General features: G+C 34.2%; 1 protein-coding gene across 2 annotated transcripts; it reads right to left on the bottom strand.

Annotated features, from left to right (window-relative positions):
* Positions 1-3,948: 3,948 nt before the first annotated feature.
* SNTB1_1 (Beta-1-syntrophin) lies at positions 3,949-44,721 on the bottom strand. 2 transcript variants are annotated; one of them, XM_012936981.3, is made up of 9 exons: positions 43,632-44,721; positions 41,463-41,602; positions 39,496-39,710; positions 34,060-34,181; positions 32,455-32,630; positions 20,715-21,093; positions 8,898-9,291; positions 8,389-8,744; positions 3,949-5,363 (listed from the first exon to the last, which is right to left on the bottom strand). In XM_012936981.3, exons 3-9 carry the CDS (start codon positions 39,638-39,640, stop codon positions 5,271-5,273), a joined length of 1,665 nt encoding a protein of 554 aa, XP_012792435.1. In that variant the 5' UTR covers positions 39,641-39,710; positions 41,463-41,602; positions 43,632-44,721; the 3' UTR covers positions 3,949-5,270. The 2 variants fall into 2 exon arrangements, with proteins under 2 accessions (XP_012792435.1, XP_051070621.1); XM_051210613.1 differs by lacking the exons at positions 20,715-21,093; positions 32,455-32,630; positions 34,060-34,181; ... (1 more) ...; positions 41,463-41,602; positions 43,632-44,721 and adding an exon at positions 11,946-12,118.
* Between the last annotated feature and the right edge of the window lie 17,007 nt (positions 44,722-61,728).

Raw genomic sequence — 61,728 nt, forward strand, 5'->3', positions numbered from 1 at the left:
CAAGATGTTCTAGTAGTCGGGACTCATGATAATAAATGGTGAAATATTTAGGGAGATATTTTTGATAATTCTGACAGTTAAGATCACGAGTCAATTGAAGCTAAACCACCATGCGAAATTCGGAAGTACTGGACGGCCGTTTCGTCCTGTTGTGGGACTCCTCAGTACTGCTCATCCACGATCCTTCAGTGCCTTCATTTCATGATAACATTCACCCATTGGAAAGGACTGCAATGATTGTGAGGTCAAATTGTTGACAACACAGGATATAAAACTAGCTTGTGAACCTCTTTGACGGGTCATTAATGGATCTTTCGAACAATGTTATTCAAATATATTTTGTGACATACCACTTAAACTTCCTTATCAATGTTCTTCTAGCCTCCGGAAAGTTTTGGCTTGGGTCCTTCACGTAACTGATCACAGAAATGAGTCTTCGGACGTTTATATCTCTGTACGTGATGTGTCTACAAATAATCAGTCATAAGATGTGAGAGAAAAGGTTTATGAGCAAACGTTCTTGGGATTTTTAATCGATATTTATGTAATGTCTAATAAGAGTCTGCAAAAACAAAACAGCACACAGAGCTGAAATGGAATCATTGTACAAAATGGCTTTTTAGATGAATTACATCGGTTATCCAGGATCACTGACCCCTAAAATCGATCTAAATTGATTATTCAAAATGATGAAATGTTTATTAGTTATTCTTGCATGCTAATAAAATATTTATGTCATGACAAGATTGATGTATTTTTCATTAGTTAACAATAATACATGTAAGCATAGTCCCAAACCTTGCAAATATTCTAGCATTTTTTTGAATCCATGAGATAGTCGTACGGTAAACGGTTTTTGTTCACACACATATTTACTTCACGTTCAACGGAAGAGGGAACAGTAGTCATAACTTTTGAACAACTATACTCAAACCTGTCCATGCAACCTAACCACATGATCTAAAGTTCATGAGCTGCACGTGAATGTGAATGCCGAAAATTGAGCATTTGTCTGACAATAATCGGAATCTGTTGATTACTCTGTGAGGCATATCTTTAGACGATTGACTGGAATGGTTAAACCTGATTTATAATTTGTTTACAGCTTAAGCCTGAAATCGACCAGTTTATAATCACTCAATGTCTAAAATTTTTGGATGCCTTTCTGTGATTGAAAGAAAACTGTGAACCAAACCAAAAAATCCCAAACAATTTGAAAATATAGCCACGTCTTACTCTTTGGCTATATCGTATGAAATATATCGTTGAAGTAGTATTACTCCATCAAGCATCTCTCTCACCATAAAATTTCGAAACACCAAAACACACTAATGGTACCTACATAGAATCTTCACAAATACTGCTTCGCCTATGGTAGATTGTGAAAGTTGCTGCCAAGACTGGAGTAATTTCAGGCCAAAAAAAAATCTACAATATTTTTTACTAGTTCCCACGTTTTACTCAGATATATTTCTTAAAAAACTGTAGACTATCCTTTGAAATGCGACAGTTACGGTATCCTATGAATTCCTAGATAGCCATACCTCAGAAAGTCGAGAAAGCTGTGAATGAAAATGGCGGATACTAAGGAGAACAGCATTGATTTTGATTTATTTCTACTGGTTGTTTGAATTTCCTGATTTATGTTCAGAACTGAAATTGATGAGTTTCTTTTGGTATATGTTCATTTTGTGTGGAATGCGTACCTTGTCATTAAGTTTTAAGTACCAGTCATGACTCACAGAAAAGACAAAAACGGCATGTATCCCACCGTCATCACGCGATGTAGATTAGTACGTTGGATAAATCCACCCTAATTATGTAAGAAACTGTAAAATTACCACACAGTCATCTTATACTTTTAGAAGACTCACAATGTTCACCTGAGACAATAAGCATACTTAGAAACAACATAGTGTGCTCACTGTTCGTCAGTTTAACTAGAAAGTAAAATCCATGTTTCTTCAAACAACTGTGATAATGAAGTCTGTAAACAAAGTACAGTACATTTCAAACAAGGCGACAAATACTGAGGAAGATGAAGGGTGATTATTTATATCAATAGAAGCACGAAAGTCTATGTAGCTACGTAAATATAATCACCCAATGTGTCTTGATGGAACTAGTTCAGGGTGTACCTATTAACACCAGGGAAAGGTATGTAACACTTCTTCAGGCAAAAGTCGATGTAAATAAAAAATTTCTGAATGCCTTTTCTGGGATAAAATGCTTCAAATTCTATCATGTATTACAATCAAAAACTATAATCTCCCACCTCTAAACCTCTTAATAAATATATGTCTACCACGATGATATCCTGATAAACGGTACCTAGTTGGTATCAAACAAAATGGGCAGTCTAAGAACACGAGTAAATAAAAACGTTAAACGGAACTACATTCTTATGGAAGGGATACTGTCTATCAAAATGTTTTGAATTCAAGCTCCTTAAACGGGAAAAATATGTTACAGTCACGTTTTGCACAAGCATTAACGTGGTACCATAATGTGTTGAGAACTATTTCTGCCTATGTTACGGGGAAACTTATTGCCAGGAAAAATTATCACCGGTCCTCACCTAGCGGAAGCATTGGAGTGCGTTTTCTACTGACACCAATAAAAAACTATCTAAGAGAATTATTATTGAAGGCAACTTGGCAGATCTTCCGCAGATTTCAAAAAGCATGACGAAATAAACTTTTTGTTCAAGTCCAGGACAGGTTGGATGGTGAGGTATATTCAAAACATTGGGTCAGAGAAAACATCTTTGGGGGCTGGCGTTACTAAAATATGTAAAAGGTGAAATTTTATACCAGATGCCTTTCGCTCCTAAAATTCAAGCGGATTTAAAATGTTTGTATTTGAATGTAGCTCATGGAAACCTACAAAGCAGGCTTGTCTTTGAAACGTTTGCAGTGGCGTTGGTTCCTAACCATACGCTCTTTGAAGCCGAGCGTATGATTACCAAATAGATTTATATTTACTTGGGGAAGTTCAGCAATGGCGAGCGCGAGAACATTCATTGAACCAATTAGCATGGTGTGGTCATTCTTGTGTAACCCATAACTTTCCATAATAAAAATATTTTTCTATCCCCAGCCAAAATATGTCCTTCGTAAGTGCTAAACACCATATTGCTGATTGTCATGTCACGGCGAGTCAGTGTAAACAATGACGTGACTTCCATGTAAGATCTCATAGATTAGGCCGTTCTTTCACGACAAATCTACAATCTTAGGGTTAGGTTTATTATTATAGCAGTATTTATAACGAACTAGACCCTAATTCTACAGGTTCTAGAAGCCACTCGACTTATGCTGGTGACGACTATATTATAGCCTAACAAATCACCAGAGTATGACAGGTTGACCCCACCTACCTTTATGCAGTGCACTGATACCCTTTATAAGCTAGTCCGTAATCTGTCTTGACACCCAGTAAACGCTCACTATTTTTTTGAAAGAATGAAAACAGCCTATCAATTTCTCCAAAGTCGAACAAAGATTAACAAGAGCTGTAAGTTGTGATGGATCAGCTTGATCATTGCTGAAATCCATAGAAATCCTAGTAAATCATTAGGTCATAAAATCGAAATCCAAAAAGCCTTTTACAAGACAAAGCGCATACGAGCTACCCTTTCAATAGATAGTATGGAGAGATAGTCGATATAAATGAATTACACCAAGATATTCGGAGAAAACACTGCCTTCTCATACATAAAAGCTTACCTATAATCTTTTAGGTCACTATTTTTATTTTTAATTGATGATATTCCACGAACTACTTTACACGTATCAGGATTTCATTGTGGATCAATGTCATTTAATTCAGTAAAAATAGTATGAAAGAATCCCCCACTTTTCAAAAATATTGAGCTGCGCATTACTAAAAATAGACATTTAAAATTTGTAGTCAAGTTATTTTTTACCAAATTTAAACATGTTACATGTTACACTAACATGTAATCACACTGTGAATGGCAAATAGTTACTCAATTTGTCCATTGAAGGGTTAAGCGACCAAAAGTAAGGAAGGGGCTTTTCTAGAGATTAAAGTTATATTCTGTTCACGACTAAAAACATGTGTGAAAAAAATGACTGTTATTTCTGTTGCTTATATATACTGAACTTAGTGCAAACACTAAAAACTTAATCCTTGTTATTCAATCGAAATGAGAAACAAGATAAAATCTTGTTGAAGTATCAGTAAATTTTTACTTTGTAAGATATAATTACGTTTAGGATTTCAGCAAAGGATACATTCTCTACATACGACTATCAGATGAATGTCTTCCACTACGATCATTATTTTCAAAATGATCACAGAAACCACGAACATTCAAAAAGCGAAAAAGATAAACCAATTCATTCTTAGTTTCATTTCAAAACTCAATCAATAACTGGATTAGTTATTGAACAAACAGAAGAACAGTGAGAATAAATTACTAATAAAAAGCAAGTAAGTAGGTAATCATTAACAATAATAATAGTAAAACAGCATAATTGTTAACAGTCACATTTTAGTTTACTGTAGATTCGATATGAGTCAAAGAAATACATCTTTATTAAGAGAAAGGAAAACGAGTGGTAGTGTATCACAGAAGAATAATAAAATCATAAGACGGCAACAACTACGATGATAAAAATGACTGGTCCAATGTCAACTAAATATTTTCCTTTCATTTCAGCTCTCTTTACGTTTGTCATTACAACCTTTTTGTTTGAATCTACTAGTCATCTAGTGAAAATAAAACACTTATTTCACATTGGAATAAAACCAACTAATCAACACAATGTTAGGAGAAAACAAGGGATGGGATAATGGAACTAAGTAGCAATAAAGAATATCAGACAACAAAAAGATATTCACATGGTTCAGAGTTTGTAAAGTGTTTATTGGAGAGTGAACTTCGTCTTCTCTATACAGATATCCATGTAGTGATTGTTCGACGCAAATTTGAACAATAATGATGATTTGTCAGTAGTAAATGTTTTTAAATTTGGAATGTATCGTACACAATGATAACGACTATAATAACTTTTTTTGATTCCTTAATTGAAAAATGAATAAAGATTAAATATTATTCGAAGTTAGTAATATTAATTTACCAATGTATTCATACGTAGAATTTTATTATACAATATACATATGTTTCCGTCCTTTTCCTTGTACTACCATTCGTTGTATTGCTGTTAAGAACTAGATGGGAGTGTGTGCGTATGTTTCTATATTGACAAATAAATAAAATGTTTCCCGAAATGTTTCTTCTGTTATCCAAATAATCCACGTCTCGTTACTTTGGCAGATAATATATTGTGTAGAATGAATACTACAGGCTTTGGACATCCAAGTAAATCTAATTCCTGTCAATTAACAAATTATAACTTTTGTTAATATGTATAAACAATTTATTGAAAACTGGATATTAGGTATGCCTCATAAGGCATTGGTTAAGAAGTATATGTAAGGAAAAACAATATCGTTCAGTGGATTACAAGTTAATACTCGGTTTCGCTCTTCTGGAAATATTTTTGTAAGATTCTATTTCCAAAGATAAAAAGGAACACGAAACTAGCAATAGACCTCATATTTAATTACAAAACAATTCGAAATAATGCAACAGATGTAATTTCTCAAGGAATACTGTTGATGTTGATGTACACCTATGCTCACCAAATTTAGTTTGAACTTCCAATCAATAGTAATTTACATTTTAATCAACAATCCGCTTGTTGAATGATCAGATGTCGTACAATAATCTTCCAAAAGAAATTATTTTTGAAATAAGTTGAAATAATTGTCTCGTTTTATCACTTGTTCAGTGAGTTATAACTGAATGCCCAGCTGCTTAAACAATTTCCTAAAACTTCATGTTGAATGCAAAATTAAAATAATTTTGTTACTTTCAAACTTTTGGTATTAAAAATTATGGTTGTTCACTAACAATTGTTTGCTTTCAAAGTATACAATAGCTAGCCTGCTTACTCTCATTTACATGAAGACTTAAAACAATTTTAAAAAATTCCATGACTGATTTCTTTCTAAATGTAAAACTATCCATCTGATTATAACGTTAGTTCTTTCCACTTTATCCTAGATAAATGGGGACTTTATCTAGTTTTCATAACTCTAATTGTAAAATTGAATATTGAATAGGATTGAAGTTATCCATTGTAATAATAAATATGAGATTGTATATTCACTGTAAAACAAAAACAAATTTACTGAGTGTCATTATTTAAAAGATTAACTATCCCTATATAAATATCATCCAATAATTAGAAGTATCGGTTAGCTAGTTCGTGGACAAATAAATGTCCATGAAGTTAATTTCTTAATTTTTGGATAAAAACTTGACTTGTTTACTACTACAGTTCTGTTTTTAGTCATTTCTTTTTTGTTATTTATTATATTGTAATCAGTTTATTTATGCTCTAGAGAATAGACACTGAATTAAAGAACATTGTTTTTTCAAAAAACGTTTTTTTCCTTATGTAGTGTCTTCATCCCATCTGTTTATTGTAAATATTGAAAAAAAGGAACTTACAACTAAATAGAGGAATTTTAATAGGAATTATGAGTTATATACTTTGTTTTGAGTGAGTCCTAAATGTAGCGAATAAACTTGAATCATTTAGTCCTGGTCTTATTTTAATATTAATGAATAAATCTTGTTTAAGGTAATATTTTGTTTGAAGTTATATCATCACGTATAAATGATACGGCATTTAAAAAAGATAAGATTTTGAGTAACATCGATTTATACAAGTGTTCTCTTCTAATAAACTAAATATTCTGTAATAACTCCAACCTAAAACATGGATAAATTTTCATTTTTGTTAAATCTCATTTATGTTAAAGATGATTTTCATCATGGATTTAACATCAGCTACGGAATCCTTGAAACACAGTGATAAATACTTGGAAGCTGTTCTTCGGTTCTGTGCACTAATGACCTTGGCAGTGATCTTATCCAGGATATAGGCATGCTTTTAAACTATCTAGTAACCGTAAAACCAGTGAGTTGGAATCTAATCATCTACATTTTCAAACTCAGTTAATTTAAAATATTGTATGACTATCGACCATTGTTTCCAGAAATGACGGTTTCGCTTTCTAATGACGTAAATTACACACATTTCAATTTCCTTACTAAAATATATACAACTTATAACGATTTGAATGTTGTGTTATGTAATGATCAGAGCAGAATATACCTTTAGATAAACTTTTTTGATTCCAGATAATTAGAAGTGCAAAGCTCTTTGCCATATTTCTTAGTTGTTAATCCTAGTGTTTCATACAATTTTAGTGAAAACAGTGTGCTTCTGTATATTTAAATACCCCTACAATCAATTTTGTAATATAGGTAGCATGATTTGTTGATGGTGTAGTGACAAAACGAGATTTATCAAGACTATGTGATATTTTGATTTTTCATAAATAAGCCAGACAAGATGAAATGGGAACATAAAAACTCACCGCTTTCAATATTAAGCAAAAATACACAATAACAAAGTAAATTTAACGTAAGCACAAACCTCTTTTGAGTGTATATGGAGGAATTGACCTTTCGTTTAACTAAGACTTTAATAAACCTAAGTATGGACCCTAGATCATTTTGCGTAGGCACTATAGATGCTGAGTTGAGATGGATTCTCTGGACGTTTCGACCATATGGTCAGTGTTAAAGTTGTGAAAGTTGTTGGATTTCATTAAAATCACGAACCGATCAGCTTTTAGATCATTGTCTAACCTCGATCGGTCCGTTATTTCACCGAAATTCCAATTATACGACAAAAAATAGGACAGAATTGGTACTTACCGCCTAGGTCAATGCAATTTAATCTTTTGTCAGTTATTTAGGCAGATGCAGAACTACCTTTGCTTATTATTCACGATTACTCTTTCTGTGTAAGTCTATCCATATATCCGTGTAAACTAGTAAATCAAATAGGATATCAGTTATACGCTAACAAGTTGTTTAACATTTTGGTGAATAACAGAATCTTTTATCACATCAGTGATGACCTTGATCATTTGTCTAAATTCATCTTTTATAACTTATATAAATAAACAATTTAATGTGTGATCACACTTCTCGAAATGTATTGTGTCAATATGCATCACATAGTTCTGATAAATCTCATCTTCACACTGCACTAATAAAGTTTATCAAAGTGACTAGCTGTTTTAAACATGGTACAATTAATGCTATTCAAGATGAACATACTTGTATGGGATTGATAAAATAAATAGACACACTGAAAAAAGTGTTTGTTATTAATATCACCTAATTATAAGCCACAAATCAACAAACAGCTGAAAGTAAACAAACACTGAATAAGTATTATCTTATTCATTAACCGTCTTTATCCATTTGCTTACATATTCTCCATCTGGTCCAAAATCGATCCACAGGATTGTCTTTCCATCATCTGCAGTTGACCTCAACCTTTCATATGGATACTCCCATATCACATGTCCACTAGTCATATTCCCTTGTGGATAAGATTGTGCTATTGAATGTGATTCTATAGGAAATTGACAAGAGATTAATTTTAATCCAGTATCATAGTGTAATGTTAAACGACAATCATAATTTTGCCATCTGCAAGTGATAACTACTTCTTGAGCTCCGGCTACAGCCATATGTGCGCCTTCAATAATTGCATTAGACCACGTCATTAAATCCTCTTGAGTAGATACGGCAAATGTATGAGATTCAACACCGTGTTTGCTACCTAAATATTCAACAGAAGAACATGGACAAACTAAACTAAATTGAATAAATGTAAGGTTTCCATAAATTCCTCAGAAGTTATTGCAGTTCTTGGAATTAATAAATTCATATACTTGACATCAAATAACGAAACGACCGTCTGCAATATACTCACCTGTTCTAGTTACAAATGTGACCATGTCTCCAGGTGGATACCTTCGACCAATTTCATTTTGTGCATGAGAATCATTCAGAATTGATTTTCTTAAATCTACATGAACAACACGTGTAGCAATTAATGGATGTGCTTGTACAGGATTAGCCCATTCTTCTTTAGATGTAGGAGCAGTATCATACAATAGTAAATCTCTATCAGATAAAGCTGCGAATACTGGTTTCCATGTTGTATGAATAAGTTGGGAATGTGCTGTTGCTGTCGTGTGATCTCCAGCTGATAGAATATCACTTACAATATTACCATTTATATCATCTATATGATCACCTACTCTATTTGGTACATCAGAACTAGTACACCGTAATTCCACCAACCAGTCCAGTTGTTTAAGTTCCTTTTTTAGGAAAGAAAAAAAATCGTAGCAATGATAAATGAAAGTTCAAGTTGATTTTAATGTTTATTGGTTGTTTTATGATTTTTAATTCATAAGTAAAATACGTGAAAATTTCCGTTTTGTTAATAGATTTGTTCACTGCTTGAACAAAGTCAAGGTTTAAATATGTCCTGATTTATATGAAACCAGTAGAATTTGTATTCAATCCCATATGGGTTCATAGTTGTACACTGGTGAGAAGTTTTGAAATAAGATAACACGTTTGTCCTTTATTCTACGTATTACTCAGAACTATGTTATCTCGTAAAAAAAATCTGGCTGATTTCCGTAAACACTTCTAAGACAAAGAAGTTCATAATTCAAAAACGATATAGCTTACAAATTCACCTTTTTTTATTATAAGTATTTGAAGATACTGAAATGGAAGCTAGTCTAGTTCAGGGATTCAAAATTTCAAATATACATTCATTATCTGAGACTTAAGATAACTACTTTTGAAGCTTAAATCACGTATGACAAATTACATGCTATATGTTAAACTTTCTATGTCCATACAAGCGTATGAAATCAAATTAATAAAACTTACTTAGTCACGACTTTTGTGATCAATTTCGTATTCTTACAAATTAATATGGACTGATAGAAGTTCAAAATATAAACTATCTGACAGCAACTCAGCAGCCTAAAGGCTAACCATTCTACCCAATCCCTGAAGGTTCTGTGTTGATCACAGGTTCAGTCGTGGACGGGCACTCTGAAGGAGTCCCATAATAAGACGAAAGAACCGTTTGATACTTAACCTTTAGTGGTTGTCTAATTAAAATCATTCCGTGATGTAAATCTACGAAAAGTATTGCTTTATATTAAGTAACTAAGATAAGTACTATATGTTCATATTAAGAACAGAGTTGTTTTAAATTCCTGAAACTCAGTGCCACATTATGTGCAGTTTAATATTTGACATATTGTACGAGTTATAATCATTTTTGAATAGTCCTTTGAAAATTTGTGATGGTATATTAATTAATTTATTTAAGTCGTCAATGTAAGATAATATTACTCAGTCAATTGCTTAGCAGACCCATTAAAGGAAAAAATAAATTTGAATAATTCTATCGAATGAAATTTACATAATAATGATATGAACCTCTTCATGAGAAAATAACAGGAATGAACATCATGACTGTCATTGATTTTGCTAACTGCATCTGTATCTTTTGTCATTGTTGTTCTCACTAACCAATATGCACATAAAGCTTCAGATGTTTTCCTTTATGAGTACCACAAACCTTTGATAAAAAGTAGTTTCCCCTAAATTTATAAATTTTTTGGAATTGTTTGCTGTTTAAAAGTAGAAATTTTCGCTACCAAGTCCAAATACTCTTTGAATGAACAATTACACAAGTAAATAATTTCCGCATATAGATTTCTGAATAATTGTCAGAAAATTAAGTTAAAAGCTAATCACAATCACAACCTAATAATGAGTATAGCCCGGTTATTCATTACTCAATTGGCAAAGACATCAAAGGAATAAGGTATGTCACACTTTTAGGTCACCGATCTGCTTCCCAGATGTTTACTCATGAACTAAATTTAAGGAAATCTTCATAGCAAAATATATCAACGTTTGAAATGAGAAGCAGATAGTATACATCATAGATAGCATCCGTTTGACCACATTTTAGTTAAGGTAATCCTTTACCTGTATGACAAGTATATTTCAAATTCTCTTCCTCATAACCCAATTCTCAGTAATCAGGGAAATATGAAAACTTCAATAAACTGATTAAACAAATTTATTTGTACACCGTTAAAAGTTTATCTAATTCAGGCTTAAAACGGAGGATGACACACATTGTTAAGTTGTTGTCAGTTTATGCATAGAATCTTAATTGTAGCGGTTCTACTCAATTTTACTTGTACGATATAAAAGTTTATCTGTTTGGGAAACCCTCTTCTCTCGTTACTTAGTGATAATTACAAATGTTATGTGAAAGTAAAACATATCTCAAACTGGTTTAGCAACTACACTGATCACAGTTTGTCCCGTATCACTTGTATTACGACTATATAAATCGTTCTTTGAGGTACGTTGTATGAATGAGAAGTGGTACCGGCCGACTTCCTAAACCAAAGTTGGTAGACGTGTAACATAGTGCTTGAAACTTGACTAATTCAATCTCTATTCCACCGCTTCTAAACATTAGGTTAGTCCACACTGTATTGCCTTTCTCGTTCGACAGCTCGATAGAAGTTAGTTCTACTTGATACTAGTTAGTTTTCATGACGTTAGCACAACTTAGTAAGGTGATTCAATATAATTAACTCGTGACAGTTTGATAATAATAATAACAGTAATAATAATAGTGTACCTCTCATATTTGAAATTACTATCACTTGGTTATTGAATATGAATCGATCAAAGATGAATTTACATCAAAAATGATTTATTACCAGTAATTTTATGAGAGGTTACGCGTTACAATCTTTCGAACTCGTAGAATCCGTGTTCTGAATAGTGTAGGATGTGAACATTGATAACAAGGGTTCAAGAATATGATTCATTCATTAGTTGGTGTTACATAGAATTTGAGACTAGTTTTCAAGTATGCTCATCACTCTCTAAATACCTTATCATCAAAGTCACTCACATGTTTTATAAAACACCATAGGATGGTAATTTTTTCTTCGAATATTACATGTTCAAACTATCTGACCTTCTTCCTAATTGGAAGACTTAATTTTCGTCATAGAAATTCTGACTGAAGTTGGGCGGAGACAAGATCAGAGTGATCCAAGCATTTAACCACTTCTATCATTTGCTTATTCCAACTTGAATAATCATACACTTTTCACCCAGAAATACAATTTACAGTTATTTGCTATAATTATTGACATTATTAATATTAATCGTATTATATGCAATTGTGACTTTATTTTCATTTTCCGTAGATAATAATAATAATAATATAAGCCAATTATTATCACAATCAGCATTGAATATTCAACAATTAGAGCGAACAAGTAATTATTTATGAGTAAAAATTGACCAAGATAACTGTATGCACATACATATTTAATAGATTATTAAGGTATGTTTTCCTAATCATTTTCTCTGTAATTATTCAGTTCATTCATGAATTCCCATTTAATTGCAGTATTATCTCTCTGTTGTTGTTGTTGTTGTTGTATTTTCTTGACGGATGTAAATAATAGTTCTTAAACAACTTAGTAACGGAATAAATTAGTCATTCATTAATGGCACTATTATTGTTAGGTAGCTTTATTCTCAACTAATTACGATTTTAAAACAGTGTTTATAAACATATTTGTATTGCATGCTTAACTAGAGTAAAGATATTCGGAAAGTTGTTTCGAGAGTTTAATAAACACGATAGGGCGCAATGAGAGTTTAGATTGGTGGCAGTTGGTTGGTTATTCCCACTGTGTCCTGTTATCTTTTCTGTTGGTCTAAAGATTCTCTTACGATATATTAAGAACAATAAAGCCTGGAAGTAAAATATCATTATAAATTTCACTCTGTTATATCATATTTACTAAAGCAACTGAAGATGAAAGTAGATCCCGTCATGACACAGTCACTTTATATAGTGACATGTTAAATAACTCCATTGTTTCATCTACTCATCCGATAGACAGCCAATAAACCATCTAGATGTTTCTGATACTTTGGTAGTTATTTCGAAGAATAGCTGGTCATTTTCCAGTGTCAAATCAGTGTTGTGATCATTAGTATCACCGATTGACATTGATTAAGGCCTCATAGGCTTCACTCCGTTAATTCAGTACAAATCCATTACTGTTATTTCTTTGAAAGATGTGTGTAAAGAATATTCCATGCATCTTTTTGAATCTATTCTCTCCCAAAAGTAAGAGTTTTATGATGGTTTGGTAAACCCAACTAGACAAGCTCATAAAGTATTTTTGTTATTATACAACAGTGTCATGATCTACCTAACTTTACAGTTCTTTGACACAACACTCAACAACATGAAAAAGTACTTCTTTTGGTTAAGACATCGAAAACAAAATTTCATCCTGAAAGAATTGGTCGGCCTTTCAATCTTCTACACCTTTCTCGTTGATATTTACTAAACAATGATATTACCAGTATGTGGAGTTAGAGAGAATGACACGCACACTGAGCTATGATGTTTATGAGTGACATTCAGCGATTAAATAATGGAAGAAAGTCCCATGGATAATCGTAAATTGATAAGCATTAAAGATGTTTCGATGTTTTTCTAAACTGGTCTAAAACGTGTAAAATAACTAGAAGACAGTCTCAGGTCTAATACCGATCTTATAAGGATATGTACTGTGAATACATGGTGAACGATTTCTAGTTTGTACTTTAAGCTTACAAGGTTTTGTTCTAGGCTGAGATAATTCACAGTTCCATCCTGTTTACAAAAGCAGTGATTAGTAGTATGGGAGGATTTCCATTTTCACAAACGTCTTGTTACATATGTACTGCAACTGTGTTTGGAAAACTCACAGCAAAATAATAAGACAGGTGTATTCGAACGGTAATTTAAATATCTGCAGATACGAAGCAGATATGAACGGTTTGATTCAATGATTGATTTCGTAACAGTATTTTGATGAGAAGCGTCCATTTCACTTTGTAATAGTTTGTAGGAGATATATAGTTAATCATATAACTACTTATTCCAGTTGATATAACGACTCAGTCATGACCACTTTCGGAGATGGAATTAGTTGAATCAAAGCCTGACAAATGAACAGATAATAGAAGACAGAACACAACACTAGACAAAGTTCAGGTTTTCTCATTACAAAATACTTTTAAGCAAAATGTTGGGAAGGAAACTGGAACTGTTTTAGAGTTGTCAAAACAATATAGTCAACAGTGAGCTGTGGTGCTTTTGTCATTTATTGGCAAATGAAATTGAGAATCCACAATTACTCTTAATTCTTGTTAGTAATGAGGATGGGACCATCAATGTTCATTTATTTATTCATTCGAGCGATATTGTGACGACGTTTTACACTACTTTGAACATGTATATCGTGGCGAGCAGAGATTTGTCAGATAACTATTGAGAAATGGAGACTATGGGACAATAGTTCGATTCTAGCTAGAGGCTCTTCGACTGTACTACCCATCAACAACTCACACAAAGATTTAAATCTACGACCTTAATGTTTTATGATAAGTCTGATATTTCCAAGTCAATTGATAAATCCCATCTGATATGCGGTATGACACGATCTTCATCTTCACAACTAATCAGTTTTGAAGTGTACTTCGTAAATTCTTTTGAGAAGCATAAAACCTTTAAATTTCACTGTGTCGGGAGTGATGCTACTATTCCAATGACGACACAGTAAGGGTTTGTATTCTCCCGTCGTTGTTAACATTTATGATTGGTTGGTCTCCACTGATACGTGAGCATCCGGAGTGGATTACTCCGATAAGTTTTAGGAGTTGCAGGCACACCTACCTGGTTAGTGGCTAAGTGGATTCTACTACTAGCCATTATCTGATTTGAATAGTAATTTGAACGTTCTGCTTATCCATCGCCTAGACTAGATGGTGAGACTATAATTTATGTACGACCTTTGGGCGACGCTAATCTGACCTCAAGAGTGTCCACCTGATAACTAGGACAGGATGAGAGTTATAATTTAGTGTGAGGAATTCGAATTCTGATTTACAGTTGATGGTTAAGGTTAGGAGATAGATTTAGAGTCTTCATCACGTATTGACATCCGTTATAATACCATGAATCTATTTAGCCAGATGGATGAGTGAATTTCGCGCCAAAATCCGAGACCTGCTGTCTTATACCTGATTGGTTCTTCCATAAATTATAAGTTAACCTTCATTTCAATGGATTATAAATTGATAATCTAGTTATTATTTAGTAATAGTCAATAGAGGAACATCCTCAATGTTTGTCAAATGCTTCATTGTTCTCTTTACATGACACACTAAGTAGCTGGTTATTTCATGTTTGATTTATTGTTTTGATTTTATGAGTTATCATTGTTTGATTGGAACACACATGCTAAATATCTTGATACCACCTCTGTACTTTAAGCTGAGTGGCTTAAAGACACATCTATTGTTATTATTATTACAATCCCCGTCAACCGACTTACCAACCTTTCCTAGTACCGTGTGGCTGATCTCAATATTATTCACTTGATAGTCCAAACATATACGAGGAGTGCTCCAGAGATACCGATGAAAAGAAGCCTGAAGTCTACGCTTGCCTTTGACTTGTATAAATAAGTGCGTGGAATAAAGTATTTGGACTGAAATACGACATAAGATTACACATTTTTGTCGGAAAGATAATGTCATGAAATCCTAATATTCAGTATGTGATTTGTTAAGCTTCTGATCCTTCGAAAGTAAACGAAATGTTCTGAGATTTTCTGTGGTATATTATCAGTTAGCTTGGAAGATTGTGGAGATAGCATAACAAGAAAAATGTTCACATAATCGATTGATCTTAACTAGATAATCATTGGAAACTTAGGACTATTTTACAATTGGCTCCCACAATGCAATTAGAGACCGAACTAGGGACCGTCACAGAGGTTAACTGATTTGATATCTAATCAGTTGTTCAATAATACCAAAATTTGATTAGTTCTATGGACTGTTAGCGGTGAGTTGTAGCTGTGAAAAAATTACTAAAGTAGTTAGAATTGTAATAATTTGTTTCTTCAATTTGATGAAGCTTATTGATGCTCATATAAGTTCATTATCAAATGGAAGACAATATTATGCAGAAATCATATGTACTAATAGGAGTTTATCTAATTCAGCAGATTACCTAAACACTAAGTTAAATTGTACATCAAGGGGCACTATGTTTAGTAATGAAAGCTCAACACCTGTGTTAAATATTCACTGTTACTCATTAGTACATTGTTTATATAATATTAGGGAAATCCATCATCTGTTAAGAATTCAAACTTTTATTTTACAATCGGGACGTTTGATACACTAATGTCTAACTTTTTACTCCAGTCACTAATAGCTCTTAAAACTGGATTATGTTTCTGAATAAGTTTACAGACATTAACTATGCAAAATATTTTGAGATGGTGGAGAAGATTTGTAGCTCAGGTGGATGATTTTGGTGGAGTTTTGTTCTCTGAGCTGGATGGTTTGGTCGTGGAGCTTTCATCGTTCTTCTGAACGACATCATCAGCACAAACTTCAGATAGAAGTGAAGTGTTTGAATTTCTCCATATGTATCTCAAACCTTGTTCTGTGCACCTCAACGTTGATTGGTTCTTATTGACCTTAAATTTGTCGTTGTTTACTTCTTTGTTTTGGTTGTGTCTCCCATTGTTTTGATTTTTGTTCTTATGTTTGTGCATGATTTTTCTGATTGGTTGATAAATTGGATTGATTTCAATATGCTTGTTAATTGCTGATTGACCTGAGTGCCAGGCTTCTAAAAATTCTCTGGTGTTTTTGGAGTTTCCTCTGTCTAAGATTTCCACATTTTTCCAATCGAATGAGTGTCCGCAGTTGTCCACGTGTATTGATATAAGTGAAGAGATATCATGCCGTTTGACTGCTAATTGATGTTCATGTAGGCGAAGGTGAAGGGGCGTCCACTTTGTCCGATGTAGTGTTTTTCGCAGTTGGCATAATTTATCTTGTAGATGATGTTTGATTTGTTTTGCTTTGTTATTTCATCTTTTGGTTTGCATAAGATTGATTGTAGTGATTTTGTCGGTTTGTGTGCCACACCTATTCCGAAGGTTTTCAGCAGTCTCGTCGCGGTTTCTGATATTCCTTGTATATATGGTAGGGTGATCCTTTTGTTGATTTTTGTGCTTGACTTGGGTTCTAATGCTGCGTGCGGTTGGTATTTTTGATGAAGTTGATGGGGTAGCCGTTCTTCTGAAATACATCCTTTAGGTATTTCTCTTCATTTCTTCGTGCTGCCAGTGTGCTGCAGTGTGTCCTCGCCCTCTTGAACAAATTGTGTACGCAGTTGATTTTGTGAGCTCTGGGGTTGTTGCTATTGTAGTTGTGAATTTGATCCGTATGGGTCGGTTTCCTATATACTTGAGTTTCCAGTTTTCCTGTGTCGGTCCTAGTGATCAATATATCCAAGAATGCTAGTTGGTTGTTTGACTCCTGTTCCATGGTGAACTTGATGTCATCGAAGACGTTGTTGATCAGGTTGTAAGTGTTTTCTAGTTCATTCTTTTTGACGATGACGAAGGTGTCGTCTACGTAGCGAATCCAAATTTTTGGTTTGATCACTGGTAATATAGCGGCTTTTAGTCTTTGCATCACTGCCTCTGCGATCAATCCTGATATTGGTAATCCCATTGGTGTCCCTTTCGTTTGTCCGCAGATTTTGTTGTTGAATTGAAAGTATGTTGTTAGGCATAAATTGATGAGTTCCTGTAGACTTTGAATTTGAAGCTTCGTGTATTTAGTGAGGTTTGTGTCGTTGTTGAGCAACAGGGATATAGTTTCTTTTGCTAATTTTGGTTCAATTGAGGTGAATAGTGCTGTCACGTCGAAGGATATCATCAGTTCGTCGTTGTTGATTTGGATGTCCTTAATTTGGTCCAGGAATTGTGTAGGGGATTTGATTGAGTGGTTGGCTGAATCTACTAAATGTCTCAGTATTCTTGAAATTTCTTTTGACAAATTGTACGTTGGTGTTCCGGGGAGTGCTACAATTGAACGTAGTGGGATGTTTGGTTTGTGTATTTTGGGCCTACCGTAGAATCGAGGAAGTACTGGTCCGTTGGATTTCATTCTCGATTGTTCTTATTTTGTTATTTCTCCGGCTTTGACTAGCTTGTTTAAGGTCTTTGTGATTTAGTTGTCTAGTTTCTTGACGGGATTTGTATCCATCAGTTTGTATGTGCTCTTATCTTCTAGTAGTTCTTCGGCTTTTTTGACGTATTCTTCTTTGTCCATGATTACTGTGGTGCGTCCCTTGTCCGCTGGTATTATGACAATATCCTTTCTATTTTTGAGTTCTTTTAAGGCCTTTTGTTCTTGTGGAGTCAGTTGGTTGTTTTCCTTCGCACGTTGAGTTAGCGGTACTATAGTTTGCCTTATTTCTTGTTGTGTTTCTTCACTGATTCCTGAGGTTTTGAGTGATGACTCCAGTGCTGTGAAGAATTCCAGCTTTGAGGCGTCGCTTGTATTGTAGTTTAATCCTTTTTGGAGTAGGTGCTCTTCCGTATTTGTTAATGGTTGTTTTGACAAATTTATCACGCAGTTGTTTGTGTTTTCTTCCATGGGTGGTTTTGAGATCTTGATCAGTTTTTTCTTTAAGGCGTTCCTTCTTTGTTTTCTGTGTCGTTTGCATGATATCTCGATGGCTGTTGTCAAGATTTCCAAGTGTTCTGATGTAAGTGTCCTGTGTAGCTTCATCTTTTGGTCCTCTATGACGTGTTGGTATTTGCGGATTCTGTAGTGTGCATCCGTTATCATTAGGTGTACCATTTTTCTTCCACTTCGCTCAGCTATTTTCCATCCTAATGGGCAGTTGATTGGAGGTCTATATCTTACACTTGTTGGTAGAACATGCTGGCGAAGACACCCCTACACAATTCCTGGACCAAATTAAGGACATCCAAATCAACAACGACGAACTGATGATATCCTTCGACGTGACAGCACTATTCACCTCAATTGAACCAAAATTAGCAAAAGAAACTATATCCCTGTTGCTCAACAACGACACAAACCTCACTAAATACACGAAGCTTCAAATTCAAAGTCTACAGGAACTCATCAATTTATGCCTAACAACATACTTTCAATTCAACAACAAAATCTGCGGACAAACGAAAGGGACACCAATGGGATTACCAATATCAGGATTGATCGCAGAGGCAGTGATGCAAAGACTAGAAGCCGCTATATTACCAGTGATCAAACCAAAAATTTGGATTCGCTACGTAGACGACACCTTCGTCATCGTCGTCAAAAAGAATGAACTAGAAAACACTTACAACCTGATCAACAACGTCTTCGATGACATCAAGTTCACCATGGAACAGGAGTCAAACAACCAACTAGCATTCTTGGATATATTGATCACTAGGACCGACACAGGAAAACTGGAAACTCAAGTATATAGGAAACCGACCCATACGGATCAAATTCACAACTACAATAGCAACAACCCCAGAGCTCACAAAATCAACTGCGTACACAATTTGTTCAAGAGGGCGAGGACACACTGCAGCACACTGGCAGCACGAAGAAATGAAGAGAAATACCTAAAGGATGTATTTCAGAAGAACGGCTACCCCATCAACTTCATCAAAAAATACCAACCGCACGCAGCATTAGAACCCAAGTCAAGCACAAAAATCAACAAAAGGATCACCCTACCATATATACAAGGAATATCAGAAACCGCGACGAGACTGCTGAAAACCTTCGGAATAGGTGTGGCACACAAACCGACAAAATCACTACAATCAATCTTATGCAAACCAAAAGATGAAATAACAAAGCAAAACAAATCAAACATCATCTACAAGATAAATTATGCCAACTGCGAAAAACACTACATCGGACAAAGTGGACGCCCCCTTCACCTTCGCCTACATGAACATCAATTAGCAGTCAAACGGCATGATATCTCTTCACTTATATCAATACACGTGGACAACTGCGGACACTCATTCGATTGGAAAAATGTGGAAATCTTAGACAGAGGAAACTCCAAAAACACCAGAGAATTTTTAGAAGCCTGGCACTCAGGTCAATCAGCAATTAACAAGCATATTGAAATCAATCCAATTTATCAACCAATCAGAAAAATCATGCACAAACATAAGAACAAAAATCAAAACAATGGGAGACACAACCAAAACAAAGAAGTAAACAACGACAAATTTAAGGTCAATAAGAACCAATCAACGTTGAGGTGCACAGAACAAGGTTTGAGATACATATGGAGAAATTCAAACACTTCACTTCTATCTGAAGTTTGTGCTGATGATGTCGTTCAGAAGAACGATGAAAGCTCCACGACCAAACCATCCAGCTCAGAGAACAAAACTCCACCAATATGCAAAATATTTTCGTTTACATTATATAGCAGGGAATAACCAATATCTAAAATTTATAAAAAATGACATACAAATAGATTTATATTGTTGTTTGAACCGTGTATCATCTGAAAGCTAGCTCATATTAATTTCTATTTGGAAAAATAAAAAAGCAGTCATTTAATTTATTTATAGCAGGTATTTTGTATTTATTAAAGCTAGCCTTTTTATTTCTGATTCAATGAGTTCTCCCCGTAGTAGAACGGATAAAAATAGAGTTGTTTTAACAAGAAATAAGATATAATTATCTACAATTATTTTGTGAAGTAAATAACAATTTTGATAAAATAACTATTATGGCTTACTTGGGTTGGGGGAAGTAGACGATTTAGTTCAGCCAAATAAGATTTATTTATAATTTTCATTTTACTGTGTATTGCATCAAACCACATTCGAGCTTCTTGAGCATCTGGTGCACGGAGTAGACATGAACGTCGACCATCTGAACTGTGTAACTCAAAACAACAACCAGTCACATCTGGTAATGTTAAATCTCTTACTAAATGTGTTAATCTTAATGGCACTACACCAGGACCACCAGAACGTCCTGGATGCTCTATACTACTTGTTGATGTGACATTTTTACCAGTGGTATCATTAGCTCCGAATGGGACCAGATTACCGAGCTGACTAGTAGGCCAACTGAGATCAGCAGAGCATGCTATAGTTTCCATCCCTACTGCCCTGAAAGTAATGAAAGTAAAAACAATCGTGTTTACACCAGTCATCTCACCATATAACGCTTTTTCCAAATATTATAGATTGAAAAATCTTCGTCCATTGGCCTACATACTATAATATCAGACCAAACGATTGACGGTAACAATATTGAACTCTTTCAGAAAGTATTAAAAGTCACAAAGAACAGCTTATAGCAGAAACACTTCACATTGGATAGAATTATCTAGACTAACTAACATTGTCGATAAAATGTGGAAAACGGAAAAATTGTAATCACATTTTTAGAATTTATTCACATATCAAACCCAACAATTTACACGCCGTTTTTTCTTGACCAGTCCATTCACTTGACATCACAAGATTATTTATTCAGAAGTTTGACCGATTTACCATAGATAAACTTAGATTTTTGTAAATTCCGATTTGTTTGATAAAGCTTTTAAAACTAAATAACGAAATGACATTAAAAATAACTTAGTTTTTTTTCACTAATTGGAAAATACAGATTCCTAACCATGGTGAAAATTATCTACCTAATACCAAACATTTTTACAAAAAAATCTGAACTTGGTTTGGACACGTATGAATGAAAACGAAATCGTATTGTTGCGTACCGGATATCAAAAGTAAACTACACGAATGAGATTGAAGTATGGAATTAAAGTTGAACATTTGTATAGCTAGTTCCAGTTAGGCCAATAGATAACTGATTACCTTATGTGGCGAAAATATCGGAATTAAGGATGATACATATCTCGAAAGGTAGTTCATCAATTCGAAGATACCTTGTAATGCTGTGTGCTTTTAAGTAAACTCTGTGAATATAACACATCAGAAAAAACGATTCGAATGATAGAAACTAGAAAAGGTTAACTTATACAATGATTCAACAACAATTCATTAGACATTAAAACTAAGATTACTGAATTCTGTTCTAAGATGAACTGTTTATGCTTCTGAATCGCAGAAAGAAAGAAAGTTACTGAAGTTGTTTCACAGGATTTCATTAGAAAAAGGGAATAATACTGCAAACCGATTTTATCTGGATTTCAAACCGCAGACCATTCACTAAAATCTGCCAAAACGTTTTAATAAATTTCATGTTCTAATTGTGAACGCGTTCATGTTTGCCATTGATATTTTGTTCTCTATTCTCTCTTTTTCATTCCAAGTTTAATGTACTTTTCGTCTAGGCTCTTCTTCTTACCTTTCTCAGTTTAACCAGAACCACAGTATGTAATTAGAAAAATTGTATAAAAAAGGTAAATGTCACTGTTTACTTGAGATTTGTTCTGTTTGATACTGAATATCATCTATTCTAAATAAAGCTTTACTATGCGAATACACAAAAAATTCACTTCTATCTAACTTATAAAATTATAACATGAATTTAATAGTTTAGTCATTCACTTTCATTTTTGATTTTTAAGAAAACAGTAGGGAACAGGTCTAAAATAAACGTACAAATGAAAGTAAATAAATTTTAAATGGAAACTGAAGTGCGAATTTGAATATGGTCATGACCAAAGTTTGTAACGTAGATATTGTATAAAACGTAGAGTAATTAGTACTTCTAATAAACTTCTATAGATCGACCTCATCTAGTTGCCGTATCGAAATTGTGCAAAGTGCATAGCCTGAGATACATGGCTAGTCACACAAACAAAAGACCAGTATAATCGACTTATGATAACGAATACAACAAAGTAAAGCAAGAAGAATGAAGGAATTAGAAGACAAGAAAAAATATAGAATGCCATCAAGTTAACTAAATCGATGAAAATATATAACTGAGCATTTGTGGTTGATTTGATCGCTTCATAGCACTCAGTATACTTGACGAACGGTTTTTAGAATTTCTAACACTCAAACCTTGTATCACTATTAATAAACAATATACCCTATCACTATAGTACAGGATCATATTTCGATCTGTTCATTGTAATCTGGTAAGGACAGAAATGCTTCAAAAACTATCGATGCACTGACATGATTACAAACAAATGTAATGCTTCAAGTAATTTAATGAGTGGAGTTAATCGGCAAATGAACAAAGTATTCTGATCCTCCTCGAAAATAACTACAGTCAGACACTATTGAAATAGGTTTCCGATCACTTCTTTGGTATATGAGCGTGTATTTAACAAGTCCGAACAAACAAATGTTATTTTTTCTGGATAAAGTTGACTATAGAACAGTAAAACCTAAAATTACTGAACAGTCGTCTCGTCCCAAAGTGGGGCTCCTTAGCCATCCCCATACACAAAACTGCATGCGGGGATCGAACCCAGGGTATTCATTCTTGTGAAAGAAACCTAAAACTCTCTCCCGAATACTTTAAATAGTTTCATCTAACAGTACCCCAGAATTCTGTAGTGAACTGATTATTATTAATTTGTATTTGATTTAAACTACTACTGACCACAAATAAAACATATGATGGGTATATCAGCATTAGTAAATGTAAAATGGAAATACGATAGTAAAAAGGCAGCTATAGCGGTCTATTATTATTTATTTACTAACATAACCCGTTACCATGTCGTGTCGGTTACTATGTTAAGCCCACAAAAATTTATCCTAGCTTCTGGACAGGCAAATTTATCCATTCCTTTTGAGTCACGTTTTGACCTTGTTAATTATTCACTTATCAATCCTGACTGTTTTTATATGAGCGTGTGTGTATATCATGTCCTACTAATCACATGACTGTAGCTTATTTTCGTGTGACTATAAATACTAATTAACGCTTGACCAAATCGCATTGGCTCACACACCTCCGATGCGCATCATTTCGCCTCGTTCTTCCTCCTTTATTTCGTATCCCTGATTGCCTGTTCAAATCAATGGGTGCATGAAAAATGCATATTCAAAATCTATTCCCGTATTTGGTTTATTTAATTCCGTTATTCACTAACGCGGATTAAGTCGATTAATGCATACGAGGATAGTCGACATATGTATTTCAATAACATTCATATGATCCAGTTGGTGTCAGATAAAGGGCCACTAAAACCATTCGGGCGCATAAGTCACTGTTTTGTTCTTTCCTTTCCAGTTGTTCACAAGTGCTATTTATTCTTTTGATGTCTACCCACAATTCCAGGCTGAATATGTTATTTGGTCTGACACGTTTTCTTTTTCATTGAGGATTCCAAGTTAGAGCTTGGTTCCTCATGCATTTTGAAAATTTCTGTAACGTGGTCCACCCACGTCCAATGTTTTTTCCCAATTTCCTCTTCATCTGGAAGCTGATTTGTTTCGTTTCATAGTACGTTAATCCTGATAGTGTCCGATCAAAATATGTGGATGGTGGGGGTGGTGGATGTTCAACATTTAACTTCGTACAACAGAACTGTCTTGAAGTCTGTATTGAAAATTATGACGTTGGTGTTATAAGACAGTTATTTTGAGTTCCGGATATTCTTCAATTGTACAAATGCTGACATCGCTTTGTCAATCTGTGCCTTCACATCTCCATAAGGTCCCACTTACTTATCAGTGATGCTGCTCAGGTAAGAAAACCTTTCTATCACTTCGAGGGCTTCTCGATCAAGTGTGATCAAGTTGGTTCTCGCATCTTCCATTATGGATGTTAGGACCTACTCCCACACAGACTGCTGCTAAACTGGTTCTTTTCACTTACATTTGCTCCTGTATATGGAATAGAAGAGTCAGGTCATCTGTAAAATCCAAATCGTCTGACTTCATCCAAGCTGTTCACTACATTCCGTGCTTCACCTGAGATGTGGAGATCTTCACATTCTAGTTAACAACAAAATGAAAGAGGAAGGACGAGCGTAAGCAGCCTTATCTGACACAGGTATTCACTTGGAATGCATCTGTGAGTTACTCTCAATTAACGACTTTGCAAAGTAGTTCATCGCAAGAATTCCGTATGATAGTGTAAATCTTCCCAGCTAAACTGCAATGTCGAGGAAGGTTCAATAATGTTCTCCAACCCACATTGTCAAAGGTTTTCTCTTAGTGAAGAAAGTTGATATGTGACGACGAGTTCCGTTCGAGTGATAGTTCGATAACTATTCGTTTTGTTTCGTCTGTATCGGTTCATGGTTGATCCTTACGAAACCTGGCCAATTGGTATCGACGTTCAGCGTCGACTAGATCTTTCATTCTGTTCAACAAAACTCCGTTGAGGACTTTGCCTCGTACTGATAATGGTGTGATGCCTCTAGCTCTAACATTTGCTCAACTCCCCTTTATTTTGTATATTGATGAAGTATCCTTCATTATAGACTGTCGGTATTTGTCATTCTATCCAAATCTTTCGGAAGAGGATGTGGTTCATCTTCGCGATTACTTCTACGCTGAACTTAGTGCTTCAGCTAGAATGCTGCCTGGTCCTTCTGCCTTATCACTCTCTTGGTTGGTCTGATGACCATAGTGACTTCATCGACCGTTGGCGCGGCATAATCTTCAGGAAGGTCTGTGTGTGCTGCTTTGATTTCCAGTGGGTTCAAAGAGGTCGATCTGCTCAAGAACATCTCAATGTGTTCTACTCATATGTTTCACTGTCCTTAAATATCAGTAATTGATTCGCCTACTTCGTTCATGACTGGTCGCTCTAGTTCACTTTATTTCCTTGTCAGTCTCACGTAGTTGTCTTTTACCTTCTTCTTTTGCAGCTTGGTTTGGCGTCATTCCTAGATCTTCCACATATTTCCTATTACCACATCCAATACTCCTCTCTACTTGATTGTTTGCTTCTGTGCATTCAGGATGTGTCCTGGATTTCTCACCTCCTGTTCGGGTGGTAATGTTGGTTGTGATCCTGTTCTTCCCTTCTTGAACTTCATCCGGGCTGTCTTCAAAGATCTATTCTGTGTTCCGGTGTTTCTCAGGGATCAGTACTTCATGACTCATTGGTGTTATTCCTCCTTTAATCCATTACCAGCTGTTCTCCATAGTGCCCTCATATTCATTGAGTAGATCTTGTAAGGCTTGATACGCATTGCAGTTAGTTATTGCAGAATCGCTGAGTTTGTTAGCATCTCGAAGGAGTGCTGTATCAAACTTCTGTGATGCTGTTTGTTTAATTGCCCGATGGCTGTTTAGCCTCATTTTAGCTTAGGCAGCACCAGGTGATGACCTTCAGTTATATTAACTTCCATTTCTTTTCTAACGACTTCCAAGTATGTAATGAAATTTTATTGGTGCAGATGTGATTGATCAGCTTCCTCGTAGTGTGGTCAGGTGAAATTGATATGCCTTTGTGTATACGACTGTACGGGAAAATAATCCCATCTTTATTCATTTTGTTGAAGGCACGTAGGTTTGCCAGTCTCTCACATATTCGTCTCTTTCTCCCAGTCCCTGTCGTCTCATGATATCTTCATATCCAGTGTTGTTTATGCCGAATTTTACGTTTAGGCTCTCCTATCAGAATTGTCAGGTCTTTTCCTGGGTATTTCTGTACGACTGACTGCAGCTTTACATAAAACTGACCTCTATTCTCTCGACTGTCATCCATGGTGGGCGCATAACAATGGATGATATTCAATGTAAACCATTCCTTCTTTCTTCGAATGATGCTTTGATGATTTTAGGTTCATGAGATTTTCATTCTATAATTGCCTTTTGGACTTTTTTTGACGAGTATCAGTGGAACCTCTTCAGAATGTGAGGCATTTTCTTGTTGATGACCAGAATACAACAGCACTTTTCTCGAAGCTAGTCTTTTATGTCTAGATCATATTCGAAAGTTTCCACTCATTTCAAGTATTGGCTAGGTTGTATCTTTTTATGTCTGCGACTATCTGAATGGTCCTCTCGGTCTCCTATACCGTGTGGACATTTCACGTACTTATACTAAATGCTGCTCTGGTTTTCAGGAGAGACACCGACGTCGTGGTTTCTGAAGAATCTCGGCTTTCATTAAGGGGCGTCATAACTCCTCTAAATAAGGACCTTACAACTCCCAGGAGAGGGTATAAATGGTTAAAGTGATTTTTTGGTTAGCATTCTTAAAGTGAGGTTCTTTTCTGTGGGTTGGGGTTGCTAACCCGATCCCCAACCTTACACCCTTACCCCGACTTGGAGCTGGTACTAACCTCAGAAGGGCTCTTAGTGGATTCCCAAACAGTCCATTTTAGTACTTTGAGGTAATTCATTCAAAATTAATTTACAAATAACAGCCAAGGAGTTACTACATATTGTTTGTATCACTATATAAATGCTACAACACAATGTCAAAGATTTTAATATGTAACATTTTCAACAAACTTATCCAAAGTAATCAACAATAAACCGATTTGTTTAGCACATATTTTTTGCAGCTTTATAAATTTATTTTTAAAACTAGCTGCCTGTGAATGATAAATAATAAACAATTTATACTCTAATGTATCTATTCCCCTTATGTGTCACTTGTATGTATTCTTTTGACCTCATGATTCATAAGTGTAAATGGATGGGATGGCCCACGTAGATCAGTGTATAAAAAAAAGAAACTTCTAATATTTCAACGTATCAGCATACAAACGTATATCATAAAGAACTGTTCACTCTTTATTTAATGCAGCGTACTATATTTTTATTGTTTGGTGAAAGAAATGTTAGCACTAATCACAACAACAAACAAACAAATGAAAATCACAAAACAGCTATCAGCGGGCACGCAATGTTTGGGTTACTTATTTGATATGCATATTCGTTATTGCTTTATTGATAAAACGATAAACAACCCAGGCCTCCATACGTATAAGATGCGTGTGTGTCAATGTGTAAGTTGGAAAAGGGAGGGAGATCGAACAGTTGAACACAATAATCGTAAAAAGAATTAATCATATGAAAGGTTATCATCATTATCTTTGTACATAAAGATTGTTAGCTGGAGGGAATAGTTTTAGACATAACTTCTTTCATGATGAGAAAACAAAAGTCAAGTTAAAAACAAAACAGCACTACATAATCATCAGTCATCATAATAAGAACAAAGGAATTAGTTTCTTTTCTATTTTATTCCTTTGCTCTGGCTTTCTTTTCTGCTCTCATATGCTTTATGGATAACATTAATAATAATTTATGAGTCAACATGTTGAGAGATGAAAACAAAAGAAATGAAACTCTATTTTATTACACATTGATCAGTGAAAGATTTAACAAATAAAAAATTTAAAACTAACAATTTAACCATCATGGTTTCTAGTTGGTTTATTGCCAAAAAAAGGAATATTTTTAGTTGTTGATAGTTCTGGCATTTTTAAGTATATTTGTTCCATCATTTATTCGTTGATTGGTTGATTTAATTCACTACTTATGAGAAGTCATACCATAATAATTATTATATCTCTTAACCCTATGGGTATCAAAATGTAACTTCTATAAAGAAAAGTATATGAGTATAATTCTGCATTTGTGTATCGACGTTACATATGATCAATAATTATAATTGGATGCATAAAATTATTTTGTTCTTCATTCTACTATCATTACTAATTGCAACTAACACCAATAATAATATTCACTATATATTCGATGTCCAATTTTTTGTTCGGATATTATGCTACCAGAGTAACAAATGAGATAAACCAAATGTAGATTATGCGGACTGACGTTTTGAATACTATTTTTGTTTCCATATTTGTGATCAATAAATCTTTTTTATGATATACCATGTTGTATCTGTGTTTTTCAGTTTTAATGATAGATCATTTATCCATACACTCATACATTCATTTATTTACTTGTTTGTTAGTTTACTGATGTATTTTAACTTATTATCTCTTACTTATGTTTCGATACTGACAAAAAAGTGAATTAAGAGGAATAACATCAAACTCCTATTTTCAAATTAAAATAAAGTAACCTATGAATCAAATCATATCAAAATTAAGTGATCTCAAAACAGTGGGGGGTTTTTATATCTAAGCTGAGTAATGCTTTGTTGCAAATTGGATAAATCTGAAAAATGAACCAAGAAAATACAGCGAAAGGAAGTCGAAACTGTGATCGAAAGTCTCTATTTATACGCCTACAATTTAGAAGTGATGCATTGAGCGAAACGCTAGGGCTAGTGCACAGAGCATTTTAAAAAACCTTTAATAAAGGGAAACTGAAATAAATGTTTTCTACACGTCCTATGGTTGCTCAGAGATTTAAAGTTAAATTGCCTAGACAACCCACCTCTGTATCTATCTATGCAACTCCTCTTCTGGGGCAAGATATATTTGCAGGGGTTCTAAGGATTTGTATTTTCGCTGTTGAGAGCACCTGCCAGTATATTCAAGTAAAGGCATAGTTAAGACTGTTAACGTCTCGACTCTAGCTAATTTAGTATAAACAGGTCATATGGATAATATGAAACAATCAATTGCAATATATATCGTGTTAATAGCCATCTACTTAAATCTGTCAGACTGACTCTTTAAATCGACTGAAATGGTAGACATTCGCATCAAACAACCTGAGTTTTGCATCCATAAAATATATGTTTAACCCCTTCTTCACCTTGACGAACTTCTGGTTTAATTAGTTAACAAGCGTTTTGATGACATGGTGAAATAATTTGATTATTGTAGGTAAAACCTTCCTATTTGTATTTTTACAACTTAAACTTATCTTAACACCGTTGAATCCCACATCAGTGGTTAAGCAGATTAGAAGTTACGTGTTCGCATGATAAACCGAAAGTCTCTATTTTGATTCCTGCGTGCAGGGTTATGAATGTGTACACTATCATCTCATTGTATATTATCTATATTCATCCAAAATTTCAAGTTAACACTGTATACTGATCATCTCAAAATTAACAATTTTATTTTACTTTACAAGTAATCCCGAATCTGTACTCTTTAAGTTGAAATGATGTACTTTTCCTTAGACATGGGTATTTCTTGGTTTATTAACTTGAGTATATTAATGTAGAATCTGAAAAAATTCATTGGGAGGAATATTCTTTTTACATATATCAGTGTTTCAATTTTTATATATTAAAGTTAACTCAGACTAGGTTATGTTGAAAACTTCACATTTGTTTACAACGACAGTCATTAGGATTAATTTCATATCAGTAGAAACACCCGAATAATTGGTTGAACTAATAACTACGTTATCTCTGGTCAGTACTAAAACCAACAAACATATTTTCTAAACAACATGGAGCTATAAGACTTATTTTTCACATTTTACACCTGGTCAATGAAATATGATCATCACTAAAGATCAGGTAACATGATACTGTTCACTGTCAACCAGTAGACTCATTTAGCAACATAATTAACCAACTATTTATTATTTTTCTTTAACCCCCACACCCAATAACACTGTCGTTTTCTTTCGATAGCGAGTGACAGTCACGTGCTTATTATCTTTAAGATATACATCTTAAGAATTGATAAAATTCTGCTTGTTTAACTCGTAAAAATGAATTTATATTTTTGATATTAATAGTGATAACCTAAGTAGATAATTGGAGTCTAAAAAGTTGGATAAAATCTAGGTTGATATAAAAATCAAACAAACTGGTAATCCGAAATTCCATTGGTTAAGTTAACCAGGACCTAAGTTCTCTTGCTTAGAGTTCGAATACATAGGAAGTACACTAAAAACAACTAGTCATATAAGTTACTAAATTAGTTCCTCTCCGCAATTAATTATGTAAGTTAATGATTAGCATTACTGATTACATTACCTATGGCGCATATATATATATATATATACATCGGCATTTATGGGAGGATTTCTTAGAAAATCACACATTCACAGTATAGACCATCTACTTTTCCAAACAAAAGACCAAATAACCGTTTATAAAATATGATGATTTCTATCCATATTTATTTTCCAACTTATGTTATTTAATTGAAAATTCATTCCAATTAATTCTAATAAATCACTGTTATCAAATTACTTAAATAAATAATGAATGATACTGGTATCAATTATTGATAATAGATTTATTTTCACTACATTTATTATTACCAAGTAATTCCATTTCTCTTATAATCTAACTAGAAAATGCCCTTGGTGTTAAACATAACAATCCACCATTACATGTTGCCATCATGAGGTTTGAAGCCCATAGTCACAAACTTGTATAGAATGCATTGTATTTAACAATAAAAATGTTTGAAACTATTCAGTGCTTCCTAATTTTTAATATTAACTTAATTTTATGTCAGTGCATGAAAAAAACTAGCTTTAAACCTTACTGATCTCGAGAACTAACTCCTGAAGTTTTAGTGAGAAGTCTTGATCGTAAGAGTTCAACCAAGTCAGGTTTCAGATAAACATTACCAATGGTAATAGATGATGATGCAATATCACGTACTGATTGAAGTTAGGAATATAAATCGTTGGATCGAAACTCAGTGATCTGAAGGTTAAAATCTAATGTGGTTGTGACTGAGTACGGATGACGAGACCTTTATTAGTGAAGTTACTAAATAAATATTTTTGTTGGCAAGAAATATAAATCAGAAGGAAACAAAGAGTAAACAAACTAAACTAATAACAATAATATGACTCATCATGAGAAATAAGGTTAGAAACTAATTCCCTCAGCCTTATATTATTCACCTGACCTTACAGCTTCTCCTACACTTTGTCTAAATACTTGTTGGCTTATACTTTACAAAGAAATCAGAAAATGTCGAATTTTGGAAGCAACATTTGGAAAATGTATCTAGTTTCCAAATTTCAACTTGTCTTAATCATAATTTTAATTCACATATATTGGTTGCTTGGATCTTCCCACTGATGTTTGGGACTGTAGCTGATAGGTATTTTTTGCTATATGTGCATCTTTTGCTAGTCACCTCGACATTGCCAGTAAGTTACTAGCATTTTAAGCAAAGATAGGTGATGGCCAGCAATTGAATCCAATGCACGAGCCGGTGACTGTCTGGACTCAATAGCCAAGTGGATAACGGGATAGAGTATGGGGCGAACAGTACTGGGTTCGAGTCACGAGTGAGCATCAACTCCGGCATGATGAGACCCAAGGAGGACGAAACGCGAGTCTTGGATTTTACTGCTTGCTGTTAACCATTTCAAATAAGTCACTAGTAGTAACGAAATAACGTTTGGTTCAATTTGTGATATATATATATATATATATATATATATATATTCTTTTTCTGATATACACTGCATAAATGAAGAGAGCTAAAAATCATAGTGATTCCTAGTAGACTTTAGAACTTAGCAATATCCAAATTTCCATTTCTAGTTACATTCAGCATCAATTTCTTTGTTAAGTCAATGATAAATAAAACAGAAAAATTATCTCTAAGTCTACGGAATATAAAATAGAAACTAATTGATCAAAGTTGTATTGAATGACCTTACTGACTTTATACAATATGGTATAAAACTAATGTAATCATGACTATGAAAAATTACCTTCGAAAATACGGTGTCACTTCATGCATATGTTTTACTTCTAATTCAACAATTCGTCCAGCACGTTTTAATGCTCGAACCGCTTCATCATGTGTACTATTCCGTAGATCTTCACCATTTACAGATAATATTGCATCACCAACATTCAGTTGACCAGTTTGTTCAGCTGCCATACCCTGAATCCAATGAATGAAAACGAAATAATAAATATTTATTTTACTAAAATGCCATGCATTATCTGAAAAATTAAGAGCTAAAAGAATTACCAATATATATTTTCTGATGAGTTTAGAGCTGATCTATTTGTTCTTGTAAACAAAACTACTTTATGCAACCACCTGACGGCTTTCATGTATACAAACATATGTGTACACATCCGCACACACATCAGGATAGCCATATTGAGATCATCAATCGACTGATTAATTCAATATATAACAAATATTTAGTAACCTCGTATTTACAGTTGTTGACAAAACTAACTGATTACCAACTTGGAATCAGTATGAAGCAGGTTGTTTTTAGATTATATTTATTTATAACAAGAGACACGTTCTCGGCTTTTTAAGTAACTTGCATTAATCATCTTTACTCCGCCTCATTCTACAGTACGTACAAGTATACGTCATTACGTAATATCCTCTCCTTTTGTCTTTTCAAACGGCATGTAAATAGTTGTCATGAGGATTAATAAAAAATAAGAAGAAAAGTAATACAATCGATCTCTTACTGTCTCCCGGTTTGTATATTCTTCCTTGTTAAGTTGTTGATAATTTAGGACCGTACATTGAAAATTTAAAATCGATCTCGGAACTAAGAACGGTACTATTATTATGTAGAATTACAGGTTACATCTTCTTAGACTATAAATTATTTCATGAAACAAGTTAGTCTTATCTACAAACTTGTCAATAAAAGCAAAACATGTTTGTAGTAGTCCGGAGGAGTTCAACCGGCCGTGAGTAAATTGCCTAATCTGAATTTACAATTATACATATCTATTTATGTGAATAAAAGCATAGTTTACTTCCTTATTTTATACTGAAAACTTTTGAAGATGAAACATTTCTGGTTACGTGCTCCTTACATTGATAAGTCGATTCGTTGATAGGTTAACTTGCAAGACTCGTTGATTATTGTAAAAGATAGTACTCTTGAAATATTACATAACTTTAACTATTCATCTAACGTTACACAAAAATTATTCATAAAATTAGAAAGATACAATTGTTCAATAAGAAAAGATTAGTTAATCCAACTGGTTTCATCAAATTAAGTTTTAAGTACGTTTGTGTGAGATCGCTTCCTTCTTTTACGATAAACTTGAATTATTATACATTTTAGACTGCATAAAAAGCTACTTTGTGCTTCATTTACTTTAGAACTGAAGTTTTTATAAACTGATTTTGAAATATTTAAAAAATGTCATTTTTAATGCTACTTTACATCGCCAATATATATATATATATATATATATATATATATATATATATATATATATATATATATATATATATATATATATATATATTACCATGATATTTCTCAGCGAAATAGACACTAGTTAAATAATTATTCAGCAGTGGTAGTATTTTTTTTACTTACCTTAAATATTTTACTGATTAGAATTGGTGTCTTATTTTCTCTACCACCTTTAATACTGATTCCTAGACCATTTAGTTCTTCTTTTGTTATACGTACCAGACGTTTTGCAGTGGAAATATCTTCTGGTACAGAAAATATGTATAAGCATATAGTATAAATTATGAGAAGAATGGTGAAGAATGATAAAGATTGAGTATTTATTCTGACTTAGGCTAGATTGTAATAAATTTGCGATAAATATAGTTCATAAACAAAGGAATTGTGTAGATTGTTCATTTTAAAAAATGTACCTGGTCATTTTGTCAGTATGTACTTCTAAAAAGTATCAAATTAAAACGATACAGTAGTCTGATATTTCTTGATTTTGAATATTTTTTCAACTGAAGTCAGTAAATGATTAAAACTATTTATCAAAGGTAGTAGCATTCAATTAAAGCTTAATTCTAGAGGTTTAAAACGATTGGTCCATTTGACAAATTTAAGTACTTCGATGAGTAGAGGATTTTTATTAAAACTGTAATATATGAAGCTAATACATATTTCATTTTATCTCTAGTTTGATCTTTGTCATCCATGTTTGAAAATCTTGAAATATAAATAAATGTCAGTATGGGGTTGTAAAGATTATTAGTCTTTTAATTGAGATCATGAATCGATTGATGTTAAACCACTATGGAAAACCGGGAAGCACTGGACGGCCGTTTCGTTCTATTGTGGGACTCCTCAGCAGTGCGCGTCCACGATCCCGCTAGCGGGACTCGAACCCAGAGCCTTCGGTCTCGCGCGCGAACGCTTAACGTCTAGACCACTAAGCCTGCATCCAACGGTGCTAATGTCTAACCTCAACCAACCCACGAAATAAATGATCAGAGAGTTCCAAAATCACATTCGTTCTGATAAACTTAATTCTTAGAGTTTAATTTTAATTTTAAAAAGAATATGATGAACTGGTCAAAAAGAAGTCAGTTCAATGTTTGCAATTACAGTATAACAATTACTGAACCAACTAAAGAAATCCAATAAGTTATTAAGAAAGAAATACGGTTCACTGAATCAAGTTTTCTTCATGAATATGTCATTTATTGTTTAATAATTCTGTTTAGCAGACATGCTTCCAAGATCTTCACTATTTGTGGATTTTGTAAACTACTTACTCCATATTTCACCAATAAAGTTTTCAGTATTTTTTTCAAAAATTCCAACACCACTCTGTTTTAATATGAAAAATTATCCAATCATACTTCGTTATTTTTTATGCAAACTAAATGCATACATAAGTTTTGAAAGTGGTTCACTTAGTGAATATCCCATTGAATAAACTTCATGAACTGCAATTTTATTTGATAGTAGTAAATCTGACTTCCTTTGAATTATAATGACTTAGTTTAAAAATTTAAATAAATTCATTTGACAGTATTTTCTGTCGGAGTGAATAAGAGTACATTACTTTGAGGTTCCATAAATGTTATTCATGAATCACAGTAAGCACTAAGTTAGTGTCTGAAACATTGGTTAGTTTTTAGTAACAGAACTACGAACTTGGCTCTTGTACAAATGATAGGAAGATACACTTGAGCTACTCATTAGTAATATTTATGATATAGGAGCCAAGTAGCACAGGTTTAAATTCGTGTGGCACCGTGAATGTCTTCATGATTTCAATAAGTACTAAAATTCACAAAATACAGTGTTGAAACTATCAGTTGAGTTAGTCTTCCAATCTGTAATAAATATAACTTCATTTATTAACAATACAAATTCAGAACTATTGTTAATTTAGGTATGCTGATAACAACAGAGTTAATCTTTTTGTTGAGGGTTATATGAACTCTAAGTTTATATCAATCACAATACAATACTAAATTTCATAATCTGACAGTGTGTTCAAGACAAATTAATCGAAATGAAATAATAGAAATTCAACGACAAATTTATCGGGTGATTGTTAACATAGTTTTGTTTTAAATGTTCACTGAAATTTTCAGATATCTGCAACTATATATAAGTATATATATATCATGTGCTAATAATCATATAAAACAGCTTAAATTATGTTAATTCAAACGTTAATAAAACATAGACTTTCTTCGACATTTTTATTCTTCATTTATCTGTCTAACTATTTATCTCTCTTAATCAATAAACATTTACTTTTAGTCGCATTGCATGACTATTCAGCCGTAAAACAACATCAAAATATTAAAAAATGAAGTCATATAATGATAAATAGACAGAATATTCTTGATATGAATTAAATTAGAAAGCAGTTTTTTATTACTTCATACGTCACATGCACTTAACGATATCTCGATTAGATAGCGTTTTAAAAATATGTTCCGTCAAAAATTAATATCAGCTGAAATAATCATAGTAATCTGAGAAGCATTCAACATATTTCAGACTTCTTACAAGTGAACACTTGAAACGTTTTGTGAGATCAGATCTACAACCTACAAATTTCATGGTTAATGGTATAGTTTATTCAAACTTAGTGGTTCACTAATATTATGCTAACCGCAAAGACTGGAGACAATGAGATCCTGGAGTCAAAAGTGTATGTTACTAAGGGTATTTTAACGAACACTTTACTACTTTAGTTTTGACTAGTTCCCTGACAAACATCAATCTATAGTTTTAGAAATTGACGTCGAATGTATAGTACTTTAAAAGCTATGGTAAACAATAGAATAAAACAAAATAATACATGACCTGTAAAGCCCGTAGGAATAGATTATTTTCATAAATTTGGAGATTCATATTAAAATGAGCTATTTTGCAGTACTGTTTGGGTAACATTGAATGTATAAATATATCAAGTGAACAAAGCATAATTGGATGGTTGACCCAATCTTTTCTTACGTCATAATTGTTTTCGAATCGCGATTTCTTCTTTTAAACCTTTTAGGAAGCATTTGAAAACTTATTCGTTCAATTATAAAGTATATATTTACCCTCAGGATAAAAACTCAGTAGAATTGATGATAAACTAATCATTATTAATTTATCTTTACCGTGGACACTGAATTCTGTGACTTGAGCAAAATCCAAGAGAAACTTTAACAAATAATTGAAACAAATTGCTTCTATGTATTTTAATGTCAGACTTTTGGTAAATTTAGATGATAACGCACTAAATACAGTAATTACATAGAAAATATCAGAAGACTGAAACAACACTGACATATCTTCAGGGCTGTAGATAAAAAGACGTTCAGAGACGATTTAACGAGATCTATTGCAACCATCGTCGAAAAGAAATAAGGTAGTAATAATCAGTCATTTAGGCAAGATTATCCACATACTTTGATCGGACACTATCAGAAATAACCTACTACAAAGAAGAAATTAGGAAAAAACGTTGGAGTTGGATAGACCACATTACAGAAATTTCCAAAGTGAATGAGGAAACAAGCCCTAACCTGGAATCCTCAATGAAAAAGGAAACGTGTCAGATCAAATAACATATTCAGCCTGGAATTGTAGGTAGATATTAAAAGAATAAATAGCACCTGTGAACAACTGGAAAGGAAAGAACAGGACAGAGTTGGTTGAAGAATCCTTGTCAGTGACCTATGCTCCACGAGGATAACAGAAATAAGTAACTGGACAAGTAGTATTACAACAACGAATGTCATACTGTTACCATAACAACAAATCCAAAACACAATAAGAACATTTACGCATAAGCGCTGTTCATAAGAGATAAAGCTAACCTCAAAAATTGACCTTATGGAGAGTTCAAGGAAAAGGTTGTGCATTTTATGGAAGATCAGCTTGTCTCATTATCTAATCAAAAATGTCTACCCATAGTGTTGGAATTATTCATAGGCATCAGAAAAAGCGTCGATTAAAAGTGATTACCGACCCTATTCAATATAAGTGCAGTTTAATAATTGAAAATTACTTTACTATACAACAATTCGCTTTGTATTGCTCTTTTACTGTGAAACATAGTATTTGAAAGATGAACACAACCGTAGGCTTCAGGCTTCTTTTCATCGGTATCTCTGGAGCATTGCCCGTATATGTTTGGACTATCGAGTGAATAATATTGAGGTCAGCCACACGGTACTAGGAAAGGTTGGCAAGTCGGTTGACGGGGTTGTAATTTCTCACCGACTGAGGTAGCTAGGACATGCGTCACGTATCCATAATCATCGACCACCTGGATGGACGATGTTTTTTGATGTGGGAGTAGGTTAGAAGAAATCTAGGCTCGACCGAGTCAAAACACGGCATCAGTCAATAACTGGTTATCTGAACCATGTAGATTGATGCAGACTACGTGGTTGGGGTCAGTGTTACAACTGTTATCTGTGGTTGAATACACTGGGTGACATGTCTCAAAATCAGTCACCGTGGAGCGGACGCACTCGCCCTTCATAACTGAGACTAGTAAAAAGGAAAGTCACCTTCACTTAAAATCATAAATAAAAATATACTTGAGGTTATTAGAAACATTCCAAGTGTTCATATTCCTATGTTTTTGTCCCCCACTGGCAAAGTAATATTGAGAACTTCAACACTGTCACTCACTGTAACTCCATTCACCATGAAGGCACTCAGCTTAAAGTACAGAGGTACTGTCGAAATACTTAGCATGGTTTGGCAAGAAGATATCAGTGGCTGTTCTGATAATAAGAAAGCTAATAAAAGCAATAATAATTGTTGTTGTGTCTTTAAGCCCGGCTAGTCATCACGTGGTTTATTCGCTAATGGAAATACGACTTATTCAATCTTAGTACTGTGCTAAACCAATGACGTTCGATCGGTATGAGTAGCCTAGCGTCCTTACTGGTCCTTTGTTCGCCTAGCACGCTCAGTTGAATACAGAACACCAATAGCAGCCTACACTATGCGAATCATCTACTCAAAACATACTTGGTTTATATACAAGCCAAACAGACCTCATGACATCATAAAATAGGACATAACATTTACACCAGATCTAGCCAAAATGTGGCTGTGATTGTGGGAGACGGCAATTAAAAAAATGAACATAATTTAAGAATAGTAAGTTGTATAATCTATAAGTCAAAATGAGGCTTATAATAAAAGGAATATAGATATCCATAATCTAGTTACTGAACAGTTATATAACAGGAATTATACATATATATATATATATATATATATTAGTCCATTAATAGTTCTCGGAAGTTACCCATAATTTGATTTTCACTACGATATAACAATAGTTGCCCCTCCCCAAAACATCTATCAAACGTTAATTTGCTTATTTGAACAGAATGATATTAAGAATCATTTTATTTTGCATACCACTGTGATGGATGGTGCACTACCTAATTGAATATACTGTAAAAGAGGAAGTTCCCATTTTAACACTTAGACAAAAACAAATAGGACGAACGAATATTTTCATCTTTCCCTGAACTCTTAAATAAAACGTTTACAACACATCAAATTTAAACTAACCGTGGTGATTGCTAGAAATACTTGAAGTGTGTTCCAATTCAATAACCAAAGCATCATTTTGCAAAGTTGCTTTGATTGGTATCCATGTATTACGGAGATATATTTCTAACTGTCCACTTATAACCAGACTATCTTGTGTAGACATTGCAATTATTATTACTATTGTTATTATTACTATTGATCAAATACATTTGATGTAAGACTCACGAACAGATCTGCAAGTATACGATTCAAAAAGGATTACAATTATAGCGAGAAATTGAATGAATATGTCAAAATACATAGTTTTATAACATTTCCATTTCACATAATTGTGTGTTACGACCAAACAATGATAACCCATAAAATAAAAACAATAAATCAAACATGAAATAACCAGCTACTTAGTGTGTCATGTAAAGAGAACAATGAAGCATTTGACAAACATTGAGGATGTTCCTCTATTGACTATTACTAAATAATAACTAGATTATCAATTTATAATCCATTGAAATGAAGGTTAACTTATAATTTATGGAAGAACCAATCAGGTATAAGACAGCAGGTCTCGGATTTTGGCGCGAAATTCACTCATCCATCTGGCTAAATAGATTCATGGTATTATAACGGATGTCAATACGTGATGAAGACTCTAAATCTATCTCCTAACCTTAACCATCAACTGTAAATCAGAATTCGAATTCCTCACACTAAATTATAACTCTCATCCTGTCCTAGTTATCAGGTGGACACTCTTGAGGTCAGATTAGCGTCGCCCAAAGGTCGTACATAAATTATAGTCTCACCATCTAGTCTAGGCGATGGATAAGCAGAACGTTCAAATTACTATTCAAATCAGATAATGGCTAGTAGTAGAATCCACTTAGCCACTAACCAGGTAGGTGTGCCTGCAACTCCTAAAACTTATCGGAGTAATCCACTCCGGATGCTCACGTATCAGTGGAGACCAACCAATCATAAATGTTAACAACGACGGGAGAATACAAACCCTTACTGTGTCGTCATTGGAATAGTAGCATCACTCCCGACACAGTGAAATTTAAAGGTTTTATGCTTCTCAAAAGAATTTACGAAGTACACTTCAAAACTGATTAGTTGTGAAGATGAAGATCGTGTCATACCGCATATCAGATGGGATTTATCAATTGACTTGGAAATATCAGACTTATCATAAAACATTAAGGTCGTAGATTTAAATCTTTGTGTGAGTTGTTGATGGGTAGTACAGTCGAAGAGCCTCTAGCTAGAATCGAACTATTGTCCCATAGTCTCCATTTCTCAATAGTTATCTGACAAATCTCTGCTCGCCACGATATACATGTTCAAAGTAGTGTAAAACGTCGTCACAATATCGCTCGAATGAATAAATAAATGAACATTGATGGTCCCATCCTCATTACTAACAAGAATTAAGAGTAATTGTGGATTCTCAATTTCATTTGCCAATAAATGACAAAAGCACCACAGCTCACTGTTGACTATATTGTTTTGACAACTCTAAAACAGGTCCAGTTTCCTTCCCAACATTTTGCTTAAAAGTATTTTGTAATGAGAAAACCTGAACTTTGTCTAGTGTTGTGTTCTGTCTTCTATTATCTGTTCATTTGTCAGGCTTTGATTCAACTAATTCCATCTCCGAAATTGGTCATGACTGAGTCGTTATATCAACTGGAATAAGTAGTTATATGATTAACTATATATCTCCTACAAACTATTACAAAGTGAAATGGACGCTTCTCATCAAAATACTGTTACGAAATCAATCACTGAATCAAACCGTTCATATCTGCTTCGTATCTGCAGATATTTAAATTACCGTTCGAATACACCTGTTTTATGATGAAAGGTTTCCGTCAAGAAAATACAACAACAACAACAACAACAACAACAGAGAGATAATACTGCAATTAAATGGGAATTCATGAATGAACTGAATAATTACAGAGAAAATGATTAGGAAAACATACCTTAATAATCTATTAAATATGTATGTGCATACAGTTATCTTGGTCAATTTTTACTCATAAATAATTACTTGTTCGCTCTAATTGTTGAATATTCAATGCTGATTGTGATAATAATTGGCTTATATTATTATTATTATTATCTACGGAAAATGAAAATAAAGTCACAATTGCATATAATACGATTAATATTAATAATGTCAATAATTATAGCAAATAACTGTAAATTGTATTTCTGGGTGAAAAGTGTATGATTATTCAAGTTGGAATAAGCAAATGATAGAAGTGGTTAAATGCTTGAATCACTCTGATCTTGTCTCCGCCCAACTTCAGTCAGAATTTCTATGACGAAAATTAAGTCTTCCAATTAGGAAGAAGGTCAGATAGTTTGAACATGTAATATTCGAAGAAAAAATTACCATCCTATGGTGTTTTATAAAACATGTGAGTGACTTTGATGATAAGGTATTTAGAGAGTGATGAGCATACTTGAAAACTAGTCTCAAATTCTATGTAACACCAACTAATGAATGAATCATATTCTTGAACCCTTGTTATCAATGTTCACATCCTACACTATTCAGAACACGGATTCTACGAGTTCGAAAGATTGTAACGCGTAACCTCTCATAAAATTACTGGTAATAAATCATTTTTGATGTAAATTCATCTTTGATCGATTCATATTCAATAACCAAGTGATAGTAATTTCAAATATGAGAGGTACACTATTATTATTACTGTTATTATTATTATCAAACTGTCACGAGTTAATTATATTGAATCACCTTACTAAGTTGTGCTAACGTCATGAAAACTAACTAGTATCAAGTAGAACTAACTTCTATCGAGCTGTCGAACGAGAAAGGCAATACAGTGTGGACTAACCTAATGTTTAGAAGCGGTGGAATAGAGATTGAATTAGTCAAGTTTCAAGCACTATGTTACACGTCTACCAACTTTGGTTTAGGAAGTCGGCCGGTACCACTTCTCATTCATACAACGTACCTCAAAGAACGATTTATATAGTCGTAATACAAGTGATACGGGACAAACTGTGATCAGTGTAGTTGCTAAACCAGTTTGAGATATGTTTTACTTTCACATAACATTTGTAATTATCACTAAGTAACGAGAGAAGAGGGTTTCCCAAACAGATAAACTTTTATATCGTACAAGTAAAATTGAGTAGAACCGCTACAATTAAGATTCTATGCATAAACTGACAACAACTTAACAATGTGTGTCATCCTCCGTTTTAAGCCTGAATTAGATAAACTTTTAACGGTGTACAAATAAATTTGTTTAATCAGTTTATTGAAGTTTTCATATTTCCCTGATTACTGAGAATAGGGTTATGAGGAAGAGAATTTGAAATATACTTGTCATACAGGTAAAGGATTACCTTAACTAAAATGTGGTCAAACGGATGCTATCTATGATGTATACTATCTGCTTCTCATTTCAAACGTTGATATATTTTGCTATGAAGATTTCCTTAAATTTAGTTCATGAGTAAACATCTGGGAAGCAGATCGGTGACCTAAACGTTTGACGGACCATACGCATCTGATTTGTTTTACTAAAATAGATGAATAGCTGTCATTAAATGTGTCATCTTTACGGGCTTCGCAATCCTCAATCAGACTCTAGATTTATTTTAAAAGGAGCCATATTGTTTAATTTATTATCTACACTAAACTAGTTTTTCGAGAGTTTAGTTATATTGAAAACTAACAGTTTTATAGGTCAGTTAGAGCATCATGTTTTTTATACTATATGCTAGTTAACAAATGGTGCTTTAAAAATATTTTGTTCCGAATACTAAAATATATGAAACTATATACTATCATTACTCATTAGTCAAGCATCTGTTGTATTAAAAAAAACAAGAATCATTGATAATAATGTAATTAACCAGTCAATGACATGATATTCAGATGTAAAATAACTATTAATACAAAAATTAATTTCTAGATGATTTTCGAATCATGCAAATGACTAATAGTACTAGAAAGCGTTTGTTTATACATTCGAAAAGTAAAATAATGCATTTTGTCTATAAATTTCGTAACGGACTTACATCGACAATAATACTCACAAAGCCTTGACGGCATTTATTACTTATCACTTTAATCAATCACAGTAGATATCAGTTCTAAAATAACTTACGTTGAATCAAATTTTCGCAAGTTTATCATCACATATTAGTCACTACTGTACAATTTTTTAGTAATGTTTAACATCATCAACACACTGATCTTTGATAAAAATACATTTACTGGATCTAAAACTAAATACCTAGAATTATATTCATAATATTAAAAAAACAAGATTTGATTACCAGTACTATCACAGAGTCGGATGAATTTCCGCTTTCCTAGTTATCTGACAAACTGATTAATGAAATATCGAGTGGATGTCGAGTTATTTTCTAGAAATCGTCCAAGTCTGTCATTTTAAATGGTTTTCAACATGATAGCAATGAAAAGATTTATAGGACAAAAATGAATTCTAGTTTTATTTTAATTGCCATAGATTTAATGAGATAAAAATAATCATCGGTCGTGAATTATTTTTTAACGCCTTAAGTGAAGCAGAAATTATACGGAAAAAGTACATTATAGATTCCTGAAAAAATTGCCATCAAGTAATCTTGGGATTACCAGTATACGGAAACCTGAAATTATTAATTTTGAACTAAATTGTTGCTACGTTTTTGTTTGCTAGAGATTCTCATACGGTAACATACCGATATTAATCTGATTTCAAACTAATAACTGTTCTCACTTACTTCAACAGATTGTAAGTTTAGATATCATGATCATTATTGTAAAATAAACTTATCCAGCTCAAATGACTCTTTTGCGCATATGTTGTGTAATTCCTTTTCTATCGTTTTACAAATAACATGAAGCCTTCGAATTTTTAGTGAGGACTCAGAATTCCTGAAGTCAATCTAACTGTGACTGGATTAGTAGCTCATCGATAAAAATAGTACTGAGTAGTGAATCAATTAAGATGATAGAACTTAAATCACAAATCAAATCAAAAAAGCTTCTCGGTGATCTTTGGACCCAAGTAGTTCCTCACCTGATCCCAGTTCGTCTCTTGAAATATTCAAGTTATATCAATCTCAGGAAAACTATCTATATGAAAAGTAAGGACACATTTTAATTATTTTGCCGAAATTTCACTGTTCGAGTTTAGTCCTCTGATATTTCACGTATTTTAAATTTAAGTGTTAGTCCGAATAATAAAGATGTTTATGTGGCGGAATATTAAGAAATAAATTGCCTTTATTTATTCAGAACTCTGATATATATATATATATATATATATATATATATATATATATATATATATATATATATATATATATATATATATATATATATATAGGTCACCTTATAATATATCTAAAGTTTATGATTGTTTCACATTAAATGTAGATTGTAACAAAAAAAAGTAATAAACTAGATTCATTCTTCAGTCCTCAGGCATAACCACTTTGCTTTTCTGAAGTTGGAGTTTCTGATGTAGCGCCAAAAAAGTATATCATAACACTAACAGCGGACATCTCATGCAAATTTTGGCTTTATTTAATCTATCCTGCTATCAGAAATTTCAAGTTAGTTTGTGAAGCTCTATGAACCAAGTTGACTTAAATATTCCAAAAATTATAATGTTAATGTTTTTGAAAAGGTAGAAGATTAGCAGAAAACTATTACAAATCATACTTAATACTTGTTGTGAAATAAGTAATCACTTTAGTTACTGAAAGTTTGTTGAATAGATTAAGTAGTTCATAAACCAGAGATGCTCAGTTTTTTATCACCTTAAAACCATATTCAGTTATACGCTAAACATGTACTACAATACGTCGGATAGAATTTAAAGACTGAAAAATAAAACTAAATGATATAAAAGGAAGAATATTAAGGAAACGTGGCCAACGAAGTTACTGTGTCACAGTAGCTTGAAATATATTATTCATTATGTTACAGAAAATTGTGGTTTGGATTGTACTTAATTGATAATTATGTGATGGTCAAAATAGGACATTAAAGGAGTAGTGTATTAACGAATAGTTTCAGTCGATAAAATAACTTTTCATTTAAATTATGGGGTTGTGTGAAGTTTAGAAAATTAAAGCAAATGGCCTTTCATCATACATAAAGAATTATTCATAAGAGTACAAAAATACTAGTGATAATTAAGTAATGTAAACAACCTAATTACAAATACATATCAACACAATAATTCATGTTCGTAAACCTTGGTAGAAACACTTTCATAGCACATTGTCTCATCTGGGTGAAGAATCAGTTCATTTGCGCAATGTATAAGTTAGAACCTTAATTAAAAACATATTTGCTGAGACAGAAATAAGCTAGATAAACCAAGATTTTTCGTCAGCCTTACATTGTCTTAAACAGCAGGTAAAATACATCTCTCAGAGATGTTTGGAGATATCGAGTTTATAACGAAGCGATATACACTTCTTAATTTTTGCATAGATTTCAGACGATGCCGAAAGTGGAAAGTGCTCTCTTTAACTGTAATCACAGTTTTTCTATAGAAAACGTCTATTATTTAGTCTCCCTAACATCATTTGAACCTAACAAAGTGACCATGACAACAGCCAAATAGATATTAGTGAATAAGTATTTTGTTGTTTCCACATAATGTCTTTAAGGATAATATGTTTTTGGACATAATAATAAAATTCACGTAATTTATTTCGTAACATTAGTATATAATTCATCTGTTCTACGTCTGCATGGACGGTATAATAAAACTGTAGTATTTTAAAATACGAGATACAAATAAAAACTGAGACCATCGTAAAAAGTTACTTGAAGTAAAAATGAGTTTCGAATTTAGTCTGGTGAAAACGAACACTTTAGAACTGAAGGCGAACACTGTATCTTTACAATCAAGGCACTGTACCTCATGAATAAGAAATCAGTAAGTGAGACCATTCATATTCAAAGTGTCTGGTTACGGTACATAAAATCTTTCTACTTCACTAAGTGGCTTTAAGTTACACTTTGTAAGAAAGACATTGATGTGCTGGAAAACTGTGGATAACAAGATTTCTACAAAACATAACTGCGTGTACATTACTTTTGCATCCTTTTGTTGACAGATTTCTAGAGATACTCACATGTTTCTGTTATATCCTAGTGAAGATTAAATTTCGAGTAACGTCTGAGACTTATTAATGGACTATTATTATTTATATATTCTCATGGTATAAATATTTGATAACTAGATTATGTATATCTATATTCCCCTTGTTATAAGCTTTATTTTGACTTATAATTTATTATTGTACGATTTACTGTTCTTAAGCTATGTTCAGTTGATTGAATACTGCCTCCCACGTTCACAGTCACTTTTTGGCTTTATTGTGTACAAACGTTATTTCCTATTTTATGGTGCGTTGCGGTCTGTTTTGTTCGATATATAAACGCGGTGTCTGAAATAAATTATTAGATTCGCATAGTGGTGTTCTGGACTTAAGTGAACGGGTTAAGTAGACATAGGACCAATAAGGACGCTGGGCTGCCCATACCGGTCGAATGTCATTGGTTTAGCACAGTGCTAAGATTGTTTAAGGTGTATTTTGATTGGTGGATAAATCACGTGGTAAAAAGCCGGACATAGTCATAACAGTTTCTATTTGATGTTGGCGTAAAGCTACATAGGCTAACTAGATGCAAAACATTCCACACTACACAAATATTTCGTGACTTTAGTCAAATTATATAGAACTGTCTAAAGATAAAACCCAGAAAAATTTTCTGAGAACGCTGAAGATACGAACTTAAGTTTTTAATCAGTTAGATCGAAATTATTTAGTAAATTTTACACAACAAAATAGAAGCGCATTGAAATTCAACAAAAAAGATCTACAGGTTTCGTAATTGCTAAACAGAGTCTCTAAAGTTTTTGAAAGTTATATACAACTGATAGGACCATTAGTTTTGTCTTGAAATGTCTTCAGAAGGCAAATATAAAGTCATCGCAACAATTTATTTCAATACAGAACTAATGAGATGATTGAAAAGCCCATAACGTAAAAGGTAATTGACGTTTAGGAGTGTTAAACGGGTTTGAGAAGGACGGATGAGTAATCAAGCGTTTAGAGTAACCAACATTTAAAAAAGAGAAGTTTACGATTGGGTTTTAATACATGATCAATCATATAAACACAGAAATATATATGTGCAAAGATACAGAATAATTATTACTGACAAGAATGATACCGTTTTTCTGTTAGATAAGTTAAATAAGAAACTTAAATACATACAAACAAAATATCTTACTTAGTTATAACTATCTACCCAATGCTCAATGTATTCGAAATTATCAAATCAAACCTTGGTAATGATACATACAAACGAAAGTTGAAAGAAGAGTACTATACGTACATAACACTGTATCCGAAATGCGACATGTAACGAGATATTTCCCTGAAATATCCACTTTCTATATGAAAGCCTCTATATAATAAATTGTTAGTCGAATTGAAGAGGATTTTAAACTGAATTTCATAATCTTAAATAACGACTAGACTATGAACAAAGAGTGTCATTTAATCACCTTAGAAATAAAAGTTACTACAGCTATCTTACAGAGTACAAGAGATAATCACTGGATAAATGTCAAACAAAATTCAATTATTTACACAGTGAAGCTAACATCTGTAAATCCTTGCTCAAGGGAATGATACCGAAAAATTTTTCTAAATATTCATAAACGAATCTAACCAGAACTAATCGCTAGGAGAAGCAGAAGCCGCATTACTGTCTTTACTCTGATGAACTAAAAATACATTCAATCAGTGCCACAGAGCTGTATATTTAAAGTAATTCAAGACAGTGATTTTTAGAAGTTGTAACTCAAGTTACCTGTATAATTGTCTAAGTGAAGCTTGAACAGATAAAAACCTCATCTTGTAGCCTAATGTTTACAAAAACTCACGGTACTGAGACATTTTTGAGGTGGAAATACTGGATGTATTATAAGCGGTAGTTCCATCGGCAAATAATACAATATTATATCTCCGTTATTATTTGCAGTATTTGTGGTGATATATTGGACCATTTATGTCTGGACTCAATGTTTCTATCGCTAATTATTCCTATTCTCTTATTAGCTTCAATTCTATACGTTTAACTAATGATCTGATATTCCAAATTACGAATAAATGAGGCTTTCGGCAACAAACAATCTAGGATAGTGTACAAACCAATGCGCTTTGATACTGCTTAAGACAGATTTGAAAACTAATTGGTCTCATAAAAATAAATAATCACGGTATTTAAACCAGAAAACTCGATGTAAATCAAAAGTTTACGGACCGTTCGAAACGAGCAACCGTTAGAGGTATGAAGTGTTTGAAGAGCTTAAACAAAGTTAGTGGAAGATCACGAAAGGTGACGAGAATACAATTATTTTATTTACTGAAGATATGTGTTTTAAATAATTGAATCTAAGGCGTAAATGTTCCTAGCTGTCCTAAAAATATACACAAGAGGACATCATGCCGTTGCTCCCCCCTCTCTTCCAAAGATATCTAGTACAGAGAGAGCAACCAAGTGAGTGACTGTGATAGAACATAAATATTTCTAACAGAATCTAACATTTAGGATTATTATCATTGAGCCAGAGGGTAATAAGAGGTGGTCTGATAATCACATAACATATATTAAGTACGCCGAGTCACTCCAACACTGGTATACTACCAGATCACCACCACGATCCTAGAGGCAAACATCGAAAGATTGCACATCAAAGAGCACTCATACAGATGCTCCAACACTTTTTATCACTAGGAGTTCCCTCTATATGGGATATTCTTCATCCGAAGTGACCACAGCTTTCTTAATGGATTACCATGAGAAGAGACTTAACAAACACGTACTCGAAAATGGATTACCATTTCCATCGTAAGCCAGCTGTGCCTGATTTACGTTTCTTAGATTATCGCGAATACGTTACCGCACATTCAGTAACTACTTTCTATCTCCCTTACTATAATCTCCGCTCTTATTCCATCTTCTAGCACATTACCAGTTAAACTATTTATTCATTATTGTCATTATCATTTTATCATTTCCACATTTCGACCAACTAAACTTCTAACTGTTAATGTGATAAGTACCCTATTGAACTGAAACGAACGCACTCACTCGACTACAAGACATATAAATCCATAAATAATTATCACATTGACTACAATTAATGCATTCGAGTTACTAGACTACCGCCTAATGGAAATCAACAAATACCTGACAAAGACTAAGTTAGACTGCACGTATTTCCTGTGAAACTGCTTTTTGTGTACGTATTGCCTCTGTTCGTTCAAATATTTCTGCCATCGTTACTAAAGAGGATATGTCATTAAATTTGTGGAATCGAGTACAATGTCTTTTAAGACGTTTTCGTGTACCGACCGGTATATGGAGATCTTTAGAGAACGTAGATCTCCAGTATACTAAAGGTGAGATTTTGTTGATGATACTTCTGATGTTGAGATAAAATATATTGGTTAGTGTATCGATATTGTTTGCAGTAAAGAAACTTCCCGAACTAGTGCTTCATATGTACTTGTGGAAGTTATTCCAGTCAACCTTGTGATACATGCCTAGTAGACTACCTGATTGATATAACTCTGAAACGAGACAACGGACTCCTTGTATCAGTCCTATTCTTAGACTTTAGGAAAGACTTTGATAACGCCCCACATATAAAGCTTCTCGTCAAACCAAAGTCCTTCGGAATCAACAACCTAATATACTCGTGATTTGCTTCCTTCCTAACAGAACGCAAACAGATGTTCAGGTACAATGACTGTCTCTCATCACCTAGGCCAATAACCAATGGAGTCATCTAGGGAAGCGTATTAGGTACACTCTTGTTTCTTATGTATATCAACGATATATGTGACATCATGAAATTTAGGAAACCATATTTATAATCTGGTGATCTTAAAATAGTACACAGCTATAAGCCTGAGACTCTCAGTGAAAGTGTATCCCTCATCCGAAATGACCTCAATAACTTAATTATCTAGGGTGAAAAATGGAAATTACCTTTCAACCTCAACAAGAGCGGGATCATTCACTTTGGAAAGCATCCCTATCAACTGCAACTTCACTTAAATAAAAGTAGAGTCCAGACATTCGAACATGCCTCCTCTGTTATTCCTAGATGTAGACGGTAAATTGGCTTCATAATGAGGACTTTCTTCACAATGGAGGCTGAGCTTACTCTCTACAAAATATGTGTACGACCTTCTCTTGAATACTGCTATTTTATCTTCCCTAATAGGAATACCACAGACAAGATAAGAATAGAAGACATTCAAAGACGCTCCACACCTTGACTACTAGGAAGTAACTCCAATCTCGATTACACATATAGATGTAAGCATCTCTCTTTAGAACCTTTATGGCACCGTAAGCTAAAGAACAATTTAATTTTTCTCTACAAAGCGATATATAGACTCTCATTTCTAACCTCCTGCCCAACTATGATCCATGACCCAGATTATAAACTGAGAAACAACGCATACACACTACTTTCCGTAAAACACTATAAACAAACGCGTTTTAAGTTTTTTACAGTGCGGTATAGTTTATTGTGGAACAGGTTGCCAATACCTATCCGTAACTGTGACACTTTTGCCAAGTTAAAAAGGCTAATAAGCCAGTTTCTAGACTCTAAAGAGCTTCAACTATTCCTTGAACTCCGGCCCACTAGTGGGACACCTTATTATGGACCACCTAATATCTAAACGGAACAACAATATAACGAACCCCATCGTCATTAACATGAATATAACTAAATTACAGAACATATGGTTTATCCTCTCATGGCATTATGCTCCTAACCCTCACTTTCAGTTCCCAAATCTCTCTAACAGTTTAAGACACATCATTGTTCGCTAGTGTCATTTCCTTTTTTCTATCGCAAGTAGACAGATAACTCACTAATCTTGTGGATGCTGATCTACCAAGGGCGATCATACGGAGCTCAAAATGTCCTAAAGTCTTGTGAGTTGCTCAGTGTTTCATTTTTCTTACCCTGAAAATTTCATAATTTTATACGCCTTCATATCCTTTGATTTGCTGTTAATACTTACCATCTTTAAACCACATATAATCTAACCCGTTTTTCTCCTTTCACCATTAGTTATCTTTATAGCAGTGTAATATACTAAATGAACGTCTTACCCATAATACAAATGCTTTGACCATCTGATTTGCTTGTAACATGGAACTAGTAGAGATAGTGTATTCCAACTATGGACTTTGATTAAAGCAAGATTCATACTTACCACAAACGTAAGAGAGCCTAACATCACAAAAGGAGGGTGGGTGTTGTTACTGACCAGCAAACATGATGGGGGGGAGACAACTTCAATCCACCCATGTCTGTAGGGCAGAACATTTTGTTTAATTACGGCTCCTTATGGTCTAGTGGAATGTCACGAACTAGTTGTATTGATGCTGATTCATTATGCAAAGTGCCTCATCAAATCGTGTTTAGAACGTTGGATTGGTTTCACTTCCTACCAAGTAATCCTATTACAAGCAAAATACACAATTCTCTAAAAACGAAGCCTATTCAAGACCCTATGAAATCTAAAGAAGGGCTCAAATAGCTTCGACTAAAAAGGAGACAGTTATTCGTGTATCATAATACTGTTTTTAGCACTATATTTTATAACTACACATAATCCCATACTCTCAGCTTCTTTCTGAACCACCTCTATTTGTCAGTTGTTTATCCACTCATGACTTGTTTACACTTATTTTGTTTAACCTATTAGAATGCTCGTGCTTAATGAATACTTTAATAAACAATTGAGTAGACTAAGTAGTCATACCTTAGCTACTCCTTCATGAACATTGTCTGCTCTACTTCTCGTCGTTCCTTTTACTTGCACCCTTTTTCAGCCCCCTTGAGATACGCCACTGAAAACAAATATGGAAATGTGACTTCGTCCTGCACCATCATTAAAGTCTCAGATATTCTAGAGGGATATAAGGTTGTAATCTCTAGAAGCCCCCAACTTCAAGTGAATCTATTCTCGACCATCATTTGCACGTCGCAACGCAACTTTCATAAAGCGCGCCAACTGTGATACTAATTAAAACCATCTAAATTCATATCTTGCAGAATATTAACCCAGCTAAGTAACTTACTACAGTGAAAATTGAGTCATTTGTAACAATTTGATCTTGCCTGTAAACTGACATGCCACATGTAACAAACTGTTATTTGAGAATAAATTATTACTATTTTAAAAAATAAGGAAGTGAATGAATGACTGAGCTCTATTGTCTTGACATATACTTAATTGTTCGAGGTCAACTCTTAACCAATCAATCTAAGCTGTTATGAACTCAGTGTACAGAGACAACACACAAATCTATCTTGTTAGAACTTGTGAACTTGTTTGCCCTGTTTATTGTATAACGCAACGATACCGCCAGTCAGAGAGCAGTGACTAATCGATCTAACCAGTGACGCATAAAACACATGAGAGCAGCCTAGAGTCCTGATTGGTCTCGCTCCCTGTCTAGCCCAGTCAGTTAAGTCAGGAACACCAACCTCAGCCTCGGCAATATGAATCATTTATTTCAAACATACTGGGTTTATATAACAATCAAACAGGCCACGACGTACCATAAAATAGAAAATAACATTTGTACAAGATTTGGTCAAATGTGGCTGTGAATGTGGGAGGTAGTGATTAACAGACAAGGAATAATTCAAGAATGGTAAATCGTATAATAATAATTCATAGGTCAAAATAAAACTCATAATAACAGGGACATCCATATGAACAGTTTACTTAGGTGGCAATTACACGATAAAAATATACTTGTAAAATGTGATCGATAAACGAACCCACAAACAGTAAAGTGAAACACACACCACTACACTAACTTTTCTTGACCTTGTATGACTGTGTCTTATTTATTCACCAATCACAATTCGATGTTCATTATAAAACAATATTTGCCTTTTTCACTCATTTTTCCTACTCTCTAGCTACGGTTCAGTACGTTATTTATGTCTCTATTTTTTCCCTGTGTTTATAGTCTGTACTTTTGTTTTGTACACTAACAGTGTTAATTTACGTTTTAGAAACAGATGAAGTTTATCGAGCCAAATTGCTTACTTGTTCTGACTTTGGCTGAACCAAGACTCTGTATTCGACAATCTAGGGACTAGCTTAGAACTGAACCTGTAGGGAACTGCTTCCTACAATACTCATAGTATTGGTCCATAAGTGGATCCTAAAAATTACCATTCACTATTCTTATCGGGATATAACATATCTATTAAATTGTTAGTATATCTGTATGGTTACTCTATCACACATTTTCATTGACCTTATTTGTTCAGCAACCATACCTTGATAAATTCTTGTCTGTAAACTCATTTTGTAAATTATCGATCATGCCGTCTATACCAGGGATGTATTATTAGTATGTTTTATGTACGCAAATTTACCACTCTGCTTCTATGATCAGTCTGTCTTATAACATATCAACCATGCCGAATAACATAAAACAGTGAGTCCAGTAATATTTGAAACATAAAGATCTTACCTGTAAACTGTTATGCCTCGTGCCATATATTGTTATTTAAAACACATATTTATGAACAAAGAATATTCCTTCAAATAACTTTTCTTCAGTTTCTACAATTTTATATTAAAATTAATAATTCAAAAAATGAACAAGTTTAAGGCAATGTACATCATATAAAATTATACCACATTAACTAAGGATTGTTTGTGATATCAAATCAAGTCAAATCATTGATATTGTGATGACCAGTATAAAGTGTTAACCTGGATAAATGTATACGTTAAAAAATTGTATGATAAATGATCAGAATAAATATGGTTAAGATAGACGGAGAGAGATAATAATGTAGCCACAAATCAGAAATCACGTAATGTGAAGAATAATATGAATTAATGAAGAAGGAGGATTCTGAATAAATACTTCAAAAACGTTGACAGATGTTCTAACAATTGGATTACTAGTTTGGATATATAATTATAGAACGTGAAGAGAGATTATTGAAAAGAATATTCTTCGTCGATATATCTGTGTTCTAATATAATGAGAGTTTTTCAGCGATATTGTTATATGAGAACAAATTATTATGATTACTTAAAACTTTCACCGCATCATTTTAAACATTACTACGTGAACGCATAATCTACCATCAAGTCATACTATGTTAATGGCTTCGAATTCTTGCTGCACAACATATATTTCAGTTTATTCTCACTCTAATTCACAAGCATACTCACTAAATTGTTTACATACATTTCATTCTCCTCTCCCCTTTTTTCTTTAAAATGAATTTGGTATTATTTTAAATACTACAGAAATTGTTTGAATATGGCGAGTGCCATGTAAACACTGTTGGAACCTGTGTATATTTGCATCTCTAAAGAAACCCAAAATGGCCTCCTCACGAAACTTGCGTATCAATCAACTGTTTGAGGGCAGTGATAAAAGAAACACTATAATTTTTGAAACAATGACCGAACTTGAACTTGAAATCGAGTTTTAGTGATAATCTTGACAAGACAGTTGCATTAAGGGGACCTTTGAGTAGCAGTAATAGTTTTCTCAAACTATGTTTGACCATATGAGTGAAAACTGACGGGTCGCAAACTAGTTAAGAAACTACTGGATAGCAAGAGTCAGACCTACCATGTCTCACGAGCACGGTTATAATTAGACAATACGGACTGAGCAGTAGTAATCCTGACGAAAAAGATTTTCGTGAAAAACATAAACAGTAGTGACGAGTACAACAGCTTGTGCATTCTTGTTTCATGGCACTCAAAGCTTAGTAGTACACTTAGATAGCGAAATTCCCCTTACCTAGTGTTAGAAAAGATAAGGAGCCGATTGAACATGCCGTACATTTAGTGAGGGTTGAGCATTACCTATGATGACCTGAAAGGTCAGTCAATTGTTACCACTTCGATGTTTTGAGATTAAACTACCATTATTCATATTAAGAGGCTAAAAACCAAGTTATTTGGGCCCTGAGGACTGTGTTTCCCTGAAACACCATCCACAAAAATTTGAAAAAGACATGACCATGAAGCTGTTTTGATGAGCAGAGCTAGAAAGGGCTCATATAGGACAATAATTCGGCGAAGGACACCGATTCGGAATATATATATATATATATATATATACAGGAAAGAATCAATGGAGTGGCAACTTCTAGAACTAATTTATTAGTTATTGTTTTATTGATTTTTTTATAGTTAGTAAGTAACTAGATTATGATATATTTATACATATGTATAAGCCTTTTAATTTGACCTTCCAATTAACCAATTAATCAAGGTTGTATGACTTGCTGTTCTTAATATGTTGACTCTTTATTATTCAAAGTCTCTACTACTATAAGCCACTTTTTGGTTTGACCATATTTAGTCGTAATTTTCATTTTAAGTTTTGATCTGATCTGGTATGCTTGTATATGAAGTGCGTCTGGTCAAAATACAACATTCTTTGAGGCTGATCGTTCGTTTTGAACTCAAGAGCTGATCAGAGAAGTTATAGAGTCATGAACCGATAAGGACTTGGAATTTTAATCAAGGTTCCTGGCACTGACTGACTATGTAATTAGTGAATTTAAATTTACTTAATCATATCAATCGGGGTTCTGACTGATAATTTTTCACATGATATTTGACAGCATCCATAAGCCATAGAAAATGACCTCCCCGAAACCACAATTGTTTCACAAAGATTCCCGACGTGTCTAACGGGGGCTAACTGTTTCTACCTGCCAAATTATCACTCTCGATAAGGTGGACATGCTTCCCCATCAAGGCACACCGAGCACATGTGAGGAGATTATGGTTCGAGGTAGTCGATAGGAAACCCTGGACCTAAGTTCCTTGCTATCTGGCACTCTTCAGAAAATTTTTATCTTGAGGGAACTGATACTCGCTCATGGATTCGATCCCGTGTCACCTGACTCCACAGTAAGAGCTGTTACCACTGAGCTATCAGGCCGCGATCTCGAGTTACCTAGACCAATGGTCACATTGCAACTTGATGGACAGAATTCGACTTGCACTATGAAGGACCTGACATATGACATTGATCACTGCTCAGTGATCAATCAATTGTAAGGACATATATAAAGGTTCGTGTTTGTATCAACATTCTTCTGTGCACCGCCCCCTCCCCTCTTTCAGCATCATTGAGATGCCATGGTGCTTTGGACCTCTCTGTTTGGCTTTTCATCTTGTGCCAGGCATGTGCCTAAATGGGACCATGATTGGACTGCACGTTGTAAATAAGATCACAACCAGCGTTTCATAATTAGTAGACAAACTCGTTCAATATGCAACTAGAGTATCTTTGAGTCTTTTAACTGGCTATTATGTCACATTATAAGTGACTGTCAAAGCTGTGGTCGTATCTCTCTGAATTTTAAGAAAACACTACAGAATTGTGTGCGAGGTTCTAAGTTACTTCCTGTTGAAAATTCATCATACGATTCTGGAAACCATCGATTATACTGTTGAGTATATTACAGAGGGGCAGTTTCTTTGCTTTAAGATTGCAGTTAACAATGCAAGAATAACAGAGTGTTCTACGTCCACCTGAATATATTCTCTGTTACTTTCGATTCACTAGCTTATTGCTTGGCAACCTCACGGATTCTGGATAGTGAAAACTGGATTTGATACAAATTCCAGAATATGTATTCACTCTCTAGTTAGGTTTGTTAGATTCCTCAGATATCAAACAATATTTATTTTCGAGGGTTCCTCTTTAACACTTATATAGTGCGATGCGCTCCGTTAAATAATTTCAAATTATTTCACAAGTGAACAGTCTATTCATACTTTTAATTTGCCCAGTTCATTTTATGAGACCTAATTGGAGACTGCACTAGCTCACGTAGGTACTTTAATCCGCCTCTCTACTAACATAACACAAAAATACTGGACGTTAAACAAAGAGTTCAATATCAAGGAGTGAAAATCCAGGTACATTACGAGTCGCTCTTATTTAGAGTACTCTCCCGTCCTCAGCAACCACAGCCTCCTAAAAGGATAGCTTCAGGAAGAGACTTGACAAATACGTATTCATCTATGGATTGCCACCTCCCAATTAGACTAGCTGTACCTGATGGATATCTCGTGACTAACCTACCATTATCATTATCACATAGCATTGGCTTGTTCCTACCTCTGTTCCTATCATTCATTCATACCTATCACATTTGCGATTCTGTCTGTTCAAACCATTAGAGTTACCAGTCAATTGGTTAATTAATTCACTTCTTTTGACTACCATATATTCTTCACTCAAAAATAATAAGTTTTTATTTATCATTTTTGAAGTGCGATCAACCAACCTCTCACCTAATGGTGTGATAGCAGACAACCTGAAAAGCCCTACTGCGTCGTGAGTAACACAGTCACACAGACTACATGAGTTACAAACCAACAAACGTCTTACAAACTGACTAGAAATAATTAAGTGCATAGGCTAGACTACCAAAACATCTAGCAGTACATAAATAACAATAAGCTTGCCAAAACGTTCATTCATTTAATACAAGCTCATTAAATAAATAATAAACTTCAAAGTCCAAGGTGGATAATTACTAAATAAACACATTTTTCACAGCAGGGGATCAAAGTGCGATAAGTGTCGTGGGTTAAACTATCTGTTTCTGGTTTCCATCTTAAGATCGTCGTATTTTGCGGCTTGTGTTACTGCTGACTGTTGTCTAACGCATACGTTAATAAGCGTAAACGCACTGTATGAGGCGGCTTGATTGGTTATCAAGCTTTTCCTTTTATACTCTTGGAAACGCGTACTTTACGGGTAAACATAGACGCGCAGTGCAAAAAGAAGAATGTCCTCGACAACTCTGGTATCAACAGAACATGTATCAACACAAGCGGGGACATGATAAAGCATAGCACCATCATAACATCGACGGTACTAGATTGGCCCAGAAAACTTGGGTCTCCCAGCACAGGATCCCTGAATGCAATGGCGATCCCCAAAAACTCTGTGGGCGACTTGATCTCCGTCAACAAATTTAAAAACGACCGGGCAGCACATTCTAGGTGTTGAATTAAAATCAACTTGTGGTTTCGCTGTACAGACTACCACTTAGACTGTCCAACCAGTCAGCAAAGAACACAGGAATGTTAAACGCACTTCAACCACCAAACAACAAGTTCCTCAACTTAAGGGTAACCAAAAACCCGAGAAAATGACCGCGGTTCCCGATGATTCTCTAATAATTATGGACTTTTAGGACAACTGTGACCTCCCCTTAGTTTGCAGGACAAAAATTATAGAATGCTCTGAGAAGAGTTTAACGGGAAGCTCGAATTTCTCTATATAGAGCTTTTGACAGTCACGTCTCACTCAGAGAAAAAACTCCAAGCATAAAAATAACCCAGGACTGTTTCTTTAAACGCTCACTAACGCTATCAACGTAGAGGATGACTTACCGGCTAGTCAATTGCTGAAATCAGCTCGGAATGTAAGAACATTGCCTGGTACACCGCATTCTAAGCTCAATCTCACCAGGAACATTTCTATGAAATCGCGCAAGACGTTTTTCCGAGGAAGAAATATGATTGTGCAAGGTTTGCTAGAAAACACGAACCCTTAGAACACAAACTTTTGATGTTCGAAAATGGAAATTAATCAGGCAGTCTATGAAGCTCAGAGACATATTTACTCAACAACTAGTGAAACCAATTGAGAAGGATGAGGATTGTAGACCCCGGCTAATGAAGATAAACTCCCAATCCCCTCGTACGGCGGCCGAAACTCTCGAAGCATGTCCTGCCAACAGACGACGGTTGTCATCCATATGATGACAGAATCAAGCGCGAAAGCAACTTGGAGCTGAGTGTTATAATTGTGGACTGCTAAGATCATGAAGAACCGTAGAGAAAACAAGGGCTATCAACTCGGAAAACCCTGTGTAGGTAGGTCACCTTTCCATTAACACAAGACCCATACAGATCAACAGGATGAGGAAACTCACGCGCTTCAAATTGAAAGGATAAACTGCCTATACATGAAGGACGAACGAATTGGATGAGCTGCGTGAACTCAGTAATGCTAATAATGCTCATCTGATAGGAATATCTGAAACATGGATATCTTCTCAATTTACGGACCAGAAGCTAGCAATACTCAAGATGTCTTTATTCTGCAACGATAGGAAAACAGCATTGAGGGCGGATTAACTTTATACTTGCGATCTTGCCTAGAAGTATATCAAGTGCACAACCAAGAGTGTGTCAGTCTTGATGAGTCCGCATGATGTTCAGTAAGATTGTCTACCACCTTGAGGCGTCTAGTTGGAATCATCCACAGGAAGCCCACTGCTGAAATTGAATACGATAATCGTATGCTGGAAGACTTATCCCGCTATACTCGTTTCGGATTCACTCATATCCTGATTCTAGGGGGCTTCAAACTTCCTAAATTCAATTTTGTGAAACATGCGTACATTTGAAATGGGAACTCTACTGAAGCTCGGTTCTTCAACCTCATTAAAGATCTGGGATTATTCGAAATTGTCAAGTCGATAACTCGGAGAAACAGTCAGACGCCATCGCGCTTAGACTGAGTATTTACAAACGAGAAATTCATAATGTACAACCTTTTAATTTTGGCTCCATTATGGAAAAACGATCACGCCGTCATAGCTTTCAGTTTTATCAACGAACCTTAGCTAAGACATCCCACCAACAACAGCCGCTGTAGTTTCAAACAGTTAAATATGTTGACTTCACACGACAGTCTACAGCAGGTGGACTGGGAAGTTCAGCCTCAACTTGATGTGGATGCTCATTGGGACTTCTTACTACACACGATCTTATGTGCTGCAAGGCAGTCTGTTCCTCTAATGGTCCCCAAAATCTACAAACAACCTACGGTCATCAAGAGCCGCACTCTTCGTTTGCTAAGCCGTAAAATGCACTGCTGGGCCGAATACAAACGAACTGGTAAAAATGGCACACACAGGCAATACAAACAATAAGGAACATATGCACAATGGCGATAAGAGAAGACAGGCCTTAGTACCAGATAAAGCCTATCGACAAATTTTTCTCCAATCCGGAAGACTTTTTCCATCATGCAGCTTCTGTTTGATAAGCCGAGGCTGGAGTTTCTAAATGCTAGGTCCTAATGGCCCGACTAATAACGACGGTGACGCCGCTTACCTCTTGGCTGAACAATACTCCCAGACATTTCAACTGACCCATACTAACTATATTGATGAAAGCTTCATCCGCAATTGCACAGGACTTTCCGGAGTTAACCTGAGCGCTGACTTGGTGTACCAGAAAATGCAGCACCCAAAAAAGGACATTTCTCCTGGACACGATATGGTTCGTACTGATGTACTGAGAGAAGCATCCTTGATCCTGGCAACACCACTTGGAGTGGTGTTTTTACACTCGCTAAGCCGAGACACATTACAGGAAATTTGGAAGATCAATCACATCACAAAAAACTTTAGTGGAGGTCGATGCGGCGAACCTCCGAGCTATCGACCGGTAGCACTTCTCTCTATACCATCAAAAATTATGGAGTCCCTGATATGTGATGGCATGCAAGATTACTTATTATTCATAACCTTCATTTCACCCCAACAGAACGGCTTCAGAACAACTCACTCTTGTTTAACCAACCTGCTGTCTGTGGTGGACAGATGGTCAACCACTCTTGGTCACGAGGAGAAGGCTGATGTTACTTACCTTAGCTTCTCAAAAGTTTGTGATAGATCCAGTCTTAGGTGTCTTATCAATAAGCTTAAACGATTAGGTATCAACTCACTTTCAATTGATTGGCTCACTTCTTATCCGAAAAATTGACATTTTAATGTTACGGTTAACTTCACTTTCTTTCAGGCTAAGGAATGTCCTAATGGGATCCTCCAGGGTCAAGTATTAGGACCTCTTCTTGTGTGATTTATGTGGACGATCTTCCACAGCAGGTATCGTCAAAATTTTTTACTTTTTGCTGATGTGAAACTCTGGAGGAAATTACGTAACCAAGAGTATAAAGTGGTACTGTACCTTTACCCATTAGAGCACTGGCATCTTAGAGGTGACCTTCTAATGACTAACAGAGTCCTAAAAACTTCTATACATCCCCTCAAACACCTAATTAAACGTAATCCCAAC

This window comes from Schistosoma haematobium, chromosome ZW (assembly GCF_000699445.3).
Source record: "Schistosoma haematobium chromosome ZW, whole genome shotgun sequence".
In the NCBI taxonomy this organism is placed as follows: domain Eukaryota; kingdom Metazoa; phylum Platyhelminthes; class Trematoda; order Strigeidida; family Schistosomatidae; genus Schistosoma; species Schistosoma haematobium.

Coding starts and splice junctions, on each gene's coding strand:
- SNTB1_1 (XM_012936981.3), bottom strand. CDS start 39,640: ATGTCTACACAAGATAGTCTGGTTATAAGTGGACAGTTAGAAATATAT. Junction 21,094..32,454: donor GTGACACCGTATTTTCGAAG/GTAATTTTTCAT, acceptor CATTACTTTCAG/GGCAGTAGGGATGGAAACTA. Junction 9,292..20,714: donor GTCTACTTCCCCCAACCCAA/GTAAGCCATAAT, acceptor TTCCTAAAAAAG/GAACTTAAACAACTGGACTG.